At 41.4% G+C, this 55,083-nt stretch overlaps 2 protein-coding genes across 2 annotated transcripts; one reads left to right on the forward strand and one right to left on the reverse strand.

Annotated features, from left to right (window-relative positions):
- Positions 1-1,144: 1,144 nt before the first annotated feature.
- LOC120563388 (E3 ubiquitin-protein ligase TRIM39-like) lies at positions 1,145-6,219 on the reverse strand. The gene is made up of 2 exons (XM_039807525.1): positions 6,164-6,219; positions 1,145-2,977 (listed from the first exon to the last, which is right to left on the reverse strand). Exon 2 carries the CDS (start codon positions 2,966-2,968, stop codon positions 1,325-1,327), a length of 1,644 nt encoding a protein of 547 aa, XP_039663459.1. The 5' UTR covers positions 2,969-2,977; positions 6,164-6,219; the 3' UTR covers positions 1,145-1,324.
- Positions 6,220-27,391: 21,172 nt separating this feature from the next.
- On the forward strand, positions 27,392-48,828 carry LOC120563929 (ceramide kinase-like). The gene is made up of 14 exons (XM_039808452.1): positions 27,392-27,750; positions 29,621-29,662; positions 31,230-31,367; positions 32,470-32,592; positions 32,719-32,844; positions 33,207-33,273; positions 33,495-33,640; positions 35,638-35,712; positions 38,202-38,354; positions 39,559-39,664; positions 40,965-41,044; positions 41,415-41,620; positions 42,972-43,186; positions 43,359-48,828. The coding sequence occupies exons 1-14, from the start codon at positions 27,615-27,617 to the stop codon at positions 43,444-43,446; spliced, it is 1,701 nt and encodes a 566-aa protein (XP_039664386.1). The 5' UTR covers positions 27,392-27,614; the 3' UTR covers positions 43,447-48,828.
- The last annotated feature ends 6,255 nt before the right edge of the window (positions 48,829-55,083 follow it).

Below are 55,083 nucleotides of genomic sequence, written 5' to 3' on the forward strand. Positions count from 1 at the left end.
TGGCTTCTGTCCATGTTGCGCGTCATCTGGACTTTTGCCAGCAAATGAGTGGCGAGCGACAGCCTATAAGTAATATTTAAAGGATGGCTGCATATATTTAGGGAGTTTACCTCTTTAAAACAAACTTTAACCAAATACAAATGATCCATTCAAAATCCCCTAATTTATCATAATCTATCAGAATGTTTGGCTAAACCCTTAAAACAGTCCTTTTGTTAGGATACAAATTAAGGTGTAGCTGTTGCATATATAAATAAGTGTTTCTTGTTGCAGGTGCTCAGTGGCATCTCAGTGGCTTGTGTTGCCCTTCGGGTCCCAGTGACCCGAAGGACAACACAAGGATTATGTACTTCCGTTTACTTTGTTGAGAATTGCTCTCTAAACAAGGGTTAATACAGCACCTTAGTTCTTGTTTGTACAGCATTTTGGTCAGCTTAAACTGTGTTTAAATGTGTTCTAGAAATAAACTTTACTTACTTACTTTACTTTGTTGAGAATTGCTCTCTAAACCCTGTTTCTTGTAAAGGGAAGTACATAATCCTTGTGTTGTCCTTCGGCTCACTGGGACCCGAAGGACCACACAAGGGTTAAATACAATTAATGAGATTAAAATCGTATACTTTGAGACATGGTTTGTGTGGTTTGTTTTTCTTGTTATCAGAAGAAAACAAGTTGAAAGTACAACTTGAGTTTCCAAATCGCTGATGATGGAGGAGTCCAATGATTTTTATGAAAGCTCTGAGATGTTTGACTCGATACAACTGTCTTTTCTCTTTATTTCTATTCCGTATGACCTGAATGTGGCATAAAACAGTTCACAGGCTCAAAAGAGCTCAGTGTCTCCCAGCTTCATGACTTGATTTCACAACATCTCAAATGATCAAGAATGAGAAATGTTCGGATTGGTTTATAGATTTGTATTTTGTGATCATCAGTTCAATCATGAACCTTAAAAACATTAAACAAAATATAAAGAACAATCCAAGAAATCCAGTGGAAAGCATTTGCTTTCACTTGATTAATTCAATTTCCTTTTGTATCAAATATGAATTCAAATGAAATACTTTAGCCCTCCTTTATTAGTCCTTTGATTTAAAATCTTAAGCTAAAACCCTAAAACACCTTATTTTGAAAAGCGCTTAAATAAGTGCTGCATAACTTTACCCAGTAATTTGTGCCAGTATGCAACACTACTTTTATACAATGATCTAGACAATTTTAAGTTTTGAATTTGGCACCCAGACATCAAGGAATGTGAAAATACTTATTTCTAAATACAATGTTTTTGATGATTCAACAGTTTGGAAGGCAGGTAATGGTTGTTCTACTCAGTGTGATTGACCGGAGAGATGATCAGACGGGCAGAGTTTTTACCACCATAGTTAACACCGGGACCGAAGAATGGGTAGAGTTTCTCTGTGAAGGAGCAGCCAGTAAAGGAGTAGATGAGAGCTGCAGCATCAACGTCATAAAAGGAGACCAGACCCTCCTCATAATCCACAAACACCCCCACCTTCTCAGGACGAGACTTCAGAGAGAGACAGACTCTAGGGTCGGCAAGAGCTTTGTACTCATTTCCATTCCTCAACCATATTGTCCAGAGACCATTCAGAGGAGTCGCAGTTATTTGTCCCTTCCGGTTGATCGACTCTCTGACCACTCCTAAATCCCAGTCAGTCTTCCCTTTAACCTGAACCTCGTAATAAAATCGCCCTGAAGAGAATCTCTGCTTTGCTAAGACACTAGCACAACAATCAAATATATCTGGATTGTTTGAAGGACTCTTCCTTACATCACCATGTTTGACTTGCTTTCCAGCATCAGACAGAATGAGTTCAGGATGTGCTGTATCAGGATCAAGAGTCACATCCACTGCAGACTGCTGAACCCTCTTCAGGTCGACCTCAAACACTTTCTTCATCTGTTTACTGAGCTTCTTCTCCAGCTGATTAACAGCTCTCAGCACAGTCCCCTCATATGAAGGTGGACGGACGCTGACTTGTGTCCAGTCCTTAGTGGGCGGAGCAGTGTTCAGGGATGTGAAGCTCTGCAGGAGGTGGAAGTGGTCTTCAGACTGTGAGAGCTGCTCCACCTCAGTGCTTCTCTTCTTCAGCTCAGAGATTTCCTGTTCCAACTCCTTGATGAAGCCTTCAGCCTGTTTCTCCATCTTTCTCTGCTTCTCTTTGATCGTGTCCATGAGCTCGGCCTGGCTTCTCTCAACAGACTCCTTCAGAGCGGTGAAGACCTGAACACCTCCTGCTATCTCTCTGTCTGCATCTTCCTCACTGAGCTCCACTGAGTGTTTGATCTCCTGAATCTTCAGTTGTTTATTCTGGATCATCTGCTGAATATCAGCCCCAGCCCCCAGCTCGGCCTTCTTTCGCTCATATTCTTCTTTCAGAGGAACAACATCATGTGTCTTGTTGTCTAAAACAGTGCAGAGCATGCAGACACACATCTGGTCGGTCTTACAGAACAGCTCCAGCAGTTTATCGTGCTTCGTACACATCCTGCCTTCCAGGTTCTCCACAGGGTCGATCAGCTGATGTCTTTTCAGGCCTGATCTTGTCAGATGAGGCTCCAGGTGAGTCTCACAGTAGGACTCCAGACACACCAGGCAGGACTTCAGGGCCTTCAGTTTGGTTCCAGTGCAGATGTCACAGGGAACTTCTCCTGGTTTGGACACTTGTTGCTCTGAGCTGCTGCTGCTGCTGGCTTTCTGTTGAGCTGACTGTCTGAACTGAGCAGCCATCTCAGAGATGAAAGTATTGACCTGCAGCTCAGGTCTTGTGTAGAAAACCTTATTACAGTTGGGACACTGACATTGGACATTGATATTCCAGTGTTCAGTGATGCAGGTTTTACAGAAGTTGTGTCCACATGGTATGGTGACTGGATCAGTGAACACATCCAGACAGATGGAGCACAGAAACTGATCTTCAGTCAGCAGACAGCTGGCAGCAGACATATCGACACTCTGAGGACAAAGTGTGAAAAAACAAAAGTGTAACTACACATCTTTTGATTATTGGTTTCATAAAATCAAACTTTGATTAGCGAAATATTAGAGTCATCCTGAATTTTGTTATATTATATGAATTTGCTGGTAAAGGAGAGCTCAGATGTGCAGTTCAGTTGTCATATTTCTATGATGATTCCCAAGCTTTGCAAAAGGTGATTACATGGAGATCTTCATTATGAAACAATGACTTTGGCTGCGTGCAGAAAAAAACATTTTCACACACGTATGCAAAGAAAGAGGAGATGTAATAAGACAAAACAAAGATTAAAAACATGAGAGAGAAAGGCATAGGTACTCAAAGAATGTCCTTAAGTACCATGTAGAGGTACTTAATTGAGTATTTCTATTGTCTGCTACTTTATATTTCTACTTAACTAAACATTCAAAGTGACATACTGTACTTTATACTCCACTACATTAATACTGTTAGATAGTAGTTACTTTTCAAATTAATAATACAATATAGAATAAAACAATTGTGATGTAGGTTATTGGTAAAGATATCAATAATCTTTTTTTTTTGGGGGGGGGGGGAGCAGTATATTAAATAATTAGGGGATGGGGGGTCTGTTATCCCTGGCAGATTCCCTACTGAAGCTTCCTCACAACACAGTCAGCAAACGGAATCAGGGCTCATACACGTATCAATGAATTGTTCAAACGTATCTTGTTCATCGTCCGGTCCTTGCTAGTTCAATTTTGACTTTTCCTTGTAACCTACAACTTGTAAAGTATTTCTACACTGAGGTATTGCTACTTTTACTACTTGTAAGTTAATGCAACCAAAATTACACTTCAGAATCAGAATCAGAAAAGGTTTTAATGCCAAGTACGTTTTTTACACATACAAGGAATTTGTCTTGGTGTTGTTGGTGCATGTCAAACATTCTCTAAACATAAGAAGGATCAGAAGAATACAAACAATATAAGTATACATATATACACACAGTATGTAATAACTAAAAAATAAAAATAAGGTAAATAATATAAAATAAGTTAAGTAAAAAGGAACGGTAGAGCAGAGTAAGTACAGTAGCATGTAGAGCTAGAGGGTTGTTGCAGCCTGTAGTGATTTTAATTGGTAGTCAAGTTCAAGATGAAAACTACGGTGGCCGGGAAGTGCAATGCAACATTACAAAGAATGAAACACTTTTACATTTTGGAAAACAAAATAACATTTTAGAAAACAAATTTACATTTTGGAAAACAAAATAACATTTTAGAAAACAAATTTACATTTTAGAAAACAAATTTACATTTTGGAAAACAAATTTACATTTTGGAAAACAAAATAACATTTTAGAAAACAAATTTACATTTTGGAAAACAAAATAACATTTTAGAAAACAAATTTACATTTTCGAAAACAAAATAACATTTTCGAAAACAAATTTACATTTTAGAAAACAAATTTACATTTTGGGAAAACAAAATAACATTTTAGAAAACAAATTTACATTTTCGAAAACAAATTAACAAGATGCAAAACACTTTTACCAGTCCCGAAACAAATTTACAAATGACAGATTCTTCCGGAAAGGGAATGTACCACATACCGAAGTGATGAGGTTTTGTATACATGTCGCCTTGACTACGGCAGTTATGGATCGAATGCGTCAATAGAGAGCCGCCATCTTGGAACAGGGGAGGCACTGCCTTATATACTGTCTATGGGCCGGTTCCTTAATGCATCAGCGTACAATGTAGGCAAAGGTCTAACGGAAATAAAATCACTATAAATCGTCAAAATCTCATGCGTGTTCTAGTTTTTTTAAACAAAAAGACAAAGAGACTAATTAATGTGTTAATACAAAGAATATTTATTATAATCAGTTCACAGATATGAGTACAAACGGAAACTTCACCCTTCTGAACTAAGAGGTTCTGCTTCAAAGTGAAGTTTAAACAGACTGAAATGTCCAGGCTCACTCCCCCACTAATGATTCATTTATTTCTGCATGTATTTATTTATTTAACGAGACTTTAAGCGTGTTTACGTTCCGTCCACAGTCCGAGTCCGCGCACACCCCTTTAGGAAACCTGTGATTTAAACTTCAGCAGGCTGTGACAGTCCGGCCCGTTCAGTCCTGGATCTGATTCTCCCGGGCTTCCCTTTTCCTCCAGCGGGCCCAGCAATACGGCCTGGGTCTCCAGCTGCGTGGTGTCGGTTTTGGCTCCCAGGAATGGGCAGTGAGCTCCAGGTCCTGCAGCTGCAGACGGACTCCAGCTGCCCCCTGCTGTAGCTTCGATCCGCCGCGGCTGTCGACACGTCCCTGTGCTTGCCGTAGGTCCGCGTCATATAAAAACTCCAAACACCACCACACGTAAAGTCACCATAAACTTTCATTCACGCCATATACTCACTCACAACAACACAAATTGTGACGCGCGCTCAACCACACCTCATCACTTCCGGTATGTGGTACATTCCCTTTCCGTGAAGAATCTGTCATTTGTAAATTTGTTTCGGGACTGGTAAAAGTGTTTTGCATCTTGTTAATTTGTTTTCTAAAATGTAAATTTGTTTTCGAAAATGTAAATTTGTTTTCTAAAATGTTATTTTGTTTTCCAAAATGTAAATTTGTTTTCTAAAATGTAAATTTGTTTTTTTTTCGAAAAATGTTATTTTGTTTTCCAAAATGTAAATTTGTTTTCTAAAATGTTATTTTGTTTTCCAAAATGTAAATTTGTTTTCTAAAATGTTATTTTGTTTTCTAAAATGTAAATTTGTTTTCTAAAATGTAAATTTGTTTTCCAAAATGTAAATTTGTTTTCTAAAATGTTATTTTGTTTTCCAAAATGTTAATTTGTTTTCCAAAATGTTATTTTGTTTTCCAAAATGTAAATTTGTTTTCCAAAATGTAAATTTGTTTTCCAAAATGTAAATTTGTTTTCCAAAATGTAAATTTGTTTTCCAAAATGTAAAAGTGTTTCATTCTTTGTAATGTTGCATTGCACTTCCCGGCCACCGTAGAAAACGAATACAAACTCATCATCCACTAGATACCAGACATCGTGTTCAATTAAAACTTAATTGCTCCGTTTTCCTTTTTAACGTTAAAATGTCAGATTCTGGTTTGAACTAAACTTTGACCAAATATTTAGTGAGTGCATTGTGTCTCTGTAGGGCAGTGTACTCACCAGTGTTTGGCAGAGATTCAGCTGTTGAGAAAAAGCTGCTGATCAGTTGAATGTTTCTTTAGAGAGAAATAGAGAGACTTGTCTCAACTGCAACTATGCTGTATGTACAGTATTCCGTTCAGGAAATGTGACATTGCAGCTCTCATCTTTCAGTTTTGCTCCACCTCCAGGTGGAGGAATTATTCAGATAATTAACTGAAGTGAAGATACTAATATCACACTGTGAAAATACTCTACTACAAGTACAAGTACTGCATTCAAAACCTTACTAAAGCAAAAGTATTTAAGTATTATCAACAAAATGTACTTAAAGTAAAAGTATTCATTGTGCAGTAAAATGTTCCTGTATCTGATGTTTGAGTAAATATTCCTGCTGCATTATTGTTAATGCTGATTTTTACTGCTGTAGATGTTAAAGATTGTGTTCATTTTAGTCTATCTATTAGAATTGACGTTCCACTTCCAGGATTGCTCCGTTGCAGCAGGAAAATCCCATGCATGTATTTTCCGTTTCCTTGTGTTGGAATTTTAAATTCGGTGGATTTCTGAGGACTATGGTTAACTGTTGTTGGCAAAGTCCTGGATCTTCACAATCTTACCTACAGCAGCTTTAATGTATAATAAAATGGAGAGACCCATGTAAAGTACAAGTACTTAATTCCGCTAACTTCTCTCACTATGTTGCACCTGCAGCGCAAAGCCCGACGCGAGTGTCTTTGCTAGTTTAAGACCGATGCAGTTGTCAGTTTCCCGTCCAGCGTCCACGTCGTTTAAATAGCAAATGCAGCTGTGCCCATCTTTGCGCCCATGGGCGTGCTGGTCTGACAGGGAGGTTAATGAAGACACTAAGTACAACCCTTTCGAATCATGCGCCCGGCGCACGGACCCTTTTCCCACCGTCAAACTAGCAAAAGTGGATTTGGACACGCCCTAGATGCACCTGTGCCATGCGCTCCATGCCGTGCGCTTAGATCGTTAAAATAGGGCCCTAAGACTTTAAAGCTACTCGGATGTTTCGTGAATTACTCTATTTATTCATTTTTTTAGCTTTGGGATGTTTAGTGAATATGGCCCCTGTACTTCAATAATGTACTGTGACGTTTGGCCTTCTGTTTGACTGTCTGGCCTTCTCTTCAGGCTGAGTTTATGTTGCTGGGTCGGTCGGTGCTGTGCTGGGACAGCTGCTCTGCCACTTGGCCCATCGTCCATTTTAGATGACATCACCTGAGTGGACACAGCTGGAGAGGCTGTCATCATGCATCATAGACAGGGCCGAGCAAAGGGCTCATCATTTGTTTTCTATAAATAACCCTGACCTACACCCTCTTCCTCCTTCTCGCCATCGAAATGCCTTGTTCCCTCGCCGCGGCCTGAGCGTCAGAGGCAGCAGCATCCATCACGGGCCGGAGAGGAGCTTCCTGACGAATTCATCCGTCTCTGCTCTTCACCCCTCGAGGGAGGAGAGGACGACTGCTGGCTGTGTGACCTGAAACCGAGAGGTCACAGGATCAAACTTAAAAAAAGAAGAAGTCTTGAACACATGGAAACTCAGGGATGAAACTCTGTGTTTCTGTCACAGGGATGGTTCGACTGTGTCTTTGTTCATTTATTTATTACATTAAAACTATTAAATGACATCAGGAACTCATGTCACGAAGGAGCTGAATCCAGAAACAGGTGTAATAGGAAAACTCTGACAGGGAAAATTTTACTGCGCGATGAATGCTTTTACTTACAGTACATTTTGCTGAGAGAACCTACATACTTTTACTCAAGTGAGATTTTAAATGACTGTCACGTTTTACTCAAACAGACAGACAAACGGGCTGAATGTCAAGAGTTTTATTTGTCTCATTGAAGAGAGGAAATTACATTTCTAACAATGTAGAGACATACTGAGTCCCCCTGAGAGTCGGATCTTAAATGAATCTCATTCAGAGAAAATCCAGTTTTAATCATCTGCTGCATACCGCACAACATTAATCATCAACAACAGGTTTAAAATTAAAAAAAAGATCCTCCAGCTGGTTTTGTGCTGCATTTAATGTGTCCCTGGGACCAGATTTGACAGTAGGCTAAACTGGTTTGCATTACATAAAAAATTAATTACATGTACAAGTAAGACAAAACTGAAATGAACCCAGCAGACGAAGTGGACTTTGTAAAAGTCTTTGTGTTAGATTCAGCTGAAGGTTAAAACGGTTCAAATTAAACTCCTATAACAAATGACTGAAATCTGAATCAGAAAAGAGCTCTTCGGTGAAACTCTAAACAGAGACAGAGACAGAGACCGGTGAGTGCAGCAGCAGCGCCCCCTGCTGTCTCTGAATAAAACCACACCTATCACAACTATCTTTCCAATAGTGGAAACCTCTGGAAAATGTAAAAAATAAATAAAAAAATAAAACAATAAAAAATAACCTGAAATATCCTTACAACATTATCACAAAAAAAGGTTTAGAAAGGACTGAAATGACAATGATTTTGTTTTAATAAAAAAGTGGAAGGAAAACTGAATGGGATTTGTTAGTTAATAGTCCACAAGTTTTACTAGTTTTTTCATCAGCAAATTGGAACTCTTCACTTGCCATGAACCTACATCATCTATAAATACAAATTAATTTTTACTATAAAAAGTATAGGTAGGTTTTTCACATTTTGACAACTGTGTATGTAACCTCAAACATCTTACCTGGACATATAGGTAGCATTGCTCTTTTAACAGTTCACTGTTTCTCACAAACACAATGAATAACAGTTTCTTTCTTATTTGGTGTTTCTTTATTCCCTAAAAAGGGTGTATGACCTTTACCTATATACTGTATCTACAGTATGTGTTCCATAAGAAGTGTAAAACAACAAAACATTACAATCAGCAGAGTTTGAAATGCACCAAGCTGAAATCCTCTATGCCAGGGGTGTCAAACTCAATTTCGCTAAGGGCCACATTGGAAAAAGAGAATCACATCAAGGGCCAGACATGTATAGTTTATTGACATGCTTTTATTTAATTGAAAAAGTCAAATATCTTTGACTGTATTATTGCACGTCTCATATAGTCTTCTCACTTACAGTTTTGTCCACATAAAGCCCTGAAAAAGTCAGCAAAAACGTTCCAAAGCCATCCTAGAATTTAGCAAATCAAGCATAACAGTGATTACATTTTCTAAGTAGGGTACCACCCAGCTGACTCACAACAAGCTCTTTCACAGCCGGAATATGCAAACTCTCTGATTCTGGGGGAATTTCTGAGTCTCAAAGTCGCCAAATTTGACAAATTCTGTTTTGAGTGTCACATAATTGCAAGTTGAAAAACCCTTTGCCATGTTTTTGGTTTGGCGCACAACTAGGCGGGCCAAAATGTATTGTGAACCTAAATTGATATGCGGGCCGGATCAGAATTTGCGAGGGGCCGGATTTGGCTCGCGGGCCTTGAGTTTGACACATGTGCTCTATGCTTTAAATGTATGGGCAGGGAGTTCCCTTTTCATTGGTGACGATGTGCAGTGTCGGAGTGCCGTGCAAATGCACGGTCGCAAGGAGCGGCGTCCGCCAGTAACCCCGACGCGCACAGAGGCGCGAGGGCCCGTCCAACGCTGCTTACAGCTTTACTTATTAGTCCTTCGTCCAGCAGATGAATCGCCTTTTTTAAGGGGCTTAACATACTCAAAAACTCACCTAAAATTGGCGGTCGCATCAATTCTGGTGAAAATTTACATATTTTGAGGGGTTCGGGAATAGGCGCACAAAAATGGCTCACTGGCGCCCCCTACAAAATTAAAACAATTGAGCCCCTGCAGTATGTTTTTAACGTAGACTCACGAAACTTGGTACACATATGTAGCATTTCAAGATGTACAAAAAGGTCATTGGAGCCATACCCTAAACCCAACAGGAAGTCCGCCATTTTGAATTGAAAGTTCGAAATTAGTGCGATTTGGCCATTTAAATACATATGGTCTAATAATTGAAAGGCGTCTTTGTTGCAGCTGTACCCAATGTTAATCTCTCCACCACTGTTGGCGGGTAAAACAAAATTCCACTGAGCATCATGTTGTGTTTTTTTAGGATACCTCATTGTTGTTGGTCTCTGTTTGTCTTGCTATGTAAAGGAAACCCAATTTTAACATATTGTTGTACTTAATTTAGTAAGCTTACTAAGACATTTTGTTTGGTAATCTTAACTTTTGGCAGTATTGGATAATGTGATTGGTCATTATTTTTTCAGGTAACCATATTGTTATGAGAGATATTTACACACACACACACACACAAAAATAGAGGTACGAGACAAGAACAGTTTTGTACTTACGGGTACACTTTTGAAGAATGTTCCCTCAAAAGTACAATATTGGTCTTTAAGAGGTCAAAAGTGTACCTTTTGACTAACAGAAAGGGTACAAACTGACTTAAAGCAAAAGAAAGAACAAATTTGTACCATTTCAAGGGCTACCTGCAGCATTGAAGTAATTAGTATTATAGGCCTATTAGTAGCCTAGATATAGTTGAGGTATTTAGAACTATTATTATTATTATTATTATTGTTATATTGTTGTTGTTAGCCTCTTATTATTGGCATCATTTCTACAAAGCCTGCATTTATGCTAAGATTTAGCTCAATGTGAAACATGAGACTACTTTGTTCTACAAATCTGTTGAATTCTCAGCTCAGTTTTGGATTTACAGCCTCATTTGAACGTGGTGTTTTGTTTTGAGCTCAGTCAGTTTGGAAAAGCCCGCCTCACACAAGTATGTGGAGGCAAAAGGAAGGAGAAGTTTTAAGGCCATATCCGGATATTCTCTCATCAGTGCCACCCAGAAGATCACAAGAGAACAAGTGGCAAAAAGATGCTTCAACCTGCCATCACTGTTCAGCTCAATAAATTGTCCCTGCATTTCTGAAGACAGACAGATCATTTCCTGTGCAGATAAATGGGTCCCATTACCCACCTGAACTAGTACTCCATAGAGCTGTTCTAAAATCACTGTAGTACTACTGCAATCTTGTAATGGGTAACATTTCTTTTTTTTAAATCATTTTTACCTGCACTTTAATGTTTTATGTAAAGCACTTTGAATTGCCCTGTTGCTGAAATGTGCTCTACAAATAAAGCTGCCTTGCCTAATTAATTTTCTCTCCAAATAGCAGCCTTTTATCTGCCGCTTGTGTGAGTGGGTTAAGATAGTTCACGCAACACATCCTGGTTTTTAATAATTAGTCAGTAAACTCAGCATTGTCTGAAGCAGGCTGGAAACTGTGCACTTTTATTTACAGTTAAAAACATTTTGCTTCTGTCAAACTAACAGAGTTGCAGCAGCTTCCGGCTTCAAGTCTAAGCTTTAAAAAGAAAACCTTTTGTTATTGTGCGCTTCTCATTATTATTAACAAACAAATTTGGGGCTTGTAAATTAGGGGAGATTCTGCCTCTGCTGGGACACCTTGGACTGTTTACACACGGTAGCTAAATGGATTAAAGTTCTCCTCGCTACGACGGATTTCTGCCATTAGAGTTCACAGAGGCGACTTATGTTATGAGATCAATGTAGATCGGAGGAGGACAAAAAAAGTGTTGGCTGATTTTTATTGATTGATTGAGATTGTAACACTCTACAGCCAATAGAATCGTTTACAGCGTGTGGGCGCCTGACCAATTAAAGTGTAGTGACTAGAGGTCGACCGATAGTGGATTTTACCGATACCGATAGCTAGGTTGGGCCGTATTTGCCGATAACCGATTAATCAACCGATAGTATTTAGAATTGATACTGGATAAAACAGTTGACAAAATACATACATTTTTTCAAAAAAAGTCCAGACACTTTTGCCAATAATCAAAATAATAATGTCATATTTATTGATATTACACCCACAGCAATGCTACACAAGCATGTGTGTTGTCTAAAACAGTTCTCCTACATATTTGGAGTCATCCAGTGCAAAAATAAACATAATGAGCATTATAATTCATATAAAGGACAAACTATTTACATTTCTTCAAAAAAGGCCCAAATGTATGCCAAATCTCAAAACAGTGACGCCATTCTTCTCTATAGAACGGACCTTTTTTTGAAGAACTGTAAATAGTTTGTCCTTTATATGAATTATAATGCTCATTCACTGGATAGACCTACAACCAATCAGAGCAACGGAACTCAAAGCAACTGTCAACAGAACTGAACACTGTGTATCGTCTCCATAGCAACCACTCTTTGCACAATGTATTCGTTCTAACTTCCGACTTTTAGACTTTTTTGAAGCTGGATATATCATTTGTTGCGTGTAAATATAAATGTGGATAACGTTAGTGATAGTGACATGCTCGCTACAGTCGCATTTCTAGAGATGAATCGGCGAAAACACGTTTTATTTCAATGAGTCACGGCTTTGTTCTTACGCTTTGGCTTCCTTGCTAGTCTCTTCTATAAGTCTCTCCACCCCCCCCTCTCCTCCTTTTCCCCCCCCCCCCCCCCCCCCCCCCCCCCCCCCCCCCCCCCCCCCCCCCCCCCCCCCCCCCCCCCCCCCCCCCCCCCCCCCCCCCCCCCCCCCCCCCCCCCCCCCCCCCCCCCCCCCCCCCCCCCCCCCCCCTCAGTCTCTCTATCTCTCTCCACCATATAACGCTCTCTCTCTTCAGTCTCTCTCTATCTCTCTCCACCATAACGCTCCCTCTCTTCAGTCTCTCTCTATCTCTCTCCACCATATAACGCTCCCTCTCTTCACTCACTCTCTATCTCGCTCCACCATATAACGCTACCGTGCTTTCGGGCAGTTGTTGATGCTCCTCCGTTGAGGATTTTAAAATGAATGCGCTGTCGATTCTACACATCTCAATTCTCCGGCGGCAGCCACTAGACGGATCGTGGACGATTTGGGTCGGACTTGCGTTTATTTTTGTCAGTGTTTTAACCGCTTGAGGTAAGTTAGCCTACTACTAATGTTTAGCGTCATCTCAGCCTCGAAAGCAAACAAACATACTGTTGTGCTGTTCTTTCTCTACTAATGCAGCATCTATTCAACAAATTAATAACTTTATAATGATATGACAAAATGTACTGTATACATACCTTTTTGCTGTCGATGCTTTAAACGCGCATCTAATGTCAGCCTTCTCAGCACAGCATGTGCTCTCCATGCAACGCGCAGTAACACGTGTCGAAAATAAACAACACGAGGCATCAGTGATGGTTTTTATTTCGCCTCTAGAGGCCGCTATTGTAATGCATGATGCCAGCAGACCCTTCTCAGCTCTCGTGTACTGTGTAATGAATGACAGCGCGCGCTTCTCAGCCGCTCCAGCAACGAACGCAACCAGGAAAAACTATCGGTATGGATTTTGCCGATAACGATAGTTCCACCAATCAACTATCGGTGCCGATTAATCAGCAAAACCGATGAATCGGTCGACCTCTAGTAGTGACCCAAACAGGGCGGGATCTAAACACGGAGTGGCGCTAAAGTTTAGCTGCTTAGCTAGCAAGGACTCGTCGCGCTGCTATGTTATCAATTAGTTTTTTACTTTAGTCAACACGTGAGAACTCGTCTGACTCGTTGAGTGTCCTGTTGTGTGCGACATGTGTGAAATAACAACTATAGTCTGGACTTTGTCTGGGGTGTTTCTGTGTAAACGGCTTCATTCAGCGTCTCTCCCTCTCCTCTTGCACCGTGAGTTACCATGGTTACAGGAACGCCCTGAAACTTTATAATGATAATCAGAAAGAAGTTTTTGGTTAGTTTGACTATAAATCATGAATGTAGCCTGATTGTAGCTTGATGCTGAAATCTTGTATTCTTAAATATAGAACAAATGTAAAGCCTCAGAGCTTTGGTTATTAACAGTATGGTAGTGATGACAGAAAGGTGATAACTCGCCATCAGACTGACAAGGCTGCCAAAGTTGCTGTTTGTATGATGTATTTTTCTGTTAAACGATAAGAGGCTCACTTTAAACAATATTATTGATGATGATGATGATGATGATGATGATGATGATGATGATGATGATGAGAAGAAGTAGAAAAATAACGTACTAAAAAGTTCTGTAGATGGTTGATTATTTGAAAGAGTATAACAGTTGCTGGAGATATAACATTAATAACAAGACAGCTGCTGAGATATGATGTTATGAGATATAATGATTATATAGAGTTTTTTTATTTACAAACCACATCACAGCATTTTTCTTTTTTTATAAATTGTGTCAGTCACTATCTGTATGTCCAGAATTTCAGTGCATCTTTTAATAGCTTTTTCATTTACATTTCAGACAATGATGTGGATGGAGAGACAGTAGACTGCGGACTCAGAAAATATGATTGCATATCTCTTTGACAAGTCTTTCAAAAAGCAGCTAAAATTCAGAGACTTCACACATCGCTACAAGGAGGTTACCCTTACCTTGAAAGTGGTCAACCCAGAACAACAAACATGTGAAGCTCCTGTGTCCCCAGCAAACCAGAGGTAATAATGTATTAATTATGCTATTTTTTTCACTATTTCTCTTTCTCTTTTTATCTTGCGTTGAGGTGGTGTTGTCCTAATCTGAAAATGCTGTTCTTCTGCTGTATTGCAGTTTGGAATCTACTTGCCACAGACTGCCTGCAGTCATTTCCATTCCACAAGACGTCCAGAGCCGCTTAGATGCTAAAGAACCGGTCCACAAGAAACAAAAGGCTCTGTATGACATGCTGTCACAGTGTACAATGTAAGTGTTCCTTTCCAAATATCATACCGTAATATCATAAATCATTTTTTAAAGATAAAAAACATAAAATGTAATATGTTCTATATACTGGTATTTTACCAGTTTATTGTAGTTTTTATAATTTTCCACCAGATGCCCGCATGCAAACTTGTCACATTGTCATCCCGGCACACACACACACACACACACACACACACACACACACACACAATAACACATGCACGGAGTGAAGTCAGTGAACCAGGTGCAGTGAAGATAACATTTTACTCGAGTTGATGACAACTACACTTGTTACTGTAAATGCAATTAAACCTTTGCGAGTAAATACCAATACTTTATCCATACACCTGTTCAACATGCATAAATTTAAACGGGTACAAAAGTGATATTTTAATTTTCTCCTGCAGTCTCTTATCCACCGCAATATGGTAATGTGGTTTGTTTTGTCACCGTTGAGACAGGTATCCAACCAACTCGGACTACGTTCAGGTCGTTAAAGCGTTGATTGTGAAGTGCCCTTTCTTAAGGTATGTACACGGGAATGGTTATGTAAGTACCTCTCCTTTGGTCTCTAATTTTAACAGATTTTAGATTAACGGAAGAATGCATAATTAACTTTCATGATATCTGTTTGGAACAACCAGCATACCTGGCACAGCCAACTCAAGAGAAAATTCAAAACAGAACGGGCTCCACTAATCAACAATGAGGAAATAAAACGGGTCAAAGAGAAGTTTCGGCAAGCAAGATCACTGAAGACCCCAGAAGAATCTACATCCACCTTGTCCAAAACAACTGAATCCATCTTTAGTAAGTCCCCTCAATCTCACAAAAGCTAAGGCAAGATATCTAGTAGCACATGATCTGTAACCAGTGATATCTGCTTTGATAAAAGGAATCATGCATTGTGGGGGAGGATGCAACCTCTGTTGAGGCTCATATCAAGGTACTGCTTGAGCAATACAGAAAGTTGCATCTGGTGAAAGGCCGCATGATGAAAACCTTTGCATGGAGACGCCAAGAAATAGCAGAAGGAATGTCAACTGAAGATCTCACATCCGCAGGGGTAAGAACAATTAAGCTGATGCAAACTTCAGCTACAGTCAGTGCTTTAAATTGCTCCCAGTCTATATATTAACACCTAACAGAAATTCTGAAAAAAGGTTCATATAGACTTCTCCTACAGTTGTAATTAATTTCCGTTTGTAAGATTTTACTACAACTGTCTTGGCTGCCACTACAGCGTTCCTCAGAAACCTCAAAGTGTTGATAAAGGTTGTTTATATACTTAATACTTAAATAAAATATGCCTTTCTTTCCCCTATTTTTCTTTTTAAAATCTCAGTTGTGCGATAAGGTTGATGCCATGCACCCCTCTCTAGTCAACATATGCCACCGCATGTGAGAACTTCACATCTATTCTGCCAAATATGCTGAAACTTGTCAAGGATTCGCCACTGAAAAAACTCTACATGGAAGCAAGAGAGGATGCCTTGGCTGAGGATATTAAAGGTACTGATTTGAGCACATACAACTAGTTAATTTTGCTCCATCATTGTGTCAGTTGTGTGCAGTCCCTTTTTTTTAAAGAGACTGGGTACAGTTCCACCGAACTGGTATTGTACTGACATGATGCATATTATTGCCTGAAGGCAAGGACCCTATTGTTCTTGTGTGTGTTTTTTTTTTTTTTATATTATTATTCTACCGCCTCTGAGCCTCAATTTGACCCCCTAAACCTGCTCAAAAACTCACCAAATTTGGCAGGCACATCAGGTCTGGTGAAAAATCCTTGCCCAAAGCTGCTTTGCAGCTTTTAATACTCATTTTGTTTTTGAGATGTTACATTTTTTAATTTAAGTATCAAGGTTTATAAAATAGTTCAAATTAGGCACCATTTTCTCACATGGAAGTTTTGCTCAATCCCATCCACACTAATAATACAGCTAGACGGCTGTAATACCTGTGTAGTGTGTTTATCTGTTTGTGGCACCTAGTGCGTGTATAATGCAACATTATCTTAATGATGTTTGATTTGTTTATTTCTTACATACATTTTAAAAGCTAATACATTTTAGTTTGTTAATGTACTGAACCTGAAGTAACATGTGGTAGCCTGTCTATGGGAAGTTGCAGGTTATTAGTATCAACCAACATTCATTCAAATGCATTAAAATTGTAAAATCTGTATGACCTAGGAATTGACTTCAGGGGTGGACTCCTCCTCTTGCCATCCATATTCAAGGAGAAGATTGAGGATTTCATTATTTTTTTGCGTGGACTGCATCAGTGTACAAAGTTCCTCAAAGAGGACCTTTACTCTTAGGAAACTGATTCATCATTTGGACTTGTACATGCACACGACCCTCATTTCAGCATAACCTGTGGGATAAGTAACTGCCAGTCTGCTTTTTCCAAGGATCATTCTTTTAGGCGGCATGTTTATCGAAAACACACATATTTCTGATTGCTCTGAAGTAACTAAAGAACATTTTGAAGAACTAGTTGAACACACACACGCAGTTGAACAGCCCACACCACCGAGTATAGACACTTTGCTTAAAAATGTAAGAGACCATTTATTTAGTTTCATTCTCAAGTGTACCGAAAAAATCTCTCCCTCTCTGTCCAACAAGATATTGTTGATGACCTGTATTTTTATTGTTTTTTCAAAGAAAACTATGACTCATTCATTTCTTATCATTTGGATAAGAATGGTTTCAGCATTAGTGATTGCCCAGAACTTGAGCAGGTTTTGTCTTCTTCAGACTTTTTTTCAGAAAGCATGCGATTCAATTCGGTCACCATTCATGATCACTGCAAAACAAAAATGGACATGACAGAACCGATCAGTTACAGTAAGGGACAATTCAGGAATAAAAAAAATTGGTACTTATTCTTATATTCCAATCACACAGGCATTACAAAAATATTGCCAGGTGGAGAGCTCAAGCTCTAAGACTTCATTTTTATGAAGATGAATTTGAACTTGTGAACTCACTGGCAGCTAAAAGAAATAAGTACAAAATCTGTGCTTTTTATTATACAGTTGGGAACATAAGTTCAAAGTTGGGTCACATTCATTTAGCCTTAATGGTTCACCATTCACATGTGAAAGAGTCTGGGCTTGAAACTATACTACAGCCCTTGATAGCTGACCTGAAGATGCTCTCCACAGAGGGCCTCACGTTCAGTCTTGATGAAGTAGAACACACAATTCAAGCTGCTCTAGCAACCATCTCATGTGACAATCTCTCTGCTCATATGATTGGGTGCTTTTCTATGTCTTTCAATACTGGCCGGATATGTCAAGATTGTATGGCCTCACATTCAGAGATACAACTAATGGGTTAACCCCGAGGTGTAACAATTTTTGTTACCATCAGGTGGGGTTGGATTGTGTTGAAGGCACTGCTGAAGTCTATGAACACAATCTTGACAAGACTTTTGCCTGTTCAAGGTGCTCATATATGTTTGTCAGGGTCAGCAGTGCATCTTCAACCCCTCTCTCTGCACAATGTGCGAATTGGTTTGGGTCTAAGGATGGTGTGACCTCACATTAAAGCTGTTTCAGGATTATTTTTTCAAAAATTTCATTGCTGTAGATGTTAGGGCAACAGGGCGCAGGTTTCCTAGGTTTATTGTTTTTAGGTACGGGCACGATCAGAGATTTTTTTTTTCTCCATAGACAGGGAACTACACCAGTGCCTATTGACAGCTGAACAGCCTTTGAAAGGGCTGTGCCTACTGATCTGCACACACCCTTAATGTCCTGCTGCTAATCCCATCAGGACAACTAGCTTTACGAGGATTCACATGTCTAAAGTAAGACTTAGGGGCCGTCCACACGGAAACGTTTTTTTGTGCAAACGCACATGTTTTGCATCGTTTGGGCCGACCGTCCAGAAGAATCCTGCAAACGCACTGCCTGAAAACGCACTTTTTTGAAACCTGGTCTCAGGGTGAAAAAATCCGAAAACGGCTCTCGTTTGGCTTCGCATGGATGGTGAATACGGATCCGTATCGATGATGTCATCGCCACACCCCTCTTTTATACACTCTCCCACAGCCGCTGACGCACACATCTGCGGTGAAGCTAAGCGAGCACATCCCATCTCCATGGTCAAACCAGCTCACTTCATCTAAATACTCTGCTCCGTGACCCTTCCCTCTGGATTCTACACAAGATATATTGCTAACGTTATGAGGCCAACATTAAACATCGCTAAAGTAGCTGACCGCTCCAGCAGCGAAGTAACGTTAACGTTAGCTGCTATGGCTATCTGTTTATAAAGTGGAAGTAGACAACTTATCAACTAGCTAGCTAATCTGTCTGCTTATCAACTCCTTATACGGATTACAGTAACTTTTACCACGGCTTATTGTAGAAAGGCTACTGCAAGAAAAACGTATAGATTATTAAAAAGACATCATTCATGGATATTTATCCACGACATAACGCTTCATCTCGTTGACATAGGACACAATGTCACCTGGGAGGATTCAGGTAGTCACCTGGAAGAAGGGAGCAGGGTTCCTCTGCAGTTGTTGGGTTAGTTTTAGCTTTTGAAGAAACAGTTTTTCTTCTTTCAGAATAGTGTTTTCTTTAGCCAGAAAAGCCTGTGTTAAATTACCATTCTGCTTCATTAAATATTCATGTATATTTTGCTTGTCTTTGAGCATATCCTGTAAAGCAGAAATGTGCAGTTCTTGATGTTTTATCTTTTTTTTTTGCAAGTTCTCCATTTGTGAGCCGAATGCCATCTCCACTGGGATAAGTCTAGGTTCAATTCCTCCAAACTGGGCCGCTAGTTGTTCTATCCACTTCTCACTGAACAGTAGCTCCTCCTCCAGCCTCTTCTCATGATCTTGTTTTTGTTGGTACTGTAAAAGAGTAAACAGACTGGTTTTTCATTTTGTATAACAGTAAAATAATGTTTATTTTATTTTGTGTAAAGCAGAAGATTTTTTGCTGTGCAAAACTGTTGTTTAATAAAGTATATTATTAAGATTGTTTTGATATTTATTTGAGATACATTATGGTTTTTATTAATCTAGAAACAGAAAAATAATCGTTATATTAATCGTCCAATTAGGTGTTAGATTAGTCCACTAATCGATAAAATAATCTCCTGATTAATCGTTTAATAAATAATCGTTTACCCCCAGCCCTAGAAAGAGTACAAACTTACATCATCTGACTTCAGAACAGGCGATCGCCGTAATGAAAAGAAATAATTTCTTACGTAACTAACGTAGCCGTAACTACACACGCTGTAACCTCCACAGTCTCCGTAACGTGAGAAATTCACAACAGTAACGAGTAACGATGCAGCACATAAAAAAATGTATCGGAGTAAAAGTATTTAATTCATCGAAAATATATACTCAAGTAAAAGTGGAAGTAGGAAAAAAAAATAATCCTCCAGTAGAGTACAGATACAGCCTTTTAGTACTTAAGTACAGTAGTGAAGTAGTTCTACTTCGTTACTATACAGCTCTGGTTAAATCAAAAGTAAACAAAAGAGGGGCTATACTTAACAACCTAACTGGAATTAAAACTACCACTGCAATGATAAAACAGAATAGGAAAATATAATGTGGACTAATAAATATTAGATCTCTGTCTCCTAAAGCAGTACTAGTAAACAATTTCATATCAGATAATCAAATTAATCTATTTTTTTTTACTGAAACATTGCTGTGCCATGAAGAATATGTTAGTCTAAATCAGTGGTTCTCAACCTTTTTTGGGCCAGCGCCCCTCTATCCATAATCCAGGTCCCTAACACCCCCCCATCAAATAAGATGTAGATGTGGCTAGTTGCCCCAAATATTAATGATTACGACCTAATATTAGGCCTATTATTGTTACTATTGTTATCACAAATAATCAAAAAATCATATAATTGAATGACAATCAACATATTTATTAGTTTCCCAGGTGTCAAAAACCCATGGGAATATAGAAATGTTATTTACAGGTCTCCAGCTGATCCAGAATGCTGCAGCATATGTTCTGACAAGAACTAAGAAAAGAGATCATATTTCTCCTGTATTAGCTTCTCTGAATTGGCTTCCTGTAAAATCCAGGATTGAATTTAAAATCCTCCTCCTGACCTACAAAGCTCTAAATGGTCAAGCACCATTATATCTTGGAGAGCTCCTAGTACCTTATTGTCCCACTAGAGCACTGCGCTCCCAGAATACAGAATTACTTGTGGTTCCTAGAGTCTCTAAAAGTAGAATGGGACACGAGTGCATGTGTGTCTGTGAGAGTGTGTGTGTGTCTTTGTGTGTGTGTTTGTGGATTTGTTTGTGGGGGTATTTTGGCGATGGTGACGGTATTAGTGTTGTAAGTTATGTTGAGGATTTGCTAAATGACGTGTTCTAAGATTTCTGAGGACGAAAGAAGGCTAGGTTCGGATTTGAAAGATTAAGCAAGATGGTTTAATAAAAACAACATGAAAACGACAGTCAAGACACAATTAAACATAAAACATGAAAACACAAATGTTACACTGCAGCTGACAGCGGACTGCTCTCATGCTTCTCTTGTGGAGTCACAGAAGAACAGTCCTGAGATCGTCTCAGGAGCCCCCATTTATCCTGTCCCTCAGGATAAGGACACACCTGAATTTAGGTTTACTCCAGGTCACAGACTAAGGTTGATTATCATGGAAGTGTTGATTGTATTCAAGTTTACAGAGTTTGCATTTCCTTTGTTCTAATCACGTCTAGCAGTTACCTTTCCTGTGGGGACAATGAGTCTCCTACAGTATGCTAAATAACAGCCATGACCTAATTAATTCTTTAGAAGCTAGCTTTTGGGTGAGGCAGTCAAATGCTGATTAGTATGGTGTGATGAAATCGGTAGATTCGGTGCTTCCTCCAGCTACAGTGTTCATTCAACCAAAAGTACATTTTTATCAGACATCACCAATGCTTTAACTTATTTTTAAACCTAACAGTTAGCCGTTGGGTTCAGACCCAGTCTGATGAAAACTGATGTGTCCGCTCGGTTCAACTCTGAGATTTTCTCACATTGCACAGCGCTGTGAAGGAACGATCTCCGAGATTACGTTATGTTCAGCTAACAGCAACTTAATACAATAGCAGGGAAAAGAGTCCCCCCCCCGCTGTAAAGCGTTCTTCATGTGCCGTCTGCGTGTGATGTGCAGGTTACCTTCCCCCAAACATGGACACACATATACAAATACGTCTCACTGCCACTTGTGTGTAGCTGGTTGTGCTTTACATGTGTGGGATTCTGAAACCTCCTTAAATTCGGGAATTGTCGTTTTTTTATTCAAAGTCAAAGACGGGCCAAAGTAGTGCAACTTAAAACGGTTCAAATTAAACTCCTATAACAAATGACTGAAATCTGAATCAGAAAAGAGCTCTTCGGTGAAACTCTAAACAGAGACAGAGACAGAGACAGAGACCAGTGAGTGCAGCAGCAGCGCCCCCTGCTGTCTCTGAATAAAACCACACTGGAACCCCTGGAACTCTCTTTCCAATAGTGGAAACATCTGGAAAATAAATAAATACACAATAAAAACACAATAAAAACTAACCTGAAATATCCTTACAACGTTATCACAAAAAGGTTTTAGAAAGGATTGAAATGACGACGATTTTGTTTTAATAAAAATGGAAGGAAAATGAATTGGATTTGTTGAGAAAATCATTTGTTAAATCAAATTATTAAGCATCATTGAGACCAACCACTTTGCTACGGTTTCCGTGGTGAACGACATGTTTCCTCCGAACGGGGTGAAGTGTGAAACTGTGTGCAACTGCTTTAAACGCAGCGTTGTCTTCACCAATCGTCCATGAACCTGTCATTCTGGGTCAAAATTGAAACATGCGCTTTTTTAAAAACTTTTTCTGACATCTGTGTCGCTTTTTCTACGCTTTTGGCGCTTTTTTTAAACGTTTTTGTCCCGCTTTTCAACGTTTTTTTTTTTTATTCATCGTAAATAAACCTAATTTAAATGACATTATACCTAATTTTTGAGTTTGAAAAAAAGCAGATATTATGAATTATTTCGACTAATAGAACAGTTAAGGTCAGAGGATGTTGAGTGAATCGCGGACTGGTGTATGTCAGAGTTTGGTCAGGATGCTGTTTTGAAACAATTTAAACATTGTTTTTCAAAATATATGAAATTAAATAAAATCAACCAAACTTCAGTGGATGTAATCATTCATTGTACCTGTGAAGAACATTATTTTGGGGCAATTAGGTTGTAAGAAACCCATATTTCTGATACAAAAACTTTGAAAACGGGTCAATTTGGACCCAAGGACAACACAAGGGTTACAAAAAAAAGCAATAAAGCAAAGAATAGCTTATATAATCATGTTATTTACACTGACGTAGGCTACGTCACGTACGTAGCCTAACGTTCTTTTTAGTTAGGCCGTGATAGGCTGTTGCAGTGTAGATTCCCATCAATCAAACTAAATAACACCATTGTTTCTTTATATTTTTAATGTTTTAATGATAAATAATGCAACATTAATGCAACACAAAATTAGCAACTATGATAATATAAAATTAAAATTAAAGTAATTGTTTTTAAGAGATCTGTGCCTCAAGCATTTTTGGGGGCGGACCCGGCCCACTATGGCCCGCCCATAGCGACGGGTGTGGATTCAGATGTTTTTTTTTACTTTATAGAAGTGTATAACTTCTCCGTGAACCATCACCTTATCGTGGTGGAGAGGTTTGTGTGTCTCTGTGAACCTGAGGGCTGTGTTGTCTGGAGCTTTGTGCTCCTGGTAGGGTCTCCCAAGGCAAAGTGGTCTCAGGTGAGGGGCCAGACAAAGAATGGTACAAAAACCCCAATGGAAAAACAAGGTAGAAATGGAGTGACCCTGCCCGGAGGAAGCCCGGGGCCCCCGTCTGGAGCCAGGCCCAGACGGCGGGCTCGTCGGCGAGCGCCTGGTGGCCGGGTTTGCCACGGAGCCCGGCCGGGCACAGCCCGAACAAGCTACGTGGCTCCCATCTCTCCAGCCCATGGGCCCACCACCTGTGGGAGGAACCGCTGGGGTCGGGTGCGCTGCCACATGGGTGGCAGTGAAGGTCAGGGGCCTTGACGGACCAGACCCGGGCAGCAGACGCTGGCTCTGGGGACGTGGAACGTCACTCTCTGTGGGGAAGGAGCCGGAACTGGTGCGGGAGGTGGAGCGCTACCGGTTAGATCTGGTGGGGCTTACCTCTACGCACAGTCTCGGTTCTGGAACCGTAATCCTGGATAGGGTTGGGACCCTTTTCTTCTCCGGAGTTGCCCGGGTGCGCGGCCGGGCGGGTGTGGGGATACTAACAAGCCCCGGCTGAGCCGGCCGCGTTGGAGTTTACTACCGGTGGACGAGGGTCGCCTCCCTACGCCTGCGGGTTGTGGGGGAAAACTCTGACTGTTGTTTGTGCATATGCACCAAACAGGAGTTCGGAGTATTCGGCCTTCTTGGAGACGTTGAGTGGAGTCCTGCATGGGGCGCCAGTGGGGACTCCATTGTTCTGCTGGGGGACTTCAACGCACACGTGGGCAATGATGGAGACACCTGGAGAGGCGTGATTGGGAGGAACGGCCTCCCTGATCTAAACCAGAGTGGTTGTTTGTTGTTGGACTTCTGTGCTAGTCATGGATTGTCTATAACGAACACCATGTTCGAACATAGGGATGCTCATAAGTGTACCTGGTACCAGAACACCCTAGGCCGAAGGTCAATGATCGATTTTATAATCGTTTCATCTGATCTGAGGCCGTATAGTTTTGGACACTCGGGTGAAGAGAGGGGCAGAGCTGTCAACCGATCACCATCTGGTGGTGAGTTGGGTCAGGGGTGGGGGAAGACTCTGGACAGACCTGGTAAGCCCAAACTGTAGTGCGCGGGTAAATTGGGAACGTCTTGGAGGAGGCCCCTGTCCAACGGACTTTCAACTCGCACCTCCGCGCGGAGCTTTTCGCATCCCTGTGGAGGCTGGGGGCATTGAACCCGAGTGGACAATGTTCAAAGTTTCCATTGCTGAAGCTGCGGCGAGGAGCTGTGGTCTTAGGGTCTTAGGTGCCTAAGGGCGGTAACCCACGAACACCGTGGTGGACACTGGTGGTCAGGGAAGCCGTCCGACTGAAGAAGGAGTCTTTCCGGGATATGTTATCCCAGAGGACTCCGGAGGCAGTTGCAGGGTACCGGGGCGCGGGGCGGGCTGCAGCCTCTGCCGTGAAAGAGGCAAAGCAGCGGGTGTGGGAGAAGTTTGGAGAAGACATGGAGAAGGGACTTTCGGTCGGCACCAAAGTGCTTCTGGAAAACTGTTCGCCACCTCAGGAGGGGGAAGCGGGGAACCATCCAAGCTGTGTACAGTAAGGAGGGCACACTGTTGACCTCAACTGAGGAGGTAATAGGGCGGGGAAGGAGCATTTTGAGGAACTCCTGAATCCGACTAATACACCCTCTATGTTAGAGGCAGAGCTGGAGGATGACGGGGGATTGTCGCCGGTTTCCGGGCGGAAGTCACTGATGTAGTCAAACAACTCCACAGTGGCAAAGCCCCGGGGATTGATGAGATCCGTCCAGAAATGCTCAAGGCTCTGGGTGTGGAGGGGCTGTCCTGGTTGACACGTCTCTTCAACATTGCGTGGAAGTCTGGAACAGTGCCAAAGGAGTGGCAGACTGGGGTGGTGGTTCCCCTTTTAAAAGGGGACCAGAGGGTGTGTGCCAATTACAGGGGTATCACACTTCTCAGCCTCCCTGGTAAAGTCTACTCCAAGGTGCTGGAAAGGAGGGTTCGGCCGGATAGTCGAACCTCAGGTTGAGGAGGAACAATGCGGATTCCGTCCTGGTCGTGGAACAACGGACCAGCTCTTCACTTCGCAAGGATCCTGGAAGGGGCCTGGGAGTATGCCCAACCGGTCTACATGTGTTTTGTGGATTTGGAGAAGGCGTATGACCGGGTCCCCCGGGAGATACTGTGGGAGGTGCGCGGGGAGTATGGGGTGAGGGGGTCTCTACTCAGGGCCATCCAACTCTGTACGACCAAAGTGAGAGCTGTGTCCGGTTCTCGGCAGTAAGTCGGACTCGTTTCAGGTGAGGGTTGGCCTCCGCCAGGGCTGCGCTTTGTCACCAATCCTGTTTGTAATATTTATGGACAGGATATCGTAGGCGAAGCGGGTGGGGAGGGGTTGCAGTTCGGTGGGCTGGGGATCTCATCGCTGCTTTTTGCAGATGATGTGGTCCTGATGGCATCATCGGCCTGCGACCTTCAGCACTCACTGGATCGGTTCGCAGCCGGTGTGAAGCGGCTGGGATGAGGATCAGCACCTCTAAATCGGAGGCCATGGTTCTCAGCAGGAAACCGATGGAATGCCTTCTCCGGGTAGGGAATGAGTCCTTACCCCAAGTGAAGGAGTTCAAGTACCTTGGGGGTTTTGTTCGAGTGAGGGGACAATGGAGCGGGAGATTGGTCGGAGAATCGGCGAGCGGGGTGCGGTATTACATTCCATCTATCGCACCGTTGTGACGAAAAGAGAGCTGAGCAAGAAGGCAAAGCTCTCGATCTACCGGTCAGTTTTCGTTCCTTACCTCACCTATGGTCATGAAGGCTGGGTCATGACCGAAAGAACGGATCCAGGGTACAAGCGGCCAAAATGGGTTTCCCTCAGGAGGGTGGCTGGCGTCCCCTTAGAGATAGGGTGAGAAGCTCAGTCATCCGTGAGGAGCTCGAGGGAGCCACTGCTCCTTTGCGTACGAAAGGAGCCAGTTGAGGTGGTTCGGCATCTGGTAAGGATGCCCCCTGGGCGGCCTCTCCCTAGGGAGGTGTTCCAGGCACGTCCAGCTGGGAGGAGGCCTCGGGGAAGACCCAGGACTAGGTGGAGGGATTATATCTCCAACCTGGCCTGGGAACGCCTCGGGATCCCCCAGTCGGAGCTGGTTAATGTTGCTCGGGAAAGGGAAGTTTGGGGTCCTCTGCTGGAGCTGCTCCCCCCGCGACCCGACACCGGATAAGCGGACGAAGATGGATGGATGGATGGATGGATGAAGTGTATAAGGTTTCCAACAAGAAAAATTCCCCAAAAAACATACATTTGGGTTTGCACAAATTAATTGATACTTTATTCAGATCAAACCACTTTTTGAGGAAACCAATTTTGTTTTCAATATTATCAATAATTATGTCATGTTTGTTACTTTGAATTTGTGGAAGTTTAATTTACAAAATTAAACTGACAACAGGTTGTACATGTTTGTTTGTTTTAATTAATTTAATTTGTGATTGTTTTATTTTTTATTTTTTAATAGCTTAGAAAAGATAAAAGACAGTTTCCCCGCAAAAATCTCATCAGTATAGTGACAAAAAATACCAAATACGGATTAAATGTTGAATTTAAGTTTGTATCTGTTGATAACGTTATTATTTTATATATCTATGATTATTTTATTGCCCCACAAACGGGCTTGAATCGAAATTTCCAATATTCTGTTTTCTGGCAGGACCAAAACGCAACATCAAGCCCCTCCTACTTCCGGCAAGAAACCGCTATCTGTCAGAAAAAATTCTCGAGCTGAAATCCGCTACACGGTCACACTTTTACTGCTACTCTTTTTCTGCGGTTCGAGTAGTTATTTCGGGGTTTATATCCTCTGCGGACACACAAAGAGAACATGCCCGGACAGAGATAACCGTCCCCGGGCTGCTGCTGCCCCCTCAGCCGGCTGAAGGACAGGAGCAGGAGGAACAGACGCAGATGGAGAGGCCGGGCAGGATGCTGTTGCTGTCCGAGCTTCGCGTCAGAAACGCGGCGTACGACGTGAGCCTGAGTCGGTCCCTGCTCACCTGGAAGAGACGGACCTCCAGCCCGGTGTATCACCCGTTCAGGCCCAGTAAGACCCCAACAATATGTCTGCCTTTTGTCCATGTATCTTTACCTCTCTGTCTGCGTGTCTGTCTGTCGGCCTTTAACATACCGCGACACCCTGTGTGATAAACAAAGGACATAATGGACAAACAAAGGACATGGTGGACACACTATCTGTGTTTTTGACCTGGCGATAACACGAGTTAACGTACTGTACACAATAAAAAGTAGTCCGTACTGTAACAGTGAGTGAGAATTGATATATCCGGTTACATAACCCACAACATCCAGTGTGGCACAGTATGTGGAGGTCACAGTCAGGCTACAGGCAGGGGAGATAACCATACACACCAAACCTCATACCATTTTTACAGTATTTTAAATTTAGGGTAATATGGAGAAATAAAGGAGATAAAATGTGTTCGGAAGACTAAACAACATCATTTCATAGTTCTCACAGCAGGGTTGAAAGGTATAATAGGTAGATTAGGTTACATTCAACGTCATTATCATGGCACAGGGTGGTACTGAGACAACGAAAATGCAGTTCAGCATCTAACCAGAAGTTCAAAAAGCAGCAAAGGGCAGAGTAGTGTACAGAAAAAAACGTAATAAATCTAGAATAGATATAGAATGTAGAATAAAAAGATAGGAATTTGCTAGATATATGGCTAAAGTATGAACAGTAGAACATGTGCAGCGGTTACAGGAGGTGTGCGTATAAGAAAAAAAATACTTTGTGCAGGAAATGCTAATAAGAAATGATATACAGAATAAACAGCTGGAGGTATGATCTAAATACAGTGTACATTATAGCTTAGATCTACAGTATATGTCTGGTTCAGTGTGGCTTTGTTCACATACTGCTGCTGTGACATGAGAATTTCCTCCTCCAGGGATCAGTAGCCTAATAATCATAATCTTTTATACGTAGAGCACTTTTAAAAACCCAAGTTACAAAGGGCTTCATAGAGTGTAAAGGTCTCCTCTTCGTCAGTGGAGCCTCCATGTTCATCCGGGTACAGTATGTCCTCCTCAGTCAGACAGGTGAGCTGCATTCAGGAAACTGACAGTTTGAATATTCAAAGCAGCTGATCAGGCTACACCCGGCTGGCTGACTTACTGACCTCATCTCAACTGACCGATTTTTGAATCAACCATCAATCAGAACAAGCTTTCGATTACGATTCCCACCGTTTTTTTGTTTTTTTTTTCTCTCTCTTGCAACTATCAGAAAAACACGCCAACATCGATGAAAGGAATTGATGAGCTCAGCTCGGAGGTATGCGATTCTGATCGGGCAATTTTGAACCGGTTCTCGATTCCTATCGCTATTCATTCACACTGCTGAATGTTTCTGCAGCTAAAGATTTGTAGAAATGCATCCTGGGAGATGTAGTCGACTTCTCTCCCTCCGTTTTTATGTCCGCAGGCCTGTAGCTTTTGACTTGTATTTTCACAAGGAACCAGGCATTTTGCTGACTCAGTTGTTTGTGTCAGAGCTCCTTTCTGTCTCCGCTGACTCAGTGTCTCGGATGATCATGGTCCTGCTGTTTCTGTTGCCGTGGTGAGAACAGAAAAAGCCCCTGGGTGTGTAAACCTGAGAAAGACTGCAGTGTGTGTTAATGTGATTGTGTTTCAGTAGTGAATCTTTCATGTCTGACCTGCTTTCTGTCTGCTGCTGTTTTCATAAACTGTAGTTTAAAAGTACATATTAAGAAGACAAATAGTATGTTGTCTATTGCACTGTAAACATGAATATGTAAAGCATAATAGCAGTATTTAGAAATGTACTTACATTTACCACTACTCTTACACATGAATAGAGTAAATAATTGAGTCTAGACTTCTTCTGAAGTGTTTTTTTCTTTTTTCACTGTGTGCTTCTCCTGCAGGGTTTTGTGTTCCATCGTTCCCTCGTCGTCGACCAGACCCAGGTAGGAGATTTTACTCCCACAATGCAGTGGGCCAACTCCACCTGCCGACTGCAGGTTTAGTTCAGATTGTGGTGCTGCTGTTTAAAAACTCTGTTCTCAAACTGAAGCTGCAGTTATGTTACAAAAAACATATTTTTTTTTTACCTGTTATTTATTCAGGGAAGGTTCACTGAGAGGAAGCAGGAACACGCTGATCCCATTCACACAGTTAGGGCACCTGCACACTGGCTGCGTTTCTGTTGCGTGGCGGCTGCGTGGCGTTTTCTACGTCTTTACACACCAGAAATGTGTCTGACGCGGAGCTGCTGCTGCTGCTGCTAGCCTTGTCTGTACACATGTATGGTTCCCATTCATAAAATGAAATTATAGCGTGTTCTTCAACTTTATTTTGTCAATATTTTTGTGCTTGTACATTTGTTTGCACATATTTCGATATATATATTTATATAACAATTCCCTTTCCTGAGATAATAAAGTCCATGTTATTGTTTTGTCAGAATCCAATCGAAATACAATTTGAAAAGAAATTTATATCTGCATTCATGTCAAAAACCCAGAGACTTTCCAACATCAAAATGTCATTTATTAAATGTATTTGTGTCAGAATGACATAAACATCTTCTCGTATTCTATTTTGCCTGGAAACGCTTCCAACACGCTTGCGTGTCGCGTGACAAATAGGCGTCTGTCATATTTCTAGCATTCATGCGTTTTCGGGGCGGCTCGAGCCGCACCGGAGACGTGCTGGCAGTGTGTAAGCTCTAACCTGTTAACATGGGAGGTTGATTGCAGGTTGATTGAAGGTGTGCGCCCCTACATTTTCAGTTAGGGGCTGCAGTGCTCCTCCGTGTTTCCTCTATGTTGATTTTGTAGTGGCGGCCCGCCATGGCAAAATTTCTGCCACCACGGTATCCGAAATAGGGCTGTACAAAAACTGTAGTCGCGGTTGCCTTTCTAAATGATCCTGCCAACATAACGCATGTTGGCTGCCGCTCACATTGCAATTTAACAACAAGTAGAACTATTCAGAGGTTATTGGGCCCGTCCAGTTTAACTCCACATACTATTTGGTTGATGTAGTTTATTGTCAAAACGTTGGCTTTCTTCCGAGTCGACTATTAAATGAACACCTCCACCAAAAACGTCACCGCGGTGGGTCCGTTCTAATTGTAGACCTGTTGGAGCTGTTAAGTGCCCTACAGTTCCTCAAAAAATACAGTTCAATCACAACTGAAAATATGCCTCATTGTGTGTGAATAGAGGTGAATAAATACATTAGTTTGTGTTGAAGCGAGTTGTTGTTTGTACAGACCTGCCCCCACTGCTAAAAAAACATCCTAAAGGAAACCCTGGCTCCTAGTAAAACAAGTTAGTCTGGAGCCCTGAAAACCAAAAGCAACCATTACCCAATCCACCCTGACTCTTTTCTTCTTGTGTTGTCCTTGTTTGGTTCGAGTTCAGGTTTCAGTTCATTTCTTTAAATATCACGTGGAACTTGAAACTGGTGGTGCGTTCAGGTGCTTGCATAGAGGCTCCGAAAATATATCTGATGTTCAAATCTGTGTAGGTGTGGGTCACACTGTGTCAGTGTCGGAGATCCTCTCTGTCAGAGAGGAAGAGGAGAACAGCAGCAGACGAAGAGACGATGGCAGCTGGAAAAAAATCAAAGAGAGAGAAGGAAAGGACTGCGGGCCGGCCTTCACTGGTAAACACATCTGGAAACCCGCCTGTACACGCACCTAGAAACACCTTTTTAAACACAGTAAACACCCCTGAAAATGGTGAGATAACATCTGGAAACACATCGGTACACGCACATGGAAACATGCAGTGAACACACCTGGAGACCTATGTGAAAATACAATAAGCAGATGTGGAAACAGTTAAAACCCATTAAACACATCTGGAAACGGGTAAATACATTAAACACACTTGGATGTAAAAAAAAAAAAAAAAAAACACATATAACAAACATCTGGAAACACACCTGGAAGCACAACAGACAATCCAGGAAACACATCTGTAAGTAGGGCTGGGTTCAAAATATGGATTATTCAATTGAAATCGATTCCTTGTTTGAGTGATGCATAAAAACCAGCAAGCAATATTTTAATTCATGCCTTTTCACCGTGGATGTTAGCCTGACCGGTCAGACCCACATCCAGATTTTGGGTCAGGGAACTCACCATTGGCAGGGCTCAATCCGAGGGACGGGATAAACGGTTGTCTCGGTTCAAATTCCCTCTGCACGCAATAGGATAGCACTACAACCAGGCAGAGCAACGAAGAAGGTAGCGGAGCTAGTTGATAGATTAAACTTTTGCCGTATCCGGTCGGCAAAACTCCGAACAAATCTTCCTTTTTTAAAGGAACACGCCGACTTATTGGGAATTTAGCTTATTCACCGTAACCCCCAGAGTTAGACAAGTCCATACATACCCTTCTCATCTCAGTGCGTGCTGTAAAGCTGTCTGATGGCTCCAGCGGCATCAGCCCATCACAGAACAGGCAGGTGAATGGTTCCAGTAATCCTACTGCTCCGAATAAGTGACAAAATAACACCAACATGTTCCTATTTACGTGTTGTGATTTGTAGAGTCACAGCGTGTACAAAAAACAACGTAACATGAGACACAGCCGTCTTCTAACTGTAAACAAACCGGGAACTATATTCTCAGGCGGAAGAATATAGTACTTGGGCGGAGTGATATGCTCGCAGCAAGCCTGTCTGAGAATATAGTTCCCTGAAGATCATGAAGATTTGACTTTGTGTGTGTGTGTGTGTGTCTGTGTCTGTTGTGTGTCAGTGTCGTACGTGGAGAGGAGTCAGCACCACCGCTGGCGGTGTGCTGAGGTCACCTTCGCGTGTCCGGAGGAGGCGCTGTGTCAACACTGGGTCAGCAGCATCGGAGAGCAGCTCGCAGCTATCGGTACGACTTTACCCCGACACAAACAACACACACACACACACACACACACACACACTGACTAACACACACGTGATTGTTGCCAGAAACGTTAGTCAGTAACGTTGTTGTTGTTGTTGTTGTGTGCAGCCAGCAGACCCAAACGCCTGCTGGTCTACATCAACCCATACAGCGGGAAGCGTCAGGGAAAACGCATCTACGAGCGAAAAGTCGCCCCGCTGTTCGCCCAGGCGGGCGTCTCCACGCACGTCATCGGTACGTCCCGTATTACTCACTTCCTGTTCTCGGGCTTCCTGTCTCAGAGGGATTACAATCTTTTTTATTATTAAAGTTTATTTAGATAGACAGATACAAAAAACATAGTGTTTTTAGCTGAAGCTAATTCACAACACTGGTCCCTAGTAGGGCTTTTGGTTAAAAATGTAAATACAGATTAACATTATTAAAAATAAGATAGAGAGGAACTAAAATGGAATGAAATGAAAAAGGAAGGAAAGTATACGGAGGGAACGCAGTGTAAAAACTAAATATGAGAGCAATATTGTTTCTGAATTAGCCACAATTTGGTATTTTTAACTTTATCTCAACGCACATTGTGTCTGTGTTTGTTGTCATAGTGACGGAGCGCGCTAATTATGCAAGGGACCACCTGAAGACGGGGGCGGAGCTGCAGAAGTTTGACGGGTGAGAGTTCAGTTCCTTCGCAAAACCGAGTTCTGGTGAATTATTACATCACGGAGCACCTGCGACCCGCCAAAATAAAAGCACCGTCGAGAACACATCTGTCGGGCTGCTGTTTTTACTGCAGACTTTTTTTTTACACTTTGAGGGAACATGCTGATCAAGCGGAGTAATTTATGAAAAGCCAGTGTACCCTGTAACGTCTCGCTTTGCCCCCGGCCCAGGGTGGTGTGTGTCGGAGGGGACGGCATGTTCAGTGAGATCATCCACGGGCTGATCTGGAAGACGCAGCTCGACGGCGGCGTAGATCCAAACTGTCCGGAAGAAGCACTGATCCCCTGCACGCTTCGCATTGGAATCATTCCTGCAGGTCAGAAATACTGATGGGACAATCAAAAATACTGCTTTTATGTTTGGATTTTTAGTTAATTTGGTGGTTAGGGCTAGAAAGGATCCGTCTTCTGTAAAACTCTCATTACTATTAATAAAACCTACTCCGTGTGTTTACTGATGAACAGATGGACCCCAGAGGGTTAATATAGCTTTGATTTAGAACAGATGTTTAACTGTTGATGTGCAATAGGGGTAGACACTGATGTGATTTTAATAGACAGCTGACAGCCAATCGGAGAGCAGAATTCTCTGTTTCCGGGGTATAAATGTAGGTACTGACTGACCGTGGCCTTGTTTCTCAGTTTCTTCTGTTTTGTTTGTGGTTTCTGTTCTGCTTAAGTGCTCTATAAACACACACACACACACACTCACACACTCTCTCACACACTCACTCACTCAGGGAGACATTAATTCTCTCTGCTGCAGTGGTGTGCAGTGAAGAAGCAGCTCACCCAGTTAATTAATGGCTGCTGATGCTCAGTGCAGCAGTGTTGTTGTGAAATGTGCAATTTCCAAACTTCAGGCAACTTTGATTTAAAAAAAAAAAAAAAAAAAATAATAATAATAATCTGAATTTTTGAAGTCGTCAGTAACATCAGGCCCCCTATCCCACCATCTGGCTACATCTACACTACTACGTTTACATTGTTAAGCGCAGTTTTGAGAGAAAAGAGAAGAGGTTTTTAGCTCTAGCAGAACTAATCTCAGTTAAGACATCTGACAATGCATATCACATGACCATTCACACACACTGGGCATGTGCGTGCCAGTGTAAACAGGAAGCAGATTGTCTGATATTACTCTGCAGAAGAAAATCATGAATGTATGAATGAAGTTGAAAATACAGAAAACTCTTCGCAGAAAGAACAACAATGGTGAAAAGTAAGAGCAGAGGCCTGTACTACGAATCGAGATCAACATGCCCTGGATTTAAGCCCACCTAACCGATAAGACTAATAGAAATGCCTTGTCGTTTCCAAACGTGTCCATTTGTGCCCGTCCAGACTACAAAGCAACCCTGGATTTTTAAAACCTAATCGGGGGCAGCAGTGTTTCCAAATGTCTCCATTTGAGGGCCTCTGAAACGCCGGAGTAGTGTGGACGCGAGGCGTAAACGTTGCAAAAGATATTTGTTTTTAAACCAAAATGTAGTAGTGTAGATGTAGCCTCTCTTCAATATAATACAACATATACATATACAACCACATACAACACACCTTTGGATGTATTTATTTATTTTCTGTCTTACATATCCTTTTTGTTTCCTGACTGGGGCGGCCTGATGTCCTAACAAAATGATGCATATGTACATACACGTGTATGTTTGTATGTATGTATTAGAGCCCGACCGATATATACATCAATATATCGGTCGGGCTCTAGTATGTACTGTATGCATGTATATTTAAATGAGGAAAACATGTTTTAAATCATCTCCCCCCCCCGCCGCGGCTAAAGGAGAATAATCACTGTCTCCATAACGTAACAAACAAATGAAACAAAGCTGCACACTAAATTTGGAAAGAGACGGAAAAATAAAAAGTGCAGATAATAGATGAAACTAAATCTAAAATGGTCCGACCATGGGATATCATCAACCACCCTTGCCAGGAACACTCTAATTATTCCTCCCCCCTTTTCTTTTTGTTCTTTCTTTTCTTCTTTCCTCTCTCTCTTTCTCTCTTTCTTTCCTTATCTTTTAAGCCTCTTCCACCGTTGGCTCCTCTACACTCGCATGCACACTCACAAAGACACAACTGCTAAAAGCCACAAACCACAGGATGTAACATTTCCTCTTTTCGTCTTTGTATGTTTTGTGTTGCCCCGTCGTGTTAACCGCGTCATGTCACCCAAAGTATTATGTCCTGTTTGCTTTAGTCTCGCCTTTCATGTCTCGTTTCACTTGATTAAAAAAAAGAAACCTCAGTCCTGCTCTTCAGCTCACCGGAACATTTTACAATCTGTGTGTTTCAGGTTCAACCGACTGTATCTGCTTCGCCACTGTGGGCACCAACGACCCCGTAACGTCTGCACTGCACATCATCGTGGGTCAGTCCCATTGTCCCACTACACCTCAACTATAAGTAGGGCTGGGTACCGGATTCATTGCTTTTTAGGCACCGACCGAATTGCCTCTGAAGTATCAAGTATCGAAAATACCTCGTCATTCAATACCCAAGTTCAATACCTAAGGAGTAAATTGCATCAGCGTTAGTGAGCCAATAAGCATGCAGCATGCTTCTACCAAGATCTAACGATGTCTGTAGAGACACACGGGGAAAAGCTCTACTCGCGTAGTAGAAGCTGAAACAGATTTGTGCCGTAATGTTGTAATTTCTTTTTGTTTTATGAAATTGGTATCCAAAAAAAGGACGGTTTAAGAACCGGTATCAAAGTCACGGTATTGGTATCGGTTTCGAAAATGTTTGAACAATACCCAGCCCTAACTGTAACAGGAATCATTTCAGCATCAGACAGGTTGTTGTTAAAGGTCCCATGGCATGCTGCTTTTGGGATGCTTTTATATAGACCTTAGTGGTCCCCTAATACTGTATCTGAAGTCTCTTTTATATAGACCTTAGTGGTCCCCTAATACTGTATCTGAAGTCTCTTTCTTGAAATTCAGCCTTGGTGCAGAATTCCAGCCACTAGAGCCAGTCCCACAATGAGCTTTCCTTAGGATGTGCCATTTCTGTGTCTGTAGCTATTGAGGAGGAGAGAGAGGGGGGGAAGGTGGAGGGTGGGGGTGTTGTTTCCTGCTCTTGCATAAGTAGTCAACTTAATGTATTTGGGTTTCTGACTGTTGGTCGGACAAACCAACACATTACCTTGGACTCTGGGGAAACTGGGAGGGACATTTTTTACTGTTCTCTGATGCTTTATAGACCACTTTAGTAATCAAAGAATTGAGAAAAATAATCAAGATGAATCCATAATGAAAATAATCGTAAGTTGCATCCCTGCTCAAATTTGCTCAAAGTAAAGAAATTAAATTTTTAAAAGAGTTTTTCAAGTAGATTGATGTTTTTATAATATGTGTTTAATATTTATTCTATAACTTTGTGTTGTCTTTATCTTACCAATCATTGTCCAGATTAGGTGCACCAATCCTGAATGTCATCTATGTCAATGCCAATATTTTGTGCAAATCCAACAATAGGAGGCACTGCAATTCCTTTTTCTTATTATCTTCAGGTTATAGGGCCCTATTTTCACGATCTAAGAGCACGGCGTGAAGCGCTTGGCGCAGGTGCGTTTAGGGCGGTGTCCAAATCCACTTTGGCTAGTTTGAAGGCGGAAAAAAGGGTCCATGCGCCGGGCGCATGGTTCAGTTGTACTTAGTGTCTTAAAGCAAAAACTATGTAACTTTTCCTGCTTTGGTCCCCCTACAGGTTGTCTCATTGGAACTACAGCTCACGCTAAAAGTTACATAGCGTTGCTTCAATTAATCAGAGGTGTGTTTTGGGCGTAACATGCAATAAACCAATCGGAGTGTCATCTCCCATTCCCTTTAAAAGCCAGGCGCGTTTGTACCTTGGCGCATTGCTATTATGATGGAGGATTTGCACCTTTTGTAAGTGTGTGTGTGTGTGTGTGTGAGAAGCATAGTGTGCGCGCACTGTGCATAAGCCTAGGCACATTTTACTAATGCGCTGTTAAAATAAGAATGAAATGCTGCGCTATTAACTTTAGACCAGGTTTTTGACGGTCAATGGTGCGATCACTTCCCGCTGCCTCAAGATAGCAATACGTCAAGAATGCACCTGAACACACCTCCCTGTAAGACCAGCACGGCCATGGGCGCAGGTGCATTTGCTATGTAAACGGTGTTGCCGCTGGATGGTCTTAAAATAGCAAAGACACTTGCGTCGGGCTTTGTGCCGCGCCGGGTGCAAGATAGGGCCCATTGTAGTTATACAAACGTCACACATTTTCTTTATCCATATCTAGTTATCCTCTGACATAGTCCCACCACATGTAATGAAAATCCAGTGATAGCACATTACTTTGCTTTCCATGGTCTCATGCTGCCATCTAGTGTTTTTTTTCTTCAGAAAATAGGCTCTGAGTCTGAACATGTTATGCCAAATGTCCAAATAAAAGTAGTGTTGTTATAATGAACTTTTTAAAACAAAATTAAAAGATATTTACATGCTAGAACCAGGATTAAAACATTTCAGGACTGCAATAGGCAAATAAAATCCATTGTGAATTAAAATAATACAGCATCAAATGGAATATAACAGGCTACAATAATATAAAATAAAAAACAACCATATGAATAAAAAGCAGTGTGCAAGAAATAATTCAGTTTTTTTTTTTTTTTTAAAGATACATTTTAAAGTATGTTACCACAAGTTGGAGTCTTATTTAGCAATGCTCTCTCTCTTAAAGCTTCCCTGTTATCTGGTTTACCTGGTTGCAGGTCTAGTTTTCTAATTTTTTTTTTACTTTCTTAAAACAAAGATTTGAGTCTAGCATAAAATGATTCCAGGTTAGTATGTTGATTGTGTATATTTACACGTGTGTGTGTTCAGGAGACTCTCAGCCGATGGACGTGTGCTCGGTCCACCACAACAACGCCTTCCTGCAATACTCCGTCTCCCTGCTGGGATACGGTTTCTACGGCGACGTGCTAACTGACAGCGAGAAGAAGCGATGGATGGGACCGGCCAGATACGACCTCTCAGGTAGAAATACAGCACGTGTTCAGATGTTTGACTTTCATTTAGTTTTTCTATTACATGCAACTTTATACTTTGTACTTCTACTTCACTACATTTCATAGAGAATACTGTACTTAAAGGTCCCATATGGTGAAAATGGGTTTTTATGGGATTCTGAGTGTCCTATAGGCTCCGGGGTGTAAATTAAAAGCTGTGAAAATGTGATATCGCTCACTGCCGCCATTTCTCCACCCCCCCACAAAACTAGACTGCCTCCCAGCTAAACGGGCCAGTTAGAATTTGATGTACGTATTTGCTACGTAGAAACCGGGTAACCAATGGGTGTCATGTTCCAAAATTGACCTAGCCCCGGCCCCTTTCCCAACGTTCGCTTCGTGCCGCTGAGAAGAATCCGAGAAGAAGCGGGAGTCATGCCTGGAGTTAAGTCGTCCCTGAAAACCGGCCATGAGAAATGCATAATTCCAGGGTGCAGAGTATCAAATACATCACTGCCTTCCAAAAGACAAAGATGTCGCTGACAAGTGGATGGATTTTATTTTTGGAGACTTGCCTCAACCTGTGCCAAGTCAGGCTTTTCGGCTATGTACTACGCAGTTCGTACTGAATCAGGGGCCATATGATGCTGTCTAACGTTTGCTGACTTTTTTAAAGCGTTACAGCCTACTAAGATGAAAACACACACTTACCAAACGTCCTACTGACCTCTTCCAAAAGAAATTAATTGGTCCTCTTTGCCTGAATCCTCTGAACTTGAGCATTCGGGCTCTAACTGGTAAGGTCTTGTAAATCCCGCTGCCATGTTGGTTTATAGTAGGCTTTCAACAAAATCTGATTCCAGGCCGCATTCTATGTAGATCTGTGCTTAGCCAATCAGAGCCTTCTATGTAGATCTGTGCTTAGCCAATCAGAGCCTTCTATGTAGATCTGTGCTTAGCCAATCAGAGCGTTCTGCTCTTTAGTTGTGGGCTGAACATTCCATCCAGCAGCGAATCCAAGCGTGTGTGAGAGGGGAGAAAAAAGGCTCTCAGAAAAGTGTGGGAAAATCAAAAAAAAAATTTTTTTGGTAACACTATTAAATTAGTGTTTAATAAACACATATAAACGGTACAAATATAAGTTTAAGTGTCTCCATATGGGACCTTTTAAGTGAACAAGTACTACATGAAAAAGTATTGTACTGATGACGATGACGCTCTGAATCCTGCAGGTGTGAAGATGTTCCTGACTCATCATTACTATGAAGGAACGGTGTCCTACCTGCCGGCCAAAGGCATCATGGGAACACCGCGGGACGCCACCAGGTGTCGATCTGGGTGAGATAAATGCGATTATAGATAAAGAAAAAGTGAAAATGCAGATTTTAGTCTGAAACTGGGACTAAAATACTGAAGTTAGGTTCAAGTTACCCAACAATTCAATTTAGTATTCAGCTCTGTTTTGTTCAGTTCAGCTAAGTTACAAATGTTTAATTCTGTTTGGGTTACATAAAGGTTCAGTCAGCTAAAACTGTTTGGTTCAAGTAAGCCAATATGTCAGTTTAAAGCTATAGTTGTTAACTTTCATAAAAAAAATTGCTCAAACTGTCACTATATGCTGACATTACTACATGAAATCAGATGGTCTGTGAAAACAGTGGCGTTCCTCAGCCTCCCCCTGTAGCTCTTAATAGCTTAAAGCTATAGTGCGCAGTTTCTGTCGCCCCCCATGAGGAATTCTAAGTAATGACAACAAAACTGTCGGCGCGTCCACATGATACAAGCCTTCTGTAATCGCGCACGTGCCCCCACCCCTCCTCCACACTCTTGCAAGTAGCCAAAGAGGTCACGGAGGATTAAAAAAAAAAACATGATGGACTCTTCAGAAGAGCTAATTATCTTCACTCGAGTTTCTGCGTGGGAAAGTTACCGGACGCCACAATCTTCTGAATGACTGCTTGTGAACGGCTGTCCATCTAGACAGCGCTGCCCAAATATGAATTGTGATTCTGTTAATGCATTGCCTGTTTCTCCTCAAATATTTGTAGAAATGTTTAAGTGTACAGTAATGGTTGTCTAAGGATTTGCTTCAGGTGATTAAAAGTGCCCATGTTATGCTCATTTTCAGGTTCATAATTGTATTTAGAGGTTATATCAGAATTGGTTTACATGGTTTAATTTTCAAAAAACACCATATTTTTGTCGTACTGCACATTGCTGCAGCTCCTCTTTTCACCCTGTGTGTTGAGCTCTCTGTTTTAGCTACAGAGTGAGACATTTCACTTCTGTTCCATCTTTGTTGGGAGTTGCACATGTGCAGTAGTATGAGTATGAGGGCGTGCCACGCTAGCAGCTAGGTGAGCATTATAACGTGTGTTACAAAGTGACCACGTCTGTCTCTGAAGTAAAGGCTGGACTACAGTAGAGCTGTTTGGAGCAGTTTTTAAACCTATAACATGCACAAAAAAGATAGATAACACAATAAAGGAAAGGGGAAAAGCCTAAAAGCCTAATATGAGCACTTTAACAGTTACTGTAAGTTTCGTAGCTAAAACAGTTCTGTTCTGGTTAAATGATCTGATTGTTGATTTAGGACTTTCTTAAAATAATCTGTGTGTCTTTTTGATATTCCTTCCAGCTGTGTGGTTTGTCAGCACAACAGGCAGCTACTTCCAGAGAAAGCTGAGATGTACGAGGTGGATGAAGCATCAGGCAGCGGTGAGTGCAACAAATCCTCATCGGGAGCTTCTAAAACACAATTAATACGATTATTACTGAACTGTCTTTGGAGTCGATACCCTGTCAAACCAACTGATTTCACACAAAAGTCACAAAGACTGAAAGCAGGGGGAAACTGCTAGCCTGGCTTCATCAAATACAATAAAATGCACCTTCCAACACGCCCATGGATGGATGGATGGATGGATGGATGGATGGATGGATGGATGCTGCTATTTATGGTTGAACTCCTGAGAAATGTTTTCTTCAAACAAAAGCCAAGCCAAACTTGCACAAAACCTGGAGTGATGCATGTTTGGCCGCAGCAAGAAAGGTGAAATCTGTCTGTGTTGGGGTGTATTGGTTTTAGAAAGTGACAGCGAGTGGAGGACGCTCCGAGGGAAGTTCCTGGCTATAAACGCTGCCAGTATGAGCTGCGCTTGTCCGCGCAGCCCCAAAGGCCTCTCACCCGCCGCTCACCTGGCCGACGGCACCACCGACCTCATCCTGGTCCGAAAATGTTCCCGCTTCGACTTCCTCCGACACCTCCTACGACACACCAGCAAAGACGACCAGGTAATAAATCAGTATTCTGGTTTTTTTTGCGACGATTTTTATGATTGATTCTTTTTCCAGCAGTTTGACGTTGTTTGGATGAGAAACGCAAAAGATATCGTCGGTAAAAGAAGCACACATTGGCTTTTGCTGCTCTAGCCACTGGCCCCTCCCCCTCTCACACTGAGTGAGCAGTGAGCACGACCAGAGACAGATAAAGAGCAGCAGAGCTTTGGCACCTCAGGCCCACAAACATGTGCAAAGTAGCACTAGGTTAACAATCAAACGACACTTGCTATGAGTCCATGAGCCTAATGTCTGATTACTCCACATTGTCATTGTGATATTTTGTGATTACATTCTGATTCTGTCAGATAAATATAGTAGTACAATGTCTTCCTCTGATGTAGATGTAGTCTACGCTGTAAGTCAGTAGTAGGGTATACAGGGGAGTTGCATATGAAGTGGTTTGGGGTCCTTCTCTAAGTAATTTTGGGGTACAATTAGGTTTTGAAGAATTCTACAAGCAGCAATACCACAGGCCAAGCAATTGGCCCGTTCCAAACAGGCACATTTTCAACGGGCACTGCACTAGTAATAATAATAATAAGATCGATACTTGCCGTTTGTGTATCGACACAGTATTGCCACAGAAAATATTGCGATACAATGCTGTGTCGATCCCCCCCCCCTCCCCCCGAACCCCTCCCTCACCCCTCCCGTAATTGGGCGATATAGAGAAAAATCAAATATCCCGATATTCTTGACCAAATACCTAGATGTCGATATTGCGATGATATTGTATGGTTGACTATTGGTGCTTTAACAGAATGTTATTTACCCAATGAGATTTTTGATAAATAATCTCCTGAGATGATTTAATGACTTAGTGGGTAAAGGTAAATAATAGAACAGCTAGAACAGTCTGGTAAGTTCAGAAAATTACATCACCGTAGCCTGTAAAACCAGGAACACTTACCATATTACAATATTACGATATCCAGTCTCCTATCACGATATCGATATAACATCCATATATTGCCCAGCCCTACCCCTTATACACGGTACCGCTGACGGCGACTACATCATATCTGTTTCCAGCAAAACGGACTGAAAGCAAAAGATCCATGTCATGTACTTCTTTACAAAATGAAAAGAATGTCAGACTGACTGACATGTGATGTACAGTCTCTTTAGAAATCAATTAGCTTCTAGAAATGTCCCCATGATATATTGTCTCTAGCAGTTTATTATACCCATGTACTGTGAAAGGATCAAAAAGGGACAAAAGCATATCGTCCCAGCCCCACCAAACGCCCGGTACAGTTAACACCTGCTGTCCTCGCTAACTGCCTTGTTTCGTCTTGACCAGTTTGACCTGGCGTTTGTTGAGGTCCACCGGGTGCGGCGTTTCCGCTTCACGCCGCGTCACTGCCAGAGCGACTCGGACCTGGACCTGCGGGAGAACGGCAAGCACCAGATCTTCAGCCAGATCTGCCGAGACCACCCGGCGTGCGGCTGTGCCCCCGCCTACAGCAGCTGGAACTGCGACGGCGAGATCCTGAACCACACAGCCATCGACGTCCGGTAAGGAGTCTCTCTATGACAGTGTCATAAACGAATCATAAACACGATTATGACACGTTTATAACTCTCTGTCACTCTTATGTAGATACCTTCAAGTAAAGTGTTACCAAATATTATTATAACCCAGGTGAAATTTCTCTTTAAAAACACCTTCTCCTTCTTTTAATCCCAGAGTGCACTGCCAGTTCATCCAGCTGTTTGCGCGAGGGATCGAAGAACCTAAGGTGTTCGAGGAGCTCCCCAACCCCTGTGCAATATAGGCCCGCACCCCCGTTGTTTCGCATCAGACACTGGAGTCATCGCTCTGTTTCCAGGCTCGGCCTACGTCCACCGTCACCGCGACAATCGCCACATCCTTTCACCAGGAGGCTACGAGTCGTGCTGTTACTCAACAAAGATTAGCAGTAGGGAAGGAGACGTAGCGTCACGTTCTGGGTTTGAAAATCCATGATTTTCCTCACAGACCGGAAGTGAGGTGTAGTTTCCTTCAATTGTCCGAAACCAGCTTTAAATCTATATTTTCTGGAAACTAGAAGCTGTTTGTTACAGAAATGATCAGGACATTAACCTGGAGAAATAAGCTTCACCCTCAGATTTTTGTTTGTGTTCTGGGTGACGCTGTTGGCTCCGAATGGCTGCCGGGCGTCTGGCACCTGATTTTATTTTCATGTAGAGTATTAGACGTTGTAAGAGAAATGTTAGCTTATTTGCACTTTTTGAATAGTTTTAGTTATTTTCAATGCTCCGAAATGATCCTGGATTTGGAATGATCTGCTACATGTTTTAGGGATGCCAGACACCTGCCAGTCATTCCAGCAGTCATGTAATCATTAGGGGTCAGGGGTTAATTCACACCCATGAGAAGTAGAAAGTAAATCCCCTTCACATGGTTAGTACTTATAGGGAAAAATAGTGCTGACAGATTTATTTTCCACTGTTGAACTTTCCTTTTTCCTTTCTTTTTACTTTCTGCTTCTCAAACAGGCGCATTAGATTAGTCTCCAATCCTCCCATGTTTCCGTCGTTTCTATTAAAATTCTATTTTTACATATTTTAATTCCCGGCCATTTAGAAAAAAAATTAACTGTGACAAATCTCAAATCTTAATTTTAGTCCAGGAGATTTTGCGTCAGTGAAGCTGGCCGTGGCTGAGTGAGCTGAACAGCGCACGCGTGAATGTTTTCAACCTTTCGTTTCTGCTCGATATGCAAATGAACTGAGCTAAACGCAGGACTCAAAGTAAATCATCTGAAAAAGTACTGCGTTAACACCGATGTTTCACTCAAACAGTGCAGATATTCTGTTTCAACATCATGTAGCCATAACTTCAACATACTCTCGGTGCATCACAATCGTCTGTTGGGTTTATTTTGTTATGTAAAAGATCGAGTTAATGATCTGAACCTTCCACAAATCCAATAAGATTCACATAAAACAAAAGGCCAAAAAGAATTCTAAAGCAGTGTTTCCCAACCTGCTTCCATCCTAGTGGCGCTTTGGTCCAGGCTGAAATGTCTCAGCAACTATTGGATGGATTACAATGCAAGTTGGAACAGACGCCCATGTTCCCCTCAGGATGAATTTTAATAGCTTTGGCGATCCCTTTTCTTGTGTAGCGGCAGCATCGGGTCAAAGTTTTATTGAAACGTTTAAAATAATACCTGCAAAACATTAGCATGCTAGCATTGTCATTATAGGATTGAGCTCAAAGCACCACAGAGTTGTGGATACGTTTTTATGTCGTAATAATTCAAATAATGCAATCTGATCTGAACATCTCACAACCAATAGACATGCAACCTGTGACGAGGGGTCGTAAGCAGACGTTGCCTTGTTTTAAAGTTGGGAATCACTGCAATAAAGGTGCGTAGACAGGGCTCTCCAAGTACTTTTGGCCATATAGTTTTAAAAGTTTATCCACAAGAACTAAAAATGTTCTCCGTTAAATCCAAAAAGGAAAAGCCTTTGTGTATAACTGGATCCATCTAACTGTGAAAAATGCAGCTTATTTCACACAGAAGTCCGAACAGGAATTTTATTGTTTTAGTGGAAGGTTCGTTATTATTGAAGTATTTGAAGTTTTGTGAATTCTGCTTTTGTTAAAGGAAGTAGCACTGAAAAGTCCAGTGTTGATATTCAACCGTCTCCTCACAAACAAATCATGTTTGGTCTTGTTTTGGATCATTGTAGGTTTCGCAGGTCTGAGCATGTCGTAGCCTGATGCTATCTGTCCACATGGGTTACAGTCTACATGGAGCAGCATCTTGTTCTTTACTTAGATTATTCACAGTGAAGTTGCATTTTCTTCACTAAGCCTCAGGATGGTGGTGTCAGTTTGTCCCCACGGATGTTTTCAGATCATCCTAAAACGTCCGGATCTCATTACTTCTTTCAGGAGATTGAACCATTCAGATTTGAATGACCCTGTAACTTTTCTCTAGCACCACACTCAGGACAAATTGTACATTTTTAGCTCCACTATAAGCTCTAAATCGTCAGGGCAGTGTTTGCAAACATTGCAGCTGCAAGGGGACATACATTTGAATTAATATGATTCTTTTCCAAAACACTGACTGAATGGAAACCGTTTTAACTTTGACCCAGAGATTAACCAGACAGGAAGTAGAGTGTCAGCACTGGACTGTCAGACTGTAGAACCTGTTTCTTTGTGTGTTGTTTAATGGCAATCCTGTTTCCTCTCTGCTGGCGTCGAGCTGGACTCAAACTGACAGAGGAGGGAACCAGTAGCAGCTCGCGGTGCTCCAAAACGCCAATCAATACACTTTCTCTTGATCCTAATCTGACCAAATACCAGCCAGGGTTAACTGATGTAGCTGTCTGTTTGTCTGTGACAGGTGTAGCTCAGCCTAGAGGTCTTCACGGGTCCAAAATCTTGGACCCAATCAAACAAGTATCTGTACAAAAACCTACCGAAACCGTACATGCATGCATTACATTTCAAGGAAAAACACACCGGATCCAAAAGGAATTACCAACAATGGCAGCCGCATGATAATATAGAACGGGAATACAATAGGGCTGGGTATCCCCACAGATTTCCTGAATCGGTTAAATTCCGATTCACAATGTCCATATTTGATTTGTGATTTGATTCTATATCGATTCAATGAGGGAAATTTCAGTTCCCAATACAATTTTGCTTAGATCTGAAAGAGATTTTCAGAGAATTAATGCTGTGAATTGTACAAGAACCCCTCTAAGATGGTGCATTATTAAAAAATGTTAAGAATAGACCCCAAAGCAGTTACATCGAGGTAGAAAAGTGCTTTCTTTAGTGCAGAGACGGTGTACCTAAAGCCATACATCTGTGAAAATGTCCATGCCAGTGTTTCCTTCGCCAAAATTTGGATTTACTTTGGAGCATTATTTAGCATGACATGGATTCCTTAGATCGTCTAGATTCATACGATACCAAACTCTCCACTCCAGCTTTAAAACGGAGCCTATTAAAAGATTGTTCTCGGGGTTTTATGAATCGATGAAGTTATGAATCAGATCATTCAAATGGAGATGGATTGGAACATATTTTAGGCGTCTTAAAATATGAATGTGAATGCCAATGTGGCCTCATTGTTAGACTAACTATAAGTATAGTAGGAACCGAGTGGACCTGTGAAGACCTTTAGCTCAGCCGTCTGTCTCATGTTGATTTATTAACGTATTGATGTACAATCAGAATCTGAATGTTTGCTGTAAAACCTCCAAACAACAACAAACCAAATGTGTCAATCATGCGCACACAGAGGTCGACTGATGACTGAGGTGGATAATGAATTGGGAGAGGATAATAATATTTACATTTAGTGGGCTGCAATGATGAATTAAATGTGTTTGTGCTTTTATAGATTTAGTGCCAGGTCAAACTAGAAACTGGCCAATTCATTTACACGTTTTCATGAATCAGTCTGTGGTTTGGTGACGTGGTAACGACTTGGGGAGCTACTGTAGCTTGTGAGCTAACCGCTAACATGCAATTTAGCCACGAACATGCCCGAGCCAGCTATACTAGCCCACAGAGATAGCTAAGTAGCTAACAGGCAGTAGCTATCCTGTCTAGCCATAATAGCTCACTGCCAAGCTAGCTGGCTTGCTAGTAGCTAATGTTGCATTCACAAACTTTCACGTACAGACTGAAAAAGGCCCGGTCATAACAAAAAGTGGCGTAGAGAAATTAATCTGCACATTTTAACGAAAAAGGTGGTGCCTGAAGCTTGGTGACGTAGTATCTGCTAACAAACTAGCAAGCCGGAACATGCTAGCTCTAGTCAAACACGATAGCTCCTTTCTACTTGCTCTGTACTGGGCTGTTTACTCTTTAATTTCATTTAGAGTAAATGAAGAAGGGGGGGGAAAAGGTTCTGTCCGTTAGCAAGCTTGTTAGCTTGGTCACTAACAGGACAATACATTCATACCATTTATTTGATGATGTCTCTGTTGTGTTGCAGTTTATACTTTATACAGATGGGGTTGAGTAAAAGGCTAACGAGCTGTGCTGAGTCAGCACCTGTATGGCTTGCTATTGGTCAACGGCATGTATTTGCATGTCAAAGTTCACCAAAGATGAACTTTATTCATCACTGCAACTCCACTGGAATGAATTGCTGCAAAATTTCAGTTTTAAAAGTGACCGGGCCTTATTTACCAAACGCTAGGTGGGAAAAAAAAATACATTCATGTCAGCCAGTTCTAGTTAATGCTGAGTCAGAGATTTCAGGAATTACTGTACGCCACTATGATATCTCCCACTTAGTGAAAAGAAGAAGTATCCAGAAAACAGAAGGCAGAAACGTGAAGTTTTCTTCTTGTTCACAATCTGTAGACATGCTTTCTACTGTTTAGCAGTTAGCATGCTACCTAGACAATAACACAGTCAATGCAGCATCTCTTTGTGGAGAGCAGTTCAATAAAAAAATAAATAAAAAAACCCTGTAAGGTGACACACAGCTAACATGATAGCCTCCCCAATTTTCCAGCTCTCCGTTTCCTCAACGGTCAACGCTGTCAAGACGCTGTTTGAATGTGATCAGCAGTGTAGATTTGCATTGCAAAGTTTTAGGTCTTCTTACAAATTCAGTTAATTATCGTTGAATCCACAGATTGCAGATGAAATATTGAAATGAACAGATTTTGTTATTAAATGTTGCTGATGTATGAAGCTCTGACCTTTTTAAAGACGTGAAGCAGTGAAATATGTAAAAACCTAGAGGTAGAGTTAAAGATGTAACCAAACCATTAGAACATCTCTAGTGTTGTCAGGTACCCTGTGTAGAATTAAGGATTAGCACAACAAATGAGGATTATCTTTAGTGAAGTGTCTTTCTTTTAAATGTCAAAATAAACTCAAATGTCCATTTTTAGCACAATCCAAAGTGAATACTCTTGAAATTCAAACATTTAGCTCTGGGAAACATTATTCCTCCCAATCTGAACCTCTCCAACTAACAAGTAGTATAAACTGTATATTCTATATTTTTTTAACACTGTAGTTTAATCTGACGCTGAAAACTAGTTTCATCTAGTGAATGAGTCGACCTCTAGCTGTAATCTGAGCTGTAACTGATCTTTACCTTCTGCTGTAGCTGTTTCAATTATCAGGAATTAAAAACATATTCAACTCTTAACGTGTCCACAATTTTTATTCTTCACATGAGACCAATGAAAGAATTATTAAATGATGGTTTTGTTTAAATATGTATTCTCATGGAGGAAAGCCTCTGTGGCTAATAGCATAACGACGCTAGCTGCCTTACTTTTGGAACTCGCAGACAAGCTTCTGTGGCTAACGAGGTCCCATATCATGCTCATTTTCATTTCATACTTGTATTTTGGGTTTCTAACATGTTTACATGATTTAATGTTTAAAAACCACTTTATTCTCATACTGTCTGTTATACCAAAGATCCTCTATACTAAAGATAGCGCATTTCAAGCAGCGGCAATGGTATGAAACGGTCCACACTTCCCGGCCTCGTTTGAACGTGTAGTGAACGTCGTGTTGATGGATGAGAAGTTATATTTCAATAATTTATTAATACGTTCGTTTGCCAACGTTACGATATTTACACAGCTAAAAGACATATTTAGCATCACAGAGATTGGTTTTGTTAGGGCGTTCACGATTGTTAGCTGACGTTAGCTTCTCTGTGTTGCCAGATCTTGTGAGAGTTTGGTCCTGAGACAGAAACAGGTCTCAAACTAAGTTAATTTTCTCCTGATATGTCCATCTGAAAAAATGCCATTTTAGGGTCAGAATGTTCTGTAAATATGTGGCTCGTGAAAAATGGGTCCTGGGTAGTGGAAAATCTCTTTTGGCTGTTCGGTGGAGAAGCAGAAATTAATGATCGTCTGAAACACTGGAGTTATTTTATTATTGTCTTGCAAGTAGAAGGAGACAGTTCAACAGAGTGCCAAAGCAGTCTGTTGAATGTGTTCGAAGAACATAGGATTACACAGAAGTTTTATGGGTGAGCAGCACGAGCATGCAAGGGGTGGGTGATGTCCTTGATGGAACAGCTGTTTGTTATCATCTAGCAACGGTGAGCATGTATGTGGGGGGGGGGCTGTTTCCTAGCCCACACAGCTACTTGTCAACCAGCAACAGCCAGGGAAACTCAACAGACAAACTATGTATGTTGTCATACTAACAGCTTCTAGTTGTTCTTTTCATCAATCTACACCAGAGACACGAGCGATACCGTATTCGGTATTAAAAGGTTTGTATAGTTGTTTTGTTTGAAGCATACATGCAGTTACACGTAACATTTCCAATACAGTCCAATATATACTTTGGTGACTATCGGGTGAAAAAGTCGCTCATAATCAAGAATCAATCAGAATCAATACACTCGGACCTGCCGCTAGTCTCCTAAAGAGGCGTGGCCGTGGCGGTGACACAGATACAGGAAACTACTCTGAGTCGGGGCGTCTCGGTTCTAAACCGTCTCTGATTATACCGATATTCACCCTCCGTCTGAAACACTCAGGTTTAGCGCCGGTCTCTTTAAGCCCCCCTTAAAAAATGCCCAGTCTGCTCTGATTGGTCAGCGTTTACGGGTCTTCCGCACCTGCACTCTCTGAGTCTTTGCACCACCATAGCAGCCGGGGAATGACTCTAACAGCACTGTAGCTGCACTTTCTACCGATAATATATAGACCGAATCACCGTGACATAACGCTAACGTAAAAATAACTTCCGGGTAGACAACAACAACAGTTTTGATTTGAATTGCAGAGATGTGAAGAGATGTGAAATCTGCAAACTGTTTAGTCCTGTTGTCATTTTCAACTGTAACGTTTGAGGATTAGACACAGTGGTCCGACCTATCTGACGTCATTTTCTTCAGTCAACAGTTAAATTAGCTTTCCAACCTAACCCAAGTAAAAGTATTGCGATATGAAAGCATCGAACATGCATCATAGAAGAATGAGATGACAGTAGATGCAGTTGTTCCACGTCCCCGTTTGCTCAGCGCCGTTAAATTGTACGCTATGGAAGCAGGAGTTCTATAACCCGGAAGATATTGTAAACAAACATTGTGATCGGGTCTATAGATTCAGTTGTGACATCGCAACCGTACGGAGGTCCTGACGGCTCGTTTTAAAGGCAGGGGCTGTGTGCATTTTCCTGTGGATTGAGCATTTTGATACTTTCCCAGTATTTCTATAGCACCTAAACCTGTTTTATGATTCCAAAAACACATGGAAATCTTACTTTTTACAACATTGGGACCTTTTTAAATTGAGCTGAAATTTAAATTCTGTTAACTTTGTGTGTGATGACATTCAAACTGATGCCACACATACAGTTATTTTGAAGACTTTTCTGTTTGAAAAGAAGATATAAAACCTTTTTTTGGACATATTTGTGGAAACTTTTTCCCTTTTTGAAACGAGCCCAACTAGCTTTCCCATTAGGGATTAAAGATTTTAGATATGTTCTCATTTTCTTCACGGCTGCAGCTAATGATTGTTATTTCATTTTTGATTAATCTGCCAATGGTTTTCTCGATTGATCAATTATTTCATCGGTCGAGAAGACGTTCAAGGGTAGTGATGGTTTGTTTGACCCACAGTGTGGAGCTCAAAGATACTCAGTTTGTCAGAAATACAGGCGAGTATTTATATTTGCTGGCTGGAGCCACAGAATTTGGTATTTTTGTTTTTAAAAATGATTTTGACAGTGGTGGAAGATCAGATCCTTTACGTAAAAGTACCAATACAACGATATAAAAATACTTCATTAAAAGTCAAAGTCCTGCATTCAAAAGTAAAAGCACAGAAAGTGCAACATGTACTTAAACCATCAAAGTAAGAAGTAAACATTATTGAAAGTTGGCCCCTGTGACTCATATGTGACATTGATCAATTGTGCCGGTCACCTTTAAACAACCTTTTAACAAACAGAAGCACAAATCCGAGTAATAAAAAAAGATAGTAACATGTGTTTGTGGATCAATACCCTTGTGTTTACGGTCTGTGAGGATGATTTCATGTGAGCAAACAGCAGGCAGCTCTCACGGCTGATTAGAGCTCATTAGGGAAGTCGGAGCCAATAATTTCATTAAGATTTCAGGAAGCGAACAAACAGGAAAATCTGGTTCCTTCACTTAATGTTTTGACACGGTAAATAGTCAGACCAATAAAATCAGAGGGAAGTCTGTCGGAGGGTCGATACCTGAGGGGTTACAAAAGCAGGCGTCTCGGACCCGACAGCCAGTCTGCAGGTCTGATCTGGTCTCTGAGCAGGATCTGTCCAGGTGAGTCTCTCCGCACAGCGACTGGAGACATTTTAGAGTTTTACCAGAAACTCTCAGAAACAAAACTCTGCCTTTTTTTTTAAATGTTTAAAACTGGATGGATGTAAAGGTTTCTGATATGCTTTGTTGTGTTTTTCATTTGATGCATTTTGTGTTTACACTTTTTTTGTGCATTTTGTATATTTTGTTAACTTTCAGGTTGATTATCAAACTGTTAAATATCGTTGTCTTCTCATTGTGTTGGTGAGGTTTTGAAAATATGAGGTTGACTTTCTTTTTCTAAATAAGTAATTACACTTTTGCCCCGTAAGTATTTGGACAGCTAAACATTGAAGTGGTGGATGCTAGATCGGATCCGCTAGACGTGCCTCGTGGCCCGCCTTATTTTTACCTTATTCTGCCTCTGATTGGCTTACCCTGTTAATCTTACCCTAACCCTAACTAATCCCCATTCCTCATGCGTCGACACATTTAGCAGATCTGATCTAGCATTTGCCCATTGCACCTGTCTGTGATCGATGAACATGTCATTGCAAAACCAGTGGCATCGTTCTGCTGCTATAACAGGCTCCAGTCTTTTGGGAAGGCTTTACACCTGATCTAGAAACCTGGTTATATATATATATTTATATATAAACTGAAAAATAGAGTTCTGCAGCAAAGTTTGTACCGCTAAACTTGTAAAATTCAGGTCTGTGCTTGCAGGTTTAGTTATGTACAATATTTCTTTTTTTGCAAGTTTGTGTGTTCAGTCCCACAGACTTACAAGCTTATTTGTGAGGCAGCGGCAGATGGGTCTGTTCGAGGTTTCTTCCTAAAAGGAAGTTTTTTTCCTCACCACTGTTGCACCAAATGCTTGCTCGTGGGAAATTGTTGGGTCTCTGTAAATTATAGAGTGTGGTCTAGACCTACTCTATCTGTAAAGTGTCCTGAGATAGCTCCTGTTGTGATTTAAGCTACAGGGCAAAAAGCTTCATGCACGTGTGTGTATCGATTAATTGAGCTACTGTATATAGCTAATGTAAGCTAATGCTAATGTAATTCCTGAATGGCCCTGGTGCTGTCATGTTGAAAGAGGAAAGAGACAAATGCAAACTGTTGTTGGAAGCAAACTAGTGTGTAATTATTTTTTTCCCAGAACAAATGGACATTAAAAGATAAGTTTGTCTTGTTTAGAGGTTTAAAAAACAAAAAATGTCTCCCCAGGAAATCATCATCATCATCCTCATCTTCATCATCGTCATGAAGCCGTCCATTAGTGTGACTCAGGTGTTCCTGCTGTTGGCCCTCCTCCACCTCACCACATCACTTCCTGTCAGGTACCAACAACTGAACAGTTCTCACAGACACAGCCAAACAAAGTCAAACAGCGTTATTCATATTTCCTGATATTGTCCTCTGCATTTGTTTAAATGGTGTGTCTTCCTGCCACGCAACCTCAGGGATGAAGATGAGGTGGAGACTTTCATGACTCAGATCAGACAACGAAACGCACCGTGGTCCCTGTCGGAGATGAGCTCTGCAGACGCTCTGCTCGAGGCCAGACTCAGGTGGGTTCACACCAAAAGAAAAAGAAATGTACGGCAGTAAAAAAATAAATAAATAAAAACACTCTGCACTTCGCTGTGAGGCTCGGAGCTTTTATAGGTGCAAATGCTACCGAGTCGAGATTTTTGCCTCTTAAAGCAGTGTTTTCTAGGGGTTGGGAATCACCAGAGGCCCCACGATACGATATTATCACCATACTTATGTCACAATATTATTGCGATTTTGAACATGTTGCGAATTTCTGCGATATATTGCGATTTATTACCTTTTTACCAACTTCAAATTATGTCCCCAAAAGCAAAACTTTGTCCACATCTGTTTTGTCATAAAAAAAAAAAAATGTGTGGTAAATAAATAACAATGTTCCAATGTATTCTGAATCGTGCTGTTGTAGCTCTTCTTTTGAACCTCTACAACAACATAGACATAGATTTCGGAGGGGTATATTTGTCCCCCCCCCTCCAAAAATATGAAAGACAACCCACTCCCCAAAAGAGGTAAAAATCAAACATTCAGGGGGCTCAAGACATCTATACATCCTTCTTACCTGTAAATATGTTTCCCCAATGATTTCAGACACCCCTACAGTGGAATATACCATCTTAACCTTGGAGCGCACCTCTTTTCTTTATTACTTTCTCCGTGACATGAAGCTGCCTACAAGTGCGGTCGTAAAATGTCGAGATCTTTAAACAATCTGGCGCGAAACAGTAACTGTGGAATATATGAAGTCTACTTGTGCTACATCGGGGGGTTAAAGAACACAAGACGGTGAAAAATAAAGATGTGATATTTTGTGATTTTCTGGTCTTTTATGTAGATTTAAACTTTATAGAACTAAAAAAAAAAACAGATCCAGATAATGTGTCCCGCTGCCCCCCATGTGGAAACAAAATCTACGCCCTTGCTCTACAATGTAATTCATTCAGTACATGGTTAGTGCAAGTCCAGTAGATGCTGAATTATTGTCTTGTATATTGTAGTAGTAGTAGTGTATTGATAAAAAAAAAGCATTATAATAAAAAAATAAGAAAACATAAAAGCATGAAGTAAAACTAATAAATCCATCTAAATGTTATGTGTTTTCAGGCAGCTGCTTTCTACGGGACTGGAGCGCAGGAGGCAGCTGGGCGACATCGAGTTCTCCAACAGATACGCAGAGTTCCTACGATCTAAAGCCAAACACAGCTCCGTCTGCGCCTTCCTGCGCCGTATGCAGGGCGTCAGGAGGAGGTGAGACACGCCAGACAGACACACCCCAACAGCAGGCCGCCTTGTAGCTGCTCAGACCGCTGACAATAATCAGCAGGGCTGGCTTAAAATAATCCATTCTCCAGTTAACATCCATCTTTGTTTGAGCGATATCAATTAATAACATCCCAAATATATGAATTCACACCTTTTCACCATGGGTGTATAACCCACCACAAACTGTTTGGGGGGTGGATTGTCAATGTGAACATTAACCTGGTGCGATATAAAAATATATATATATTTGAGGCTTGCTTCTTGCTTGTACAATTTAGAGCAGAAGTTCTCTGAGAATCTCTTTTATATCCAAGCAAAATTGGT

Source organism: Perca fluviatilis, chromosome 8 (genome assembly GCF_010015445.1).
Source record: "Perca fluviatilis chromosome 8, GENO_Pfluv_1.0, whole genome shotgun sequence".
Taxonomy (NCBI): domain Eukaryota; kingdom Metazoa; phylum Chordata; class Actinopteri; order Perciformes; family Percidae; genus Perca; species Perca fluviatilis.

Excerpts from the sequence above, each read along its gene's own strand:
- LOC120563929 (XM_039808452.1), top strand. The coding sequence starts at position 27,615 with ATGGAGAGGCCGGGCAGGATGCTGTTGCTGTCCGAGCTTCGCGTCAGA. Across the intron at positions 33,274-33,494 it reads GAGCTGCAGAAGTTTGACGG|GGTGGTGTGTGTCGGAGGGG; the intron begins GTGAGAGTTCAG and ends CCCCCGGCCCAG. Across the intron at positions 38,355-39,558 it reads GGCCAGATACGACCTCTCAG|GTGTGAAGATGTTCCTGACT; the intron begins GTAGAAATACAG and ends TGAATCCTGCAG.
- LOC120563388 (XM_039807525.1), bottom strand. The coding sequence starts at position 2,968 with ATGTCTGCTGCCAGCTGTCTGCTGACTGAAGATCAGTTTCTGTGCTCC.